General features: G+C 37.8%; 2 protein-coding genes across 2 annotated transcripts; one reads left to right on the forward strand and one right to left on the reverse strand.

The window, feature by feature from the left end:
* Positions 1 to 10968: 10968 nt before the first annotated feature.
* LOC114374031 (protein MAIN-LIKE 2-like) lies at positions 10969 to 12818 on the reverse strand. The gene is made up of 7 exons (XM_028331619.1): positions 12802 to 12818; positions 12151 to 12424; positions 11942 to 12071; positions 11604 to 11812; positions 11412 to 11522; positions 11225 to 11328; positions 10969 to 11107 (listed from the first exon to the last, which is right to left on the reverse strand). Exons 1-7 carry the CDS (start codon positions 12816 to 12818, stop codon positions 10969 to 10971), a joined length of 984 nt encoding a protein of 327 aa, XP_028187420.1.
* Positions 12819 to 13178: 360 nt separating this feature from the next.
* On the forward strand, positions 13179 to 45165 carry LOC114391609 (pre-mRNA-processing ATP-dependent RNA helicase prp5). Its single transcript, XM_028352596.1, has 7 exons — positions 13179 to 13379; positions 14788 to 15426; positions 16001 to 16089; positions 29975 to 30074; positions 37265 to 37519; positions 38019 to 38179; positions 44547 to 45165. Exons 1-7 carry the CDS (start codon positions 13230 to 13232, stop codon positions 44842 to 44844), a joined length of 1692 nt encoding a protein of 563 aa, XP_028208397.1. The 5' UTR covers positions 13179 to 13229; the 3' UTR covers positions 44845 to 45165.
* The last annotated feature ends 26924 nt before the right edge of the window (positions 45166 to 72089 follow it).

The following is a 72089-nucleotide window of genomic DNA, read 5'->3' on the forward strand; positions in this document are numbered from 1 at the left end:
GCAGTGTATGGACGCTTACGAAGCGGAGAGACATGAGCATCTTGTGTAGACTCACTACCTATTAAGGATTGTTTCTTTGGAAGTGATCCAACCCTTGATACTTAGCAGCTCTAGTAGCTTCTCCTCTATTCTGGTTCCCCATAACCTGGGCTATGGCTTGGAGAGAATTAGTTATCGCATGATTATTCTGTCCAACCATTACTCCTTACGCACACCAGGAAGTGAGAACATGGAAGAAATACACACAAGAAAAAGAATAAGACGATTTCATATCTATCTCGAGTCCCTACATAAGTTACTCTTGAGAGTTGATGCCTCAAGAAAATACTCCTCTAAAATGGTCCTCCCTTGAGACATTAACACTCATTTTCAATCCTTTGTATTCTTGACCGCTTGCCATGTCGTCCCATTGCACTTCACAAATTATACAGATGGTCGGCATGATAACTCATGACAAGGCATTGAAACTCATGGTATAACATACGTCAGGGATACTAACATGTTATGATTACATCAATCAAATCTCTATCACTCAAGGAAACACAATAAGGTGAGTAAGTTCCAAATCCAAACAACAAACATCAAGCATTCAACAAGGTACCCAAAGAATGCACAAAGAAACATAGTAGACTCACAACTCATTGGTCGAAAGGTTCAACCTGCTCTAATACCATTAATGTAATGACCCATCTCGTCGCTACGATATGACTAACTATAAAATGTGACATTTCAATTTTAAGTGAAAGTTCCATTAATTTGATTATAAAAATGATGATAAATTTTTCGTGATATACATTCATCAAACAACACACAAACACATGAATAAATATATACATATTTTGCTTTTACTACACACAAGCACATGGAAGCAAAATGGTTGTTTTACGCTGCTGGATGTATTTGTAGCCTGCAAGACTCGCCCAAGTGAAATTTTGCTTGTCTGAGCGAGCTTATCCAACTCAAACTCACCTGAGAATTTTGCTCCAACAAATTTTACTACTTCGCTAAAAATACCATATCTCACACACCATATGTTATTTTGAAAATTGCAACAGTCAAAGCATGCAGACTTGGGTTGCAAGCCTGCAGTCCAAATTTGAAGGGGATTCAACAATTAACGTATCCAGGATTGTGGTTTTACTAGAACAGATTTAGGTAAAACTTGAAATCTCATAATTTCAGCCTAAGTCAATAAAACTCCACATAACTCAACATCCGCATCAAGCAAATAATACATGGCTAATTCACACAATACCTCAATTCATCCAAATTAATCAAGTAATCAAATAACACAAGAAAAACATCAAACATATATTTTCAATTATCAAAATTTCAGGGCATTACAGATTCTGGTGACAAATTTAATCCCCCTTTTGTTTGTGACAGGGATATGACCACTAATTTAGAACTCCAGATGACACCATGCTTAAAAGATGTTACCCCTTAGTGATTTCCAAATCAGGGTTTTGAATTTTCTTAGAATTTTCCCTTCCCAACTCCATCCAAATGCCTGGGGCTTTATTCTTGCATTTGAGAGGTTATGTGTTCAACACTACTTCTTCTTGTCTGTCAATGTATTTCATTATTTCTTTGTTCCCTTGTATATTAAACATCCCTCTGGTTATTCGTGCCTCTCTTTAAAGGGTCATAGAGATACAACGATTCTTAAAGCTTATGAAGAATCATATACAAGCTTTAAGGAAATGTACTTTTGGGTGAGACATTTTAAGGATTGTTGGGATGACCTATTTGTTGTTGATAAGAATGAAGGTGACCAATAATTTAAGTCTCATTTTGAACTATACTTGTCCTCCATTCATTATAATAAGTTAGCCTAGTCTTATGGGAAACAAGAGGAAGACTTGACTCTAGAAGAGTTTGCTTCTGTGAATTTTTTCATTGAATTAATTAATGAGGTTGGAAAACCCATCCTGTATGAACTGATTTTATTAACAACTGATGAAGATTAAAAGTAGGTTCTAGGTGTGTTGGGTATTTGTACTTTACTTTTTGCTTTCAATTTAAATACATATGATGTTAGTAAGCTTTTTGTTGTTGCAAAAGCATTCATTGGGAAATCAAAGGATAAGCCTTTATTGGTTGCCACTCCTTATGCTGCCACTGAAAATGATAAGAAGACTTTGAATAAGTCAGAATTGTCCGACAAAGGAAATAGTTTTACCATGGAGACCCACTTTAAGTCTAATCATGACATGCCTCCCCTTCCTCTAAAAAGGCAAAGGGTCATCAATTTTGATGATGATGTGGAATTGATTGGCTCTATCTTGGTCTATGTTAAGAAATTTGTTGCTCCTTTTATGTGGATGTCTTCAGGTGAAAAGATTGATCATGTCATTTTGTCGAAAAACTAAATTACTATTCAAACGAGTGGCTATGCCAACTTGGATTCTACCATCTTAATCTTGTCAGGGGTAAAGGAGTATCTAACTCATGTTACTCTAGGGTTCAAAAGCTTTTGGAATTGAAGCAATCCTTGGGTAATGTCAACCCACTAAACCTGATTAAGAAGAAAGATTTTGCCTTAAAGAAAACTCAGGGTCAAGTTGAGGTATTGACAGAATAGCTTAACAAGCATAAAAGTCGGGCTAAATATTTAGAAACTTATGCACACCGAGGAGAAGAAGAAATCATTTGACTTAAGGAGGAAGTTAATCAATTGAAGGAAAAGCTTGTTGATGTAGAAACAGCTAGGGATCAATGGTAAGAGCATTTCAAGAAAGTAGTCAAAGACTCTTTCAACAATGCCCTGAGACAGGTCGACTTCCTCCATCCTAAAGACAATATTAAAATTCTCTTTGTAATCCTTTTTGTGAGGTTGTTGATGAGTAATTTTCTGTTTGGATTGATGGTAAGCTTTGTCCAACTCATTCTAGGGCTCCTGGAACTGTGAATGAAAATTTTGTGGGACAGGAAACTACTAATGTGGATACCCCTGATGACACGATGACTAATGGATTTATTAATACCCTGAAGGCTAACATTGATGATAGAGATACAAAAGCTTCTAAACTAATGCAAATCTCGAAGAATCTTGAAGGTTGGTATGTTGGTCTTGCATGTATTGGAACGAGTTTGGCTGCTTGTTGAACAATTATTTCTACCTTTAATGTTGGTTTTATCTTTGTTGTTTATGAATACTTATTTCATTGTCTTTGATATTGTTAATTGTACCAACTCTTAACCATATCTTGTTGATGGCGTGTGTTTTTATTCTCTGCGTAACTACTCTTATATTGTAGTTGTCATACATTGATGAATGTTTAATTTCCTTGCTTCCTGATTAGTTGCTACAATTGTGTGTATCAATTGGGTTGTATGACTCTTTTTTTACGCTTTCCTTGGCCTATAAATGACTACCTCTATTTCATTGTTTACTCAAACTTTTTATTGATTCTTTTTCTATATTAGCTATTCAAAATATCTAGACCACCACTTTGGGGCTTTGCTCTTTGTTCTTAATGGTCGAAGATATTTTGATAGTTGATGAAGCTTCTAAGTCAATAAGTTGGTATGTTATTATTGCACTTGATTTCAGCATCAGTGTTGTCAAGATATTTTGTGTAGCTAAAAAAAATAGGTTTTTCTCCTCATGGCTTTGATTGGTAGTTGGAGCATTGTCTTGAGGTAAGCCCTCTGAAGGCACAACTCCATTGGACGCTAGGAGGGTTACATTGATGTGTTGATTTCCATGGTGTGTGCATGTGCCCTTCCCTTATAGTCCAACATGGCTCTTGCCTCAATTTAAGTCAGCTTTCCATGCCAAGCCACTTCTTTTTGTTTTATTGTCATCAAGAGTTAACTTTCCTTTATTGCAAATATAGGCAGATTCAATGTAAATTTTGGCCCAAGATGTAATATTGACAATGTTGTTATAAAGAATCTGTTGCTATTGCTGAGGCTTTCTTGTTTTGCATGCTCATCATAACAAAGATCCACGAACAATTGATCCTTGCATCCTTGAAAGTTGAAGGTCCGGACGAATGACACAATTGTTATTGTGTAGAACACAAGTGTAATTTGTTTTAAGTAGCATGAATTAGAATGAGAGAGAAGGAGATAGATAGAGTTTTGGATCAAGTATGATTGAGTCTGTAAAAATATGGGAAAGCCCTACATGTTATTATGAGGTGTCTATTTATAGTGTTATTGTCTTGGCGGTACGAAGCACATGTCTTATTACAAGAATTTGTGTGGACCTTATTTTGTGGGTAATCATAAAGTCATCATAAGTCAATTGTCACTAAATCATCTTCAATTTATGTTGTTCTTGGACTTGTTGCCGACTTATTATCCTTAAGTTAATCGATAAATGTAAGTTCTATCTCGCGTGTCCTTGAAATGTAAAATTGATATTTTACTCGAAAAAATTTTAAACTATAAAAGACTTACTTAAAAAAATATTAAAATATAAACATCTAATTAAAAATAAATTAATAATACTATATTGATTAACAAATTTATTTTATTTTACTTTTCGTTCAAACTCTTTACCACTATTCCTCTATTAAATTTTATTTTAAGTAATATTTCTGATACTAAAAAATAATGTTGGTTCTCTTAAAAAATATATAAAGGCTAAAATATTTTTCGAGTCCCTACTAGTATGGAAAAGTTCAAAACAAATCATTGAAAATTTTGGGTACATTTTTCATCCTCGCAAAATTTAATTGTGTTGTTTTTTGGTATGGAGCTAGGCTTGGGTTATCTGAACCGACGTGGCAATTTATTTTGACATTTTACAAAAAAAATGTCTCGTTTCTTCTTGTTATTCTTCTTCGACCCCTCTTCAACCTTCTTCTTCTTAAATGCAGCCTTTTCATTTATAGTTCACATTGATCTTCTTCAACCTTCTTCTTCATCTTATATCTTCTTCGACCTCTTCATCCAATGGAAAAATCTAGAGCTCGTCAGCGATAAGGTGGTCCAAGTTCGTTGGTGTCTTCATCTGTGAGGAATGATGAGTGCCTGTGCAAACTATCCACGTTGTTGTTGACTTCAAGGAGTGCCGACAACCCCGAAAGACATTTTTGGAGATGTCAGAATTGAGCGGTAAGTGCTATAATTGCTGCATTTTTATGTTGTCCATGTCCCTTTTATATGTTCTTCATGATCGTGCAACTTTTTTAGAGTCCAACTGCGTACAACTTTCTTCTGCAACTTTCTTCTGGTTGGGTTGTTGCTGATCCAAGCCAAGACACATTTAGTAGGACAGAACAATAATTGGAGTAGCAGTTTGATGAGGCTTAAAGGAAGATTATTAAATTGCAGAAGAAAGTTGTTGGTGAAAGAAGGAATGTGTATTTGTTGATAGGTGTTTCGGTGATGCGTTTGTCCATGTTAAGAACATTGATTTTCACTTTTCTATTGAAATGTAATTGTTAAATGTAATGGGTTGATGTTGTTGTTAGCAATGAACAAGAATGTAATGGGTTGATATTGTTGTTAGCAATAAATAAGTTGTTCTTTCATATTAATGGAGTTTTATATACTTATTTTTTTAATTATATAAATTATAACATGGTATTAATTTAGTTTTACATTAAATCATTTTTAAATACTGAGTAAAGCATTTCTATATAAAAAAAGACAATAAATCATTTATTTGTGTATTGAATGAAATAGTAAAGTTTGATACTTTGGATATTAATAAGGATAGTCTTTAATAATCGCATAGTATTATAACCATTGTCTAATCAAAAAGCAATAACAAACAATGTTTGGTACTTTGGATTCCATCAAAAGACTATATAGAAGATTCTCATTATTTAATTGAACCAAAAAATTTCCTACCCACACAACAAATACATCCAAAAAAATATGACGTAGCTCCATGTGGAGCTTGTAGGCCTTGGATCTTCTTCATCAATGGAGTCCTTGGCTTCTTGAAGATCATGATAGCGGAATGGAGAAGGAAGAAAGATGATTAGAGATGTCACTTCAAGGAGAAGTTGAGTCAAGAAGAAGCTCACCACCATAGGAAGTCATGGATAAGAGCTTGAAGGTATGAGAAGATGAGTGGAGGGAGAGGGAGAGAAGGAGCACGAAATTTTGTGCTCAAATGTGGTCTGAAATTTGAAGTGTAATTCCCAAATGATCAAAGTTGAAAAAATGCACACACATTACCTCTATTTATAGCCTAAGTGTCACACAAAATTGAAGGGAAATTTGAATTTTATTCAAATTTTACTTGAATTTGAAATTGAATTTGTGGAGCCAAATTTTGGAGCCAAAATTTCACTATTTATGATTAGTGAATTTTAGCTATGGTTCATCCCACTAATCCAAGATCAAATCTAAGATTCTCCACTAAGTGTGCTTAGGTGTCATGAGGCATGTAAAGCATAAAGGACATGCACAAAGTGTGACTATATGATGTGGCAATGGGGTGTAGCAAGCAAATGCTCATCTCCCCCTCTAAAATTTAATTGGATTGGGATTCTCCCAATTCAATTAAATTTATTTTCCAACACACACATCAAATATTCACTTAATGCATGTGAAATTACAAAACTACCCCTAATACAAAAACTAGTCTAGGTGCCTTAAAATACAAGGGCTGAAAAATTCTACATTTTTAGGGTACCCTACCTACATTATGGAGCCTTAAATACAAGGCCCAAAAATAATGAAATCTTAATCTAATATGTACAAGGATAAGTGGGCTCATACTTAGCCCAATCTTCTTACAAGGCCCGAAATTTACCCTAAGACTCATGAAAACCCTAGGGCCTTTTCTTGCATCTTTGGCCTAATCTTCTTGGATTCTTCTATCTAATGCCCTTGGGGAGTAGGGTTGCATCAAAATACATCCCAAAAAATAGCCACTAGTATTGTCCACCACACATCAGCACCCAACTTGATTGCCTTTGACATGTTTTGATCTAGAAATAGCTCATTCCTTCCTTTGTCTTTTTTTGTTCTTTTGATTCACAATCTTTGTTAGCAATTGTTCCGGAGTACAATTTGCAAGGAATTCCTTTTCTTTTTTGATGTCTTTCATGCTTGGGGTAAAACAAGCCTTCTCCTTTGCCTACACGAGTAAACATGTTTAGAATACAAATCTGTAAAAAGTAGAAAAGATTGTAGCAATTTTAACCTTTTGTTTTGGTTTTGGTGCTTTTTTCTAGACTTGCTCCTAATCGGGTTAGATGTCCCAACTTGAGATGCCTGTGTTGGAATATCAGATTAAGTTGGAATTGCATATCCAAGTCCTCTCACCACAGATCCATCATCTGCAACATTGGTTCTTGCTGTTGGAATTTTAGATCCAACAACTTGTGTCTTAGATCCACTAGGTTCAAAAGTGGTTCCTGCTGCTAGAATTTTATATCCAACAACTTATGCCTCAATTCCACTAGCTACAAAAGTGGTCCCTGTTGTTGGAATTTCAAATCCAACAGCTTGTGCCTCAAATCCACTAGTTTCGATACTATCTACTGCTGTTGGAATTCCAGTTCCAACATCTTGTGCCTCAAATCCATCAACTGCTGCCATAGGTTGCTCTTTGCAAGTTTGAGTGTTGTGTCCATACTGAAGGCATCTCTTACATTTGTTTTTGGTATTTTCTCTTCTCAGTTTAGTTGGTCTTGTCTCTTCATCTGGCTTTCTTCGTCTTAATTTTTTGGTCTTCCAGGCCCAATCATGTAGGTCGAATGTAGAATTGGATCAACAATGTCCTTTGGTCATCTATCTTCACCATTTATAGGACTCATTGTGTGACTATAGCACTTAGCATAGGTATCTCTATGGTAGTAGGCATGAACATAGTCCTCTAGTTTCTCCCTGTTTTGTTGTATAGCAAAAACAACATGCGTACAAGGTATGCCTACCGATGTCCACAAATTACAAGAAAAAGTCCTAAATGTTATATTTACAATGAACTTTTCGATAAATAGTCTGTGTAACCTCATACAACATGGATCCAGCACATTCAGCAAATCAATTTTTTTTTTATTTTTCAGTCTCGCATTCTAACATTTTCATAGGTCTTGGCATTATCTTACCCTAAAATTTTCAACTTTTCCCTCATAACATTAAATCTAGTCATCAAATAAGTTCTAATCCAGTCTAGCATAGCTATTATTGGTTTATCTCTAGCAGGCATAATTACACTATTAAAAGACCCACACAAGTTATTCATTACAACATCACACTTGGAGTAAGTAGTAAATACATGCTTACACCATGCCTTTTTGGGAAATTCTTTTGTCAACCAGTCATAAGCCTTGTTGTTGATCTCTTTGATTTGACTCATTTTCCCTTCATATGCCTCCAAATAAGTTTCTCTTGAAGCAGCCATCACTAAGTCCCTTAGTAAAGCTTCTCCTCCATTTTTTTTAAAAATTAGTATACATATGCCTCACACAAAATCTATGTTTAATTCTATCATCCAGTTCATGAAGTGCATTTATATGTCCCTACACAAAACTATTTTGCTTGTCACGAATTATACAAATTACATAATCTAACATTACATAATAACATATTAAACCTAATTACCTTTTGCCTATCAGAAATGAAAACCCATTTGTGGGTTTCAAAATCTCCAACATCAGCCACACAACTCATTTAAGAACCATTTCCAACTCTCTTTGTTCTCAATCTCAACAATAGCAAATGCTAAAGGATAGTACTGTCATAACTACAAGCATATGTCCTCCACATTGTGTCTTAAGCTGACAACCATCTACTCCAATAAAAGGTCTTCGTCCATCTACTAAACCTCTTTTGCAAGCATCCATACACATGTAAAAAGACCCAAACCGTGGTGGCAAAGTAGGAACATGTCTGTTCACATGATTCTTAAAGGTGTTGTTTGCATTCTTGGATATAAGTTCACTACTGTAGTGTCTTAGCAATGTGTAGTGTTTAATTGCATCACCTTCATTTTGATGCAATGCTAGTTTCCTAGCAAAAATTGCACAATATGTGGTTATTCCCACAACATAAGTGGATTTCATCTCCTGCATGATCTGTGGCAATGTGAACCTTTCATATGTTTAGAACTTGTCAAGTAGCACCTTTGCAACCCATTTTGGATTGGCATTTTTATTGGAAAAAACTCTGGCACATGTGTGGGTCAATTCCAGTGTTTTTAGTTGAAAGGTAGTGATCTCACCAACCCTAGATACATATTTTGTGAATGGACACTCATTTGTCTTACACACAACCCTAACCTTTGAATGGTCATTTTTGGGAAAGCATACTTGATAACTGTTCAACACAAAATACTCCATCATGCCTTCCTTAAAATCTTTCAAACATCTGACTGCATTGCTAATGTCCACCTGAAAGCCTTGGACATAGTTTCTTTCCTAAACATTGGAAACCTTTTTCTAGGCTTTGTAGTGTCATCCTCAAATTCAACATCACTATACAACTCCTCATATTCATAGCCAGTATCCATCCAAATCATGCATCTCCTTAAAATTTGTGTAAGGTTCCTCATGGGGTGGGTCAGGAATACTGTCATCATCCATCCAATCTAGGTCTTCATCACACTAACTAGTATTTTCAACAGAAGGATCTTCATATCCGGAAACCTTTTGTTTTCTTTTGTTACTGACTTTGTTTTTCACTCTAGGCTCATTTTGCTTCCTGGATGGTTCATCATTGTCATCAAATGCCATAACATTGTCCCAATTAAACAAATAATTTGTACCATGGTCAAACACTACAATTTGTTGGTCCTTGAACAACTTCTCACCCTAGTAAGTTCTCCCCTAACTTCATCCTCAATAACTTCTTCATAATCACTCACCCCAAACACTACAATTTGTTGGTCATTGAACAACTTCTCACCCTAGTAAGTTCTCCCCTAACTTCATCCTCAATAACTTCTTCATAATCACTCACCCCAAACACCACATAAATATCAATTTCACACTTTTGACTCAAAGCATACCTTGCCAAATCCATAGCGTCTTGATCATTGGACAAATCCTTTAAGGTTTCATAATCAACATCAAACTCTTTCCACCATATTTTAATCCCACCAATAATAGAAAACTCAAGATCGTGTACTAGGTCAAAAACTTCAACAAATGACCATGTGTCAGTATCCAACTCATGATGAGAATTCTCTTCTTTCCCTTCCCATTTCAATGTTGGGTTCATAACCCATGACCCCATGGAATGAATAACAACTGAAAACCCCATACCTGATGAAAAATCAAACACAATTCAGTCAACAATGACCAAAATCCCTAATGTAGTTCAAAAATGTCAAATCCCCAACTACCATAACCCAAATTGCACCCACAAAAAGTGAAACCCAATTCGCATTCGCATCAACACACCTATGAAGACAAATCAAACTCACTTCGAACCCAAACGAAACCAAGCATTACCCACTTTGAATCCAAATGACCCTAACCACGAACAACCCAATCAAATAACCCATCCCTAAACAGAATGAAAGGATTAAAGAGTTAAATAAAATTGCCTTCGTCTTGATCAAACATATACATTTCGTTGCTCAGTCACACCTCTTGTGATCCTTAAGCATTCTTGAGTGATAATGTGTGCTTTTGTTCCTTCAGTCACTATCCTTAGGTTGAGCAACCTTTCCAACCTTTCAGCTATTGCTTGGCAAGCCTCCTAGGACATTAACAACGAGGAAAAAGTTTAGGGTTAATGCATGTTCAAATAAAATGAGTAACAATGACAACTTAAAATAAATTTTACCACTGTATGTCGAGGCTGCTCTACATTAGCATGTGCATCTATAAGTGCTTCGTCCATAGCCGCTACCGCCACCAGCAGTTGAGGAAGATCTGGTTTAACAAATGTGTCATCATGCACCACGAGTGAATGTCTAGGAGGATCCCTAGGCTGTGAGGGAGTCATGAAGGGATGAGATATCATGTAAAACCACTCCATGTAGTCTGCTGCACATTGTCTAAGTGCAACACATATCTGACCCATTGGTGTGAGGTATTCATAAAACTAAATCCATCTATCATCAATATCTTCTACACATAGACATGGAGCAGCAGAGTGTGATGGAATGGTTTGCACATACCCAAACTGTCGCACAACCCTTTCTGGTCGGTGTACGATAATAGATGGACACCAACGGATATGTCTAAAAAATAAAGATATCAACTCAAATTCTCTGAATGCACGGTGATCACTGTAAGGAATCCAACACACAACATTGGACGTCAATCTATCCAAACGCTTATGATATGTTGACACTAACAATTGCTTCCCATACTTCCAACGACAAGCACATGGTTTCCTCTCATCATAGTCTTTAGTAGCAATAGAAGAAGCAACAAAAGGAAAATGCCCGTAGACCCAACACTGCACATTTTAAAAACAACAAACAATCAAAACAACACTCAATATAAACTAAAGAACTAATTTTTTTTAAAAAATAAAATTACCTGTAAAAGTGTGATATATCCTACAAGTTGCATTGCATTGCTCTTTGACGTATCATTCAAATTCTCATACATATGGACCAGTGCAGTAGCTCTCAATGCGTAACTTCCATTCTACATCAGGTCATGAAATGCTACCAAGAATACCACATGAACGTGTGTGACACTCTTGTTAGCAAAGACTATGTAACCTACCAGATGTAACAAATATGCTCGAGTTGCTACAGTCCACCGTGTTGCGTCAAATTTGCTCTGATATATGTCTCGCAGCCAGGATAGCCGAACATATGCCCCATGACATTGTACTGTCTCAGCTCTGGCCTCTTCAGAACTCACTTCAAGCAATTCAACTAAGAGGAGGGCGACATCATCCACATGAAGAGCCTCAAAGCTATGGAAGACGCCTGTAATGGGTAGATGTAGCAACGATGTCACATCATTCAAGGTGATAGTCACCTCTCATACCGACAGATAGAAACTACTAGTTTCCTTATGCCACCTCTTTGCAAAAACAAATATAAGTTCCCGATCACCAGTGTCCAGTGAACATGCGATCAGATGACTTAATCTTGTGGCTGCCATTAAGCGTTCAATCTGTGGAACAAGCTTGCCAAATTTCTCTACCTCCCTTTCATGAGAGGACAACTTCAACTTAGGACGTTCCTGAAAATAAAATTTTTAATCATTATAACAATAATAACAAATAGTTATGAAAATATTATTTCTATCAGAATATAAATACCTCTCCATTCCAAACTATTAATACCACATGATGAACATAGTCCATCAAAACTGATGTGTCGTGGGGCTCGCTTGGAAAACCCTCGACATCAGTAACTACATCATCAACAGCTACCTCTATAGGCTCTTCATGCACCTCATCAGTCGCATGATCCACATGCTCAACATCCTCAACAATAGGTGCAACTTCTCGTTGCCTACATGCAGATGTTGTAGGCCTTTGCTGCTTGAGGGCTTCACTCGCATCACAACTCCCTAAGGCTCTTCCTATAACCCTACCTAAAGTCTAACCCAAACCTCCGTCGTAATCATAATCTGCACATTAAAATAGTCATAACAATTAATGTCATTCTTCAAATAGTATTTCACTTTCATTAATATATATTTACCAATTTATTATTTAACTTTTTAAATACTTTTACATATTCATAAATCAATATATAATTTTTTTAAATATTTATAGACTACATATCACTAATTCTAGTAAACTTAAATATATGATAAAAATCTTACAAATAACTATTTCAAATTTAAAAAATAATTAATTTGCATAAACAAATAACAAAAAAATATAATTTATTGAATTAAATAATTATTACTAGCCAACTTAAAAAAACAAATTTAATTAATTAATTAAAATTAAATAAATTACCAATTCGTATAAGTCATATAGGTTGCCAATCCGTATGATTTATACAGATCCCCAACCACACCCAACAATGACAATGGCAACACACAAACAACGACAGAGACGAAGAGCTACTTATGCCACAGAAGGAGAATACGACGACGATTGCAATGGAGTGACTGGTGAATGAAGGAGATAGTGACACAAACTGTACAAACAACACGAGGAAGAAGGAGAATGAGAAGGAAGGGTTTTTAAAATTAATGTGAAGGACATTTTTGCCACTTCACATTATTTGCTGGGTGCAGCAGCATTTCTGCTGGGTGCAGAAAGCAAAGGCCGTAAATAGGAGAAGCATATATATAACAGCGCCGCCCATAGAAAAAGCATATATATAAGTAGCCGCACCGTATACAGCCTCCTTCCTTTTCCACTCACTGTTAGTAGCAGCAATGGCGAAGGGTGAAGACGCTTTGATTCGAAAGAAGAATAAAAAGCTTCGAAAGAAGAACAGCAGCGGCTCTTCCTCTGTCTCCGCCAAGGTTGCCGCCGTTATCGCCGCCAAGAAGCGCCGCAAGGCCGGTAAACGCCGCATGTGCCAGGTACAAAACCTATCATCACTCCTTTTCTTTTTGCAAAATGTTTTCTTTTTAGTTAATTTTTCATTTTGGTGATTTAGTTTCGTTTTCTTGTTTGATCTCTTGTGCTTCACTTTTGTATTATTCTCGTTGCAGAATGTTAGTTAGCTCTGTTTGGGTAGTTTTTTCAATAAGCATTTATATGGAGGAATAAGTATGCGGACTGTTTGGCAAATGTGAGACTCAACTCTTCTGGTTTCTCCAGATGGAATGAAATTCCTCATTTTATTAGACAAACCTATGTTAGGGATAGGATTGACCTTCCTAATTATAGGTTTCGTTAATTTTGTTTTTGCTCTTTCATGGGTTTTGGTCTCATCCCCCCATGATCTTTTTTGTTTTTCTTTTTCCTTTGATTGATAAATTTCTGTTGGCTAGTTACAGAGGATTCATAGTTTACAGGATGGCAACATAATTGGGATGTCATATTTCCATGAGGATGGGCTTGCCTTCATTTAAGAAAACAAAAAAATTAGCTTTTGGAGAAGCTAAATGAGAGAGTTTATGTGAATTACTTATGCATAAGTTAATTGTGGGGGAAATTTAATTCATTTTACAATGGCTTTCTTTTTCTTATAATTACCACAGCCATGCTTTCACTCTCTGGTTCTTTCTTATTCTTTTTTAACTGTCTTGATTATATTATATATTATTGCCTTGCATTCCTTGGCTGTGGTTCTGACTTTTGTGGAAAAATGACAGAACTATGGCTTATAAGGGTTTTTTTTTGGTTGTCTTTGTTCAACACTTATGTCTATATTTAATATAAGTTATCCTAGGCTAGTACCCGCACATGTGCATGTTGTATGTGTAGTATTATTTCAAAAGTTTGGAAATTGCATGAATACATTTTTTTTTGTTGCTAAAACACAATCAGAATTGACATGCATTGAAATACATGCTGAGACATTTGCAATGATTAATGCAATGTCTCATGTCAGTATAAACTTGGTTTGAAGTTTGATAATGATTTAGCCTTTTTGGTCTTTATCTTTTGTTACCTGCATAGTGAGGTTCATAAATGATTATCTTCTGTAAACTGTACGCTTAGAGCCCCTCATCACCTATCATTTTTGGGAACAAAAGTACAGATTTTATCAGTTACTATTGACTATTGATGTACTGGTTGAAAATTTCTAATTGTCCCTCATTGTAATGGATAACTTAGGTTATTAGATATGATACACAATATTGGTGATTTGAACTGTTGGGTTGAAAGCAGTTTAATGTATTGTTTTCTTTGTTGAGTATGTTAATAAAGCATTGGTGCTGTTATTTCCATAAGCATTTGCTGAATTGTATTTATTGTGATTTCTTCTTGACTTCAGTAAAATAAGAATTGTACAAGTGATTTTTTTTCATGATATTAAAGGGGATGTGCTTTAGTCTACCTACTCTGGATGATCCCTTCAATGATCGAGGTGGGAAAGAGGAAACCAAAACAAAGGGTCCTAAAAAGAAATCCCATTCAAAACCAAAAGACAAGATGGATCATCTTAATGGGAAGAGTGCAGATGGAAAGAAAGGCGCAGTTGGTGGGAGGAAAATTGCAAGGGAATTGAATGATTTACAAAGGGAAAATGAGTCTGTCACAGCCAGCAATAATCTTACTCATAAATGTATCATTAACTCAGAAAGGAAAAATATTGATATGACTGAGATGGCTCATCTTTGCGGTACCAAACAGCGTGATTGTGACATTTCAGAGTTCCCTTCTAAGTTTATTTTTTGGTGTTTGAGTTCCATTGAAAATGCATTGCGACATGGTGATGCCTACACTGATGGAGAGGGTAACTCTTTCTTTTTGAATCCATGGGGATTAGAATTTTTGAAGTGTTATTCTACAGGGAAAGATCTGATAGAAACCAGTGGAACCTCTGCTACTGCTGAGCAAATTGCATGGATGGTTTCTGGTGCAGCTGATACTTTTGTCAGAAAAGAGAAAGAAGGGTTGTCCTTTCCCGGGCCTTTTCTTTTATTCCTTGTACCCTCCCAAGAAAAATCTACCCAGGTTAGTTAAATTTCCTCAAGTGCTTACAATTTCATTGCTGGTTCTTTGGGTGTTTTTCTCTCCTTGTATAAAAATCACTTTACTGACATGTACACCCAACATGTCTTCCCTCCTCCCCTTTTATTCTCAAAAGGAAATTGAGTCATGGGACCCCATAGGTTTTTTCATCTTTAAATTTGATGTTTGATTTGAAGCTTGACATTGTTATTAGGGATTCTGAATTTGATTCTTTTAATTATAAGATTATATATTGAATGACATTGCATTTTATTCTTTCATAATCAGTTAAACTGTTTATAATGAAAAAGATCTATGTACTTAGTCATTTAGTGATTTAATCTGAATGTCACCTAGACAGTTCATAATAGTTCACGATATGACCTTTTCTTGTTCTATTCAATAAAAGTCAATATTAACAAAACGGAAGAAAGTTTCACAAATTTCTTCATTGCTTGTTTCTAGTGGGATGGGGCTATTGTTGTTGTTTGCTTCATTGCTTGTTACAGTGGACCTTTACAAACTACTGACTTGTTTGTTATATCTTTGATTCTAAAAATTCAAAATTGATCCACAGGTTCGAACAGTTTGCAAGCCTTTAAAATCTGTTGGAATACATACAGTGAGTATTCATCCAGGTGCTTCCTTAGATCATCAGATTCAAGGGTAATTGTTGAAATTTCATTTTCTTTTTTTTTCCTTGCATTGCACAAGATATTGATGTGTGTGATGACTGTGATCAAAAGGGCACAATATACTCAGATAATAGGGAATCTTTAGCATTGATAATTTTGTTTGGTAAGGTAAGGCACACTGGTTCTCATTCATTCAAGTTTATTGTCCTTTATTTAGCTTTATTTAGGTACACAGAGGAACTGGCTAGAAAGAGTAAGGGAAGTGTTGTGGTGTGCAGTCACTAGGACATCGGCTATTAGGGGTAGTGTGATAGAGACTTAGGTATTATGGGGTTCCTAAATCCCACATCAAGTTTGAGTAGTATTTGGATTACTTAAGTGGCTTGGTTCTTGACAGCTAGCATTTAAGGGAGGATTTTTTAAGTTAAGCCTTAAGATGAAATTCTAATATGGTATTAGAGCCTATCTTAAATTCATTGTTGGAAAATCACCTTAATTTTGGTCACCATCCCTCCTTAATTGCAGCCTCTTTGGGTTTGGGTTGCCTTGATTGCATCCTCGAGGGGTTTGTTTGTCTCACGTCATCTAGAGATATGACTTAAATATAGTTTATAAAGCTTGGGTAATCATCACCTTACAATTCAGTTTTTGGGGGTTGAGTTAAGCTGTAAATTCAAATTCTAATAATATTTGTAGTGTTTTCGGGGTAATTTTAAGTGTAACTACCAGCCTTTATAACATAGGATTGAATCACTCAATCACTTTGATACATCCATGATTTAGGAGAAGTCATTGAATCATTAACCGACCATGAATGGGTGTGAGCCATTTTTGTCATATTTCTTACACACAAATTGTTGACATCTTTGTCTTCAATCTTATGTGCATGTGCAAGTTTATGTGAGAGTCAATGCAGTACCTGTGTAAGTGGTTTTAATTTGTATGTGTGTATTCTCTTTCTTTTATAGAATAGGAAATTATATTAAAGAAACAAAGTAGGGGAGCACATCTGTTGATGGTAAGCTATCCTGCTAAAAGAAACAAGAACAATCTAAACCCAAGCAAGAAGTGCACAGTTGTCATATTTCTTTTATATAAATTGTAGTCATCCTTGTCTTGAATCTCTCTTATCTGCATGTGTCAAAGGAAATCCCTAAGGACATACAATAAGGAAGCCAAAATGGTCATCTTCCCTTAGAGGATACTGAGGTAGTGATTGACCCTTCACCCTTGTCAAAAGTTCTAGATTTTATTCCTATCATAAGACTCTAAATAACAACATACGTTGTACAATGCCATAAGGACTTGATAGGAACTCATATGAAACAATGGAATGTAGCTCTTTACAATATGGAGGATCCATCTTGATTACACTGAAGAACTGAAAAAAAAGATAGAAACACCTGTAGGTATTTGAGGGTTTTCAAATCTACAAGCCCAAAGGGCCCAAAACTCTTCACACAGTTTCTTCTCTCCTCTCCTAGATCTATCTCTACTTTCTCTATCCTTACACCTAACCAATTTGGCAATGCCCTCTTCTCTCCTTGCCATGCAGGCAAGCCAAGCCTGCTACAACCCTATATAGTGCTATAGTGCAAGTAATAGTCATGAATCCTCTGACAGATTTTCATTTCTTTCCCTTTTCCGAACTCTTCCAAAAAGTGGTTGTATCTATCTTGCAGGACAGAGGTAACAACAAGAGAATAAGAATAAGATAAGATATCCAATTGGAAATATGTGGTTCCTAAGTCAAATCATGTAGTGAATATATTACAAGAAGAGAATATGATCAGATATTAACAAAAAAAAGAAAAACTATGAGAGATAGGTTTATTTGAGAAAAGATAAAAAAAAGGGTTCAAGAGAGTGGGATAAGATATCCACTTAAAGAAAGAAACTAACAGATATTGGGGGGGGGGGGGGGGATACAAGATACTAGGATAAGAAATCCACTTAGATTAAGTCAGAGAGAGAAGTGTAAGGAGAAGATCTCTTACTTCGCATGAGAAAAAATGTGGTGAAATTTTCTATTACATTACATGAGGGGGACAAAGCTTTAAAGACAATTCAACACTGAAGTAATATACACAATTTTGAAATTTAGCAAGGGGGCATTTGTCTGGGTCTGTCCCTGCCCACTAGGTGAGGAAAAAAACCTTATTTATGAGAAAGGAAGACCGAGTTAGATAAGACAACCGAAAGAGTTAAACAAAAAGAAAACAATGAGCCAAAGCAGGGAAATGCAGTGCATATTTGCCTAATCGTTGTACTTCTTAGCAAGGGAATTGAAACTCCTTTGGAAAAACAATGTGCAGAATACCAATGCAAGGCCTTAAACACTAACTTATGCCCCAACACATCATATGTAAGGGCAAAGAGATGCCCTTTTTGCATCTGACTGCACCTGATAAAGCAAAAGCAATACACAGTCAGAAAAGCTTTCACCTTTCTTATTCTTTCTTAAACATTTAAAATGCAAATGGCTCCTAGGTTGATGGAATTGATGCATCCAATATTGACCAAGAAACATAAATTTTTTTTTTTTGCTCAGCAAAATTAGGTATATATTGAAATGAAATAGTACCAGAGGTACTAGAGATACAACTATTGAAATAAATGTATAGCTGGTTCTTGTGTATACACAGACCCAAGCTATTACCCATATAGTTATTACATGATTATAGACCACCCTTCCCCACCTAGCTAATGAATGCTTCCTTTAGGTTTGAGGACCATTGATTGAAATGTACAGCGAAATCCTTCTCCATAGATTTGATCCACGTCCATAGTACGAGTACTGCATCATCCATAAGCTGATTGCTCTGTTTACAAGCAGCTGAGGGGGTGTTTGGAAGAGCTTATAGAGAGCTTATGAAAATAGCTTATGACTTCCATAAGCTTTTTTTTAGCTTATTCCAAATTGCCAATATGCTTCTTGATGTAGTTTATCAAAATCTCTTTTTAACTTATTCGGACAAGTTTATGGTATAAGATATTGTGCGATTGAATAAGTGCGTAGTTAAGTTGTTTACCTAAATGAACCCGAAATTAGTTTTGCAAATAACTCAAAATAACAATGAGGTCTTTTGTCCAATCAAACAATTTGACTTTGGAATCACGAATTACTTGTTTGGCTTATGATGAAAATACATTTTCTCATTAAGAGTAAGAAAAAGGAAATAAACATAATAGTAGAATAAAGTAAAACAAGGGATTCTAAAAGATTCATTAATTTCTCTATATTAGAATATTAGAGCATGTATTGTATAACTGTATAAACAGTTTTGTAATTTTGTGTACTTGTAAGGGCTGTTAGCCTTTGCTAACAACACTTCTCTAGCATTAGATATCTGATAACAGATTAGTTAGTTCAGTTAGTTTGTTAGTTAATTCAGTTAGCCTTTGCTATTAGTTAGTTAGATTCTGTTACTGCTAGTGTAAAGGTTCAGAGGTCTACATATACCTCTCATTGTAACCAACTCAGATTAACTTTTTATTCTAGTAATAATATTAGTCTTTTCTCTCAATTTTCTCATCTTCTCAAACACTTTCTCACCTTCTCAAACACTTTATCACTTAGATTTATCAAATATGGTATCAGAGCCTAGCACGCGCGACAAGATTGATTTCGAGAGTGTGGACTGCAGCCAAACAAGAAGTGTTTGGTCCTGAACTTCCCAAGCTTCATACTCAGGATTCACACGATCTGCAATTTATGTGCCTTGATCACTGGTTCTACATGTTGTCGCCAGTGAAGGTAGTTTGAATCATCGAGCTTCTCGGCAACGGTGTTTGGGAACGACTGAAATACAAGATTTGAAGGTGCGGAAGCCATGGATACTCAAATCTTGAATGATAACTACAAAGGATAGGCTCTCCATACCATTTTAGAATCTTTAGAATGTAAGTTTAGGTCTAACTCAATTCTAAAAGTTAGCTCAAGGGGTGAGGGTTGCCCTTCACTTATATACTCTAACTTGGCTTTATCTTTAGCCGATGTGGGACTTGGGTTTTTCCCAATACACTCCCTCACACCCAACACTTCTTGGGCTTGGTGCGTGGATAACATGTTGGGTGGCCCTTGGAATTAATATTGGATATTCTTTGGTACCAATTTTGTCATACCCTTTATCGCTCTCTTTAACAAGGATCCTGATTTTCAATTCCTTAAAACATTTCGTTGTGCTTGTTTTCCCTTGTTAAGACCTTATCATGCACATAAACTTGATTTTAGATCTCAAGAATGTTTATTTTTAAGGTATTCTTCATCTCATAAAGGTTACAAATGCCTGTCTCCTTCTGGAAGAATATACATCTCCTAAGATGTGTTGTTTAATGAATTGAGATTCCTTTATTCTGATCTTTTTCCCTCCTCTTCTAATTCAGTAAAAAATCTTGACTCTTATTTCACTCTTACTTCTAATCTATCTCCACCTTTAGTAGTCACTACATCTCAATTGTCTCAGCCATCTCCCTCTCATTCTACTTCTTCACCTCTTGTTCCTCCTGGTTTTTCCACTAATCCAATTCATTCACCTACAATTCCTCTTCTTGAATCTCATTCACTCACCCCCTTTGAATCCACATCTGTTCATCCTCAAACTTTACAGTCCACAACCATTAATACATCCTCCTTTGAGTCTCCTTTAGTACCAAGCTCTATACCAGCTAACGCACATACCATGCAAACAAGATCCAAATCTGGAATTCACAATCCTAAACTACATCTTTCATTATTTCTTACTCATTCTGAACCTTAAACTGTGAAGCAGGCTTTGGAAAGTGCATATTGGCTTGCTGCCATGCAACAAGAATATGATGCTTTGTTGAAAAATAAAAGTTGGGACTTAGTTTCTTTACCTTCTAATAGACTATTGGGTGCAAATGGGTTTTCAGAGTAAAGAAAAATGCTGATTGTTCCATCAACAAGTTTAAAGCAAGGTTGGTAGCAAAGGGGTTTCATCTAGTTCATGGCTTTGACTTTCATGAGACCTTTTCTCTTGTAATCAAACCTGCCACTATTCGTGTTGTTCTTAGCCTTGCTCTGTCACATGGGTGAGAGTTATTTTAGCTTGATGTAAATAATGCTTTCTTAAATGAGGTTCTTGAAGAATCTGTATTTATGACAACCTCCAGGTTTTGAAGTTGCAGATAGATCCCTGGTCTGCAAGCTAAATAAAGCTCTTTATGGCTTGAAACAAGCTCCAAGGCAGTGGTTTGATAAGCCGAAATCTACTCTACTTCAGTTTGGATTTGAAGGGAGCAAATGTGACACTTCTCTTGTCATCTACACACAACAGGTTCATATTGTTTATCTTTTGGTCTATGTGGATGATATAGTCATCACGGGTAGTTCAACCTCTCTAATTCAGCAGCTCACAACCAAACTTCACACTGCATTCTCTCTCAAACAACTAGGTCATTTGGATTATTTCTTGGGTCTAGAGATTAAATATCTCCCTAATAACTCTATATTGATGACTCAGAGTAAATACATTTGAGACTTACTTTTCAAAACTCACATTACTGAAGCTTATTCTATTTATTCTCCAATGGTATCTAATTGCAAACTATCTCGACATGGTATTGATATTTCTCATGACCCAACTTTATACAGATCAGTGGTTGGTGCCTTACAATATGCTACTCTCACTAGGTCTGAAATCAGCTTTGCTGTCAGTAAGGTTTGTCAATTTATGGTTGCACCTCTAGACTCTCATTGGGCAGTAGTGAAAAGAATATTATGGTATCTCAAGGGCACTTCATCTCGTGGATTACTTCTTCAACCTGCTCTTGCTACAAGGCCTTTGGTTATCCATGCTTTTTGTGATGTTGATTGGACACCTCAGGGGCTGCAATATTTCTTGGTCCAAACGTAATATGATGTAGTTCCATGTGGAGTTTGTAGGCCTTGAATCTTCTTTATCAATGGAGTCCTTTGCTTCTTGAATTTAGATGTCAGCGGAATAGAGAAGGAAAAAAGATGATTAGAGATATCACTTCAAGGAGAAGATGAGTTAAGAAGAAGCTCACCACCATAGGAAGCCATGGATAAGAGTTTGAAGGTAGGAAAAGATGAGTAGAGGGAGAGGGAGAGAAGGGACACAAAATTTTGTGTCTCAAATGAGGTCTAAACTTTGAAGTGTAATACTCAAATGATCAAAGTTGAAAAAAAGCACACACATGATCTCTATTTATGGCCTAAGTGTCACACAAAATTGGAGAAAAATTAGAATTTCTATTCAAATTTCTCTTGAATTTGAAATTGAATTTGTGGAGTCCAATTTTGGAGCCAAAATTTCACTAATTATGATTAGTGAATTTTAGCTATGGTTCAACCCACTAATCCAAGATCAAGTCCAAGATTCTTCACTAAGTGTGCTTAGGTGTCATAAGACATGTATAAAGCATGAAGGACATGCACAAAGTGTGACTATATGATGTGACAATGAGGTGTAGCAAGCAAATGCTCACCTCTCTCTCTCTCTAAAATTTAATTGGATCGGGTTTCTCTCAATTCAATTAAATTTATTTTCCAATACACACATCAAATATTCACTTAATGCATGCGAAATTACAAAACTACCCTAATACACAAACTATAGTCTAGGTGCCCTAAAATACAAGAGTTGAAAAATTTTACATTTTTAGGGTACCCTATCTACATTATGGAGTCCTAAATACAAGGTCCAAAAATAATGAAACCTTAATCTAATATGTACAAAAATAAGTGGGCTCATACTTAGTCCATGAGCCCGAGATCTACCCTAAGGCTCATGAGAATCCTAGGGCCTTCTCTTACATCTCTGGTCCAATCTTCTTGGAGTCTTCTATCCAATGCGGGTAAGATTGCATCATAATATCTTGGTAATCCTGCAAACAAAAATTTAATTGGATCGGGCTTCTCTCAATTCAATTAAATTTATTTTCCAATACACACATCAAATATTCACTTAATGCATGCGAAATTACAAAACTACCCCTAATACAAAAACTATAGTTTAGGTGCCCTAAAATACAAGAGTTGAAAAATTCTACATTTCTAGGGTACCCTATCTACATTATGGAGTCCTAAATACAAGGTCCAAAAATAATGAAACCTTAATCTAATATGTACAAAAATAAGTGGGCTCATACTTAGTCCATGAGCCCGAAATCTACCCTAAGGCTCATGAGAATCCTAGGGCCTTCTCGTACATCTCTGGTCCAATCTTCTTGGAGTCTTCTATCCAATGCGGGTAAGATTGCATCATAATATCTTGGTAATCCTGCAAACAAAAAGTCACAGCTAGATCCAGCACTGAAGCTGAATATCGCAGTTTAGCTCAAACTTTCATTGAGTTGGATTTATGCTCTCTTAACAAAATTACAAGTACCATTCACTACTCCCGTGCTTTTCTGTGACAACGGAAGTGCTGTATCCATTGCTCATAACCCTGTGTTCCACAGTCATACAAAGCACATGGAAGTTGATGTCTTCTTCGTTAGAGAAAAAGTTCTGGTCAAATAGCTTTCAATTGTACATATTTCAGCCTTAGATTAATGGGCTAATGTGCTGATGAAGCCTTTTTCTTCAGCAATAGAGACAAACTCAATGTAAAGAGTATTTGTTTTGAAAACTCTTCCCCTTGAGTTTGAGGGGGGATATTAGAATATTAGAGCACGTGTTGTATAACTGTATAAACAGTTTTGTAATTTTGTGTACTTGTAAGGGTTGTTTTTCCTTTGCTAACAACACTTCTCTAGCATTAGATATCTGATAACAGATTAGTTAGTCTGTTAGTTCGGTTAGTTTGTTAGTTAATTCAGTTAGCCTTTGTTGTTAGTTAGATTCTGTTACTGCTAGTGTAAAGGTTAAGAGGTTTGTATATACCTCATTGTAACCAACTCAGATTAACTTTTTAGTCTAGTAATAATATCAGTCTTTTCTCTCAATTTTCTCACCTCCTCAAACACTTTATCACTCAGTTTTATCAAATACTCTATTACATAATTGTAAATGTGAAATCTCCTGAGAATATTAGAACTCTAAATATGCAATCAAGATTTTAATGAATTTTATAAAAAATAAAAATATGTATTTTTGGTGAATTATGTAAAGCATACACTTGAAGGGAGCATTTGATTTGCTAAAAAATGAAGGACAAAACGGTACAATAATGAGTAAATAGGCATTTTGGTCCCTAACTTTTGGCCCCTTTTGCAAATTAGTCCCTATCTTTTTGAAATGTAAAAAATAGTCCTTATCTTTACATCCGTTATGCAAATAAGTCCTTATCGTTAAAATCCAATTTCCACTGTTAGTCATATGTCTATGTGGCAAGTCTTTGTCCATGTAAGCAAACCCATGTGACAAGTCTTTGGACTGAATTGAAAAATTATGATAAGTTAGGATAAAAACCATTCAAAAATTAAGTAAACCCATTTTCCCCAAAACGGTTTCACTGCCTTAGACTACGATTGCATTGGGTTTTTTCAGTTTCATTATCCACTCCAAACTTCTTGCGTTGCCCAAACACATAGAACAACAATGGTGACAATAATGAGAGTCGCAGCACAAACCCAGACACAGTTACAGTTGAAGAAACACATGATAGAGGGTTTCGGTTCCAAATACATGGAATTAAAATGGGTAAGGCGAAGAACAAGCAAAAGCTCTCAGCTTGAGAAGCGAAGAAGCTATCATCAAAACCACCTTTCCCAATTTACATTTCCACCAACCCACGCCATGTGGACCCGCACCATCTCCGAGACCTCTTCGCTGATTGCAACCACTCTACCCACCGATTCCCTACCCGACTCGAACCCATGGATATCCGCAAGCTCTGCATTGCATTGTCTCACAGTGTCGTTCTTGTCTCTGTCTTCTGCAACCCTCAACATGTAAACGGCGTTTTCCTTCAGAATTCATCGTCGTCTTCAATCGCGGATATCTTCATGCCGGTTTCTCCCACGAATCTTCAAGGAAAAGAGTCAAGCTGCATTGTATAAATAACAATGAACAAGATTGTTGCTTGATCAGCTACAGGAGGTTCAACATTGCCATTTTTTAAGTCATCTCATTGTAGATCTGAATTCAACTGATAGATAGGTAAAACATGTAATTGCAAGATTTTTTTCCCATGCTTTCAGTGCAAACATGGGAAAACTTGTGGCTTCTAGTCTCTGGAAGAATACATTTTTGTACAAAGCACAACCGAATATGGAATAAATTGCCAAAATTGTCTGTCTAAAGATGTGTCTTCACGTTAGTCCGTTAAAATTTTGTTTCTCATATCAGTCTCTTGTAAAATGTATCTTTATTCTTTATTAAAGACTAAAGTGGTGTGACAAATATAAATAAATTTGATAACGGATTTGTCTTTTTGAGAGACTAATTTGGTAAAAAAAAAAAATCTTCAGAGAACTATTGTAAAGGTGTTTGCACCCGCCTATTTTTTTTTTCTGAGGTAGTTAGTTTTTACTTTTTACCTTTGCATATGCCCACCTAATACGAGTGTAGAAGATTCCTGTCTGGCTGTGATAATGCACTTATAACAAGGGGGGAAAAAGTTAGCATCATGGCATGAGCCATGAGGGTACCCCCAAACGGAGTTTTGGTATAAAAAAAATTCTGATATCAAAGTAAAGTATCCTTCGAAACGTAAAACACGTTCATTTCTTTTGCTGCCCAACCCTTATCTAAAGAAGCTTACAGAAGACATCATCCCTTGAACATCTCATTTTTTCTTTCCTGCACTTTCTATGGGGATTATATGGGTGGAGGTCTGCTTGATATCTGCACATGGACTCCAGCTTTCAACCTCACTTTGGAAGCGTCAATGGTTTGCTGTTGGGTGGATTGATCATAACAACAAATATTGCACCAAAGTTGTTAATTCTGGGAATGCAAATCCTGTATGGAGAACCAAGTTTGTCATTCCTGTTGATGACTCGGTGTCAAACATCCAAGATTTGGCCCTGAACGTGGAAGTTTACAGTATAGACCCCGTTTTCTTCACGGAAAAGCTTCTAGGCTCAGCAACAGTTTTTCTAAGAGAGTTTCTTGTCAAGCGGGTAAAAAATTCTGAGGTGTCAAAACCAAGGCAAGAGGAAGTTGGAAGATACCAATTACGAAAGAAAAAATCCAGCAAACCAAGAGGTTTCATTGATATTTTAATTCATATTTTTGACAAAAAGAAAGCCAAATTCCCACCCAGGTATATTTTTTTTTTTGATCAGCAAAAATAAGTAATTATATTAATGAAGTACCAGAGGTACTCTAAAGTACAGATATAGGGGTCAGATTTTTGGTTCCATGGCAGACTTAATGTAGTCTAACATAGAACCAATCTCTGGGTACAAAAATATAATAAACTCTAGTAACAGTCTAACATTACACCCTGAGCTACCTACTAAAACCACTTGTAATGTTACTAGACCAGTGGTTGTAATGGGTAACAAAATCCTTCTCCAAGTTTCGAAGCCATGTCCATAACAAAAAAACTGCATCGTCCATCAGTTTGGTAGCGTCAAATGTATCATTAGCAAAGATGATTTTGTTCCTGTGCCGCCAAATAGTCCATGTCAGGGCTAACCACCACCATTTCCATCTATTGGTCCTTATCCCAAGATTCACTCCAAAAATGTGCTGGAGGAAATGCTGTTTTGGGTTCATTGGGAAGGCCCCTACCATGTTCACCCAAGACCATGATGCCCACCAAACTGGTATGACCTTGCTGCAGTGAAAAAACAGGTGCCCTTCAATCTCATCCGTACTTCGGCAAAAAGGGCAGCTGCTGTCATTTACCTCTATATGTCTCCGCTGCAAATTAGCTTTTGTCGGGAGTCTATTGTTGAGTAGCCGCCATGCGAATACAGAAATTTTAGATGGGATCTTGAGATTCCATAATTCTTCAAAGGTGCTGTCATGACTCTCCTCCGCTGACTCAGCCAACATCATTTTGTATGCGCTTTTTACAGAATAATGGCCAGTTGGGTCTGCTGTCCACAACCATTGATCTGCTGTGTGAGGCTGAATTGACTTTCCTTCAATATCTTCTAGAAATGATACAGCCATATGTATTTCACTGTCGAACAACGATCTCCTCCACCTAAAGTCCCACACCCATCCTGAATCTTGCTGAAACCCCATCTGCTGAATAAGTTTATTTTGCTGACAGGATATGATGAACAGCCTGGGGTACTTAGTTAGTAGGGAGCCCTCACTGTCCAGCCAATTATCCTCCCAGAACTTAATCTTGTCTCCACGTCCAACCCTCCATGAAATTGCACTTTGTAATGCGTGACCGTGTTGTGGATGTTGGAGAGCCAGCTTTAGGTCCCTCCACCATATGGACTCGATGCTGTCTCGTGATGCTTCATTCAATTGTCTCCAGCCACCATACTTGGACTCTAACACCCTGACCCACAGTTCCCCTTGATGCTGGAACAAGTTCCACTTCCATTTTGCGAGTAGTGCCAAGTTGAATGTTGGTATGTCCTTGATTCCGAGTCCCCCTTTCTCCTTTGGTATGTCCTTGATTCCGAGTCCACCCAGGTATATGATAATTTCATATTTCACAACCTATTAATGTAGCTGCTCTTCTACATCTACAATCATAATTTTTTCTCTCCTTTCAGTAAGCTATTATTTCAGCGAGCTCTTATAAGTTATAATCACCTATTCAGTTGTCATCTTATAAATACAGCGGGAAGTATGCTTTACTTGTGTTGTTGAAAACTGCCTGATACCTGAGAAAAATAAAGGACTTAACAGAATAGAAGATAGAATATTCACATACCCCACTAAAATCACCTTCTTAGCATTTAGTAATTTAATGAAGTGAAGGGTAGCAAGCACAGAATAATAGAATATTCACATACCCCACTAAAATCACCTTCTCAGCATTTAGTAATTTAATGAAGTGCAGGGTAGCAAGCACAAAAAATGCCATCGTTTGTTGTGATTGTGAGTAGCATAGTTTGGAGATATTAGAGGAGAAGGATGTGAAAATGTAGAGATATTGCAGCGATGGGATAAACAAAGAGTAGAAGTAGAAGGGGTAAGCAAACCCAGTTCCCCATAACACATCCCTATCCTTACCATCATCACCTCACCCCAATTGCTCCAATTTCCTATCAGCTCAAGCTTTATGCTTTTCAAACGGATATAATACAATACAACTACCAGCAACACTGAAATAAGTAAACAACAGTGCCACGGAAAGCTGACAGTATTACACTAACTAGTTTTGACCAGAAACAAGATATTTAAGGAAAATGTTATGAATATATGATATTTGATCAAGTTGAGCATCATTCTATTGTTCTGCAAAGTAATTGACAGTAGATAGACCCAAATCAAATTTCAAATGAAAAACTTGAGGAACTGCAAAATAACTGACAATAACAACAAAAACTTGAGGAACTTCATTCACAATATTTCTTCAGCAAAACAATACTTATAATATCAGAAGATGCTACTACAAATTTTTCCTAAAATATATTCCTCCTAAAACTAACATTATAATTAAAATTGAAAAACCTAACAACACAATGTTTGTTAAATTTCTCTTTTTCTTCTGCAATGCTTCAATTTGTAGGTTCAAATCAGCCACTATCATTGATTCTCTTGTGACAGAAGAAGATTAGAAACTTGGTTTTCTTCTTCAACCCATTGAAAAAATTGACAGTTATTTAGGTCTTTTTGGGGCAATTCACAAGTATAGAATAACCTTCCTGAGTTCTTCCTTGTTCTTGCAGTTCGAATAGCTGCACGTCTTCCATGGTGGCATAGGCGAATGGTTTTACCAGAAAATGCAAAAGAACTACCACTTGCAGACATGGGGAAATCAAAGCCCCCTAGGAAGAAGATGGAGTGAGGGGAGGAAAAAGATGGAGCGAGGGGGACAAATAAGACCAGGGAGAAACACACACACTTAAGACTCCACCATGTTGGAATTGAGAGGAGAGAAGCTTTAGAAACCCTAATTTGAGGAAGAAGAAGCAAGTGAAGAAGAAAATATTTGATAACTTTTTAAATTTTGCATTAAAGTCCAGTCTACATGTCACATTTTGGGACAATTTGTCACGTTGGATAGTCTATGTGACACTAAAATTGCCAATAATGCACCTCACTAACGCGTTACTTTTAAATTTAACGACAAGGACTATTTTGCAAAACTTATGCAAAGATAGGGACTATTTTTTACATTTCAAAAAGATAGGGACTAATTTGTAAAAAGGGTCAAAAGTCAGGGACCAAAATGCTTATTTACTCGTACAATAACACTTGTTCAATGTTTGACTAAAAAAATTGTCATGAGACAACACAAAAAAAAAACGAAGCATAGGACAAAGTCTAAAATTCTTGTTACTCACCAAACCACATGACAACTTTTTCCATAGCATATGTTATGAAAGTCAAAATTATACCACTTTTTCTTTATTGTGGTAAGCCACTTCTTTCACTCCCACATCATTCAATTACGTTGTGTATTTGGTCTGGCATGTGCAAAATTACTTGCTATTAGTCCCAGTAAGAAATCCCCATCTTCTCTATGATTTCTGGACAGTCAAATAACTGGCTGGCTACTTGTCTAGCCTGAGAATTCCATTACAAGAGATACCAATTAGGGAGATCCTATGTGGTGTGCAAGGCTGCACAATATTATTTTGATGCTAATTTTAGTAATTACTGCGGTTCAATTGATTTAATTTACTTTGGAAAGATCCTTTGATTTGCATGTGACATTGTAAAGAGAAACATGTCCCTGTCGGTGGAATAAATAGTAAATCCAAGGATATACATGAAAGATATAATTGTTTGCACAAATATTTTGGGCATGTGAATGCACATAATTGTTTTAATGTTTTATTGACTTACACTTTATGGTATCCAACTTCTTATTCAACATTTGTTTTGTTTTCAACAGTCTGAAAACTTGTGAGCCTGAGTTTCTTGTTTCTACTCCTGAGAGGCTATTGGAGCTTGTTTCTACGAAGGCAATTGATATTTCTGGGGTATCCATGCTGGTAGGTAGCCTTTTCTTCCAATGCCCCATTTATACAATCTTTTCTCTTTCGGTTACTATCTTATGCTTATTCCTTGTTATTGTATGTTAAATAATTTTTAACAGCAAGCAATCAGGAGGTTGAAATATGATAATACAAACTTTTGTTTTCAGTTACACTGTATATGTCATCTTTCTTAAACGGAAATTTGCAAGCACAATTCAAATGGTTTATATGTAATAAATTGGTTTCTGTAATTGTGTGTTGTATCACACAAATGATCCTTCATTTATAGTGAAATTGATTACAAAGGAAACATAATATTCCCTAATAATGATTATAATCCCTAATGATGGAACCCTAATTTGCGGATTGAATTTTTAGCATCAACAAATTGGAGAATCTATTTGGGACTTTCTGAAATTGGAAAAAATAAAAAAGAAAAAGACAGAATTAGAAATGGAGATGGAAAGAACAACGCCACAATCTTGGAAGATTAATAACTTGAGAATGATTCGTCACAAAGAATAGAATTCTTTGATAAGAACATAAGGTTCCACACAAGAACCAAGAGAGACATTCTCTCAATTGTGTCTAATATGAAATTTCATCAAAAGCTACCAACAAGTGTTCAAAGAATCTATTTATAACTCTTGTTAATAACCCCAAATTAGGCCCAAGGCCCAATAACTAATCTAATAATCAAAAGACTTGAAAATAACAATAAAAAGGTAACTGTCCATCACAGGTCCAAAAATAAGCCCAAATATATATATATATATATATATATATATATATGAACAGAATTTAAGTACCAGGGGTACTATGTACATAGATAGGATTCCATACACATGGTTCCTCAGTGAAACTAATATAGTTTGATTAGGAACCATATTATGGCTACATATGTAATACAATTGCCAGAAATCCAAGCAAAACTACCCTCTACTGATACATAAAGCCTTGTCGAATGTGACTTGATCATTGATTAAAGTGAATTGTGAAATCTTTCTCCAAGTTTCCAAGTCAAGTCCAGATTAAGAATATTGCATTCTCGAACAACTTATTGCCATTGAAAGGTGCATTGGAGATTATAATTCTATTTCGCATCTGCCAAATGGACCATGCTACAGCCATCCACCACCATTGCCATCTCTTGACCCTTATGCCATCCACCTGAACAAATGAATGTTGGAGGAAATGATGTCTTGGGTTTGATGGAAACACTTTTAATATTCATCCAAGACATAGTTTCCCACCAGATAGGCTGGATCTTCATGCAATGAATGAATAAATGGGAAGCCTCCTCCTCCATACAACCACAAAAAGGGCATGACAAATCCATGATCTGCACTTGTCTCCTCTGCAAATTTTTCTTTGTTGACAGTCTATCTCTAAATAATCTCCACGCAAATACAGCAATCTTACTAGGGATCTTTAATTTCCATAACTCCTCAAAACAATCCTCCTTACTTCCAACTGCTCCCCCCTCCCATAACAACTGATAGGCACTATGAGTAGAATATGTGCTTGATGGGTGTCCTATCCACTCTCATTCATCATCTCCTTGTTGCTCTATGGTCATGCCTTCAACCTCTCCAAGGAAACTGATAGCCGAATCAATTTCACAATCGAACAATGGTCTTCTCCAGGTAAAGTGCCACTTCCACCAATTATCCTTGTGAGATCCCAGTTGTCGGATAGTCTGGTGTTGCTGTGATGAGATGAGGTAAAGTCTAGGATATTTTTCTGCTAATGATTCCTCCTGACATATCTACCTATCCTCCCAGAATTTAATTCTATCTCCAACTCCTACCTTCCATCTAAATCCATCTTGGAGAACCCTTCCCTGGTATGAATGATGTACAACCCTTTTTAAATCCCTCCTCCATGCTGACTCGTTGGCTGCCCTACCTGCTTCCTCCAAAACCCTCCATCCACCATATTTAGACTCCACTACTTTAGCCCAAAGTTCCCCTTGGTTCGGTAAAAGATGCCACTTCCATTTGCTTAGGAGAGCGAGATTAAAAGTGTTGATGTCCTTGATGCCGAGCCCTCTCCTTTCTTTTGGTAAGCACATTGTCTCCCGCCTAATCCATGCAATCTTGTTTTGGTCAGAATCTCCTCCCCATAGGAATCTACGTTGTATTTTCACTAGCTTATCCACCACTGATTGAGGCACCCTGAAAAAGGAAAAGAAATAGATAGGAATTGATGTTAGTACTGATTGTATTAATGTCACTCTCCCCCTAAACGAAATGTGCCTTTGCTTCCATTTTGCTAGTTTTCTCTTACATTTTTGGATAATCGAATCCCACATCTGACACTACCTCGGGTTGGCCCCTATGGGTATACGAAGATAAACAAAAGGAAAAGCCAGCAAACTACAGTCCAGATAATTGGCCGCATCTTGCTTCCATTGATCTGTTACTCCGAAAGCTCCAAAACAGTTCTTAAAAAATTGATCTTTAAGCCAGAGACCAGCTCAAAAGACCTTAGGATAACCTTTATAGCTTCAACATTCTCCTGAGATGGTTCCCCAAAAAAGATTGTGTCATCCGCATACTGTAGGATGCTGATGGGCACATTATTGGCACCAACTAGGAAGCCCTTGTACAGGTTTTCCTTAATAGCTCTCCTATCAACCTAGTCAAACCTTCGACAACAATATTAAATAGGAAAGGTGTGGGTCCCCTTGCCTGTCGGGCTACCATTCACCAGAATAGAAATAGATGCAGATTTCACACACCCTTCAATCCACTTGACCCATTTCGGACTGAAACTTGTTCTCTTCAGCATATATAGCAAAAAATTCTATGAGACTGAGTCATATGCCTTTTCATAATCCACTTTGAAGATAAGGCATGATTTATTACTCCTCTTGGCTTCATCTATCACCTCATTTGTTATGAGTGCACTATGAAATAAATGTCTCCCTTCAGTGAAAGCAGATTGGGCCTCGTTGATGATAGATGGCATCACCTTCTTCATTCGTTTAACCAATAGTTTCGCCACAATCTTATACATACAACCTATAAGAGAGATAGGTCGATAATCGTTCAAGAGATGTGGATCAGACACCTTGGGGATTAATGCTAAGAAGGATGCATTACAACCCCTAGGGAAAACACCATTGGCATGAAATTCATCTAAAAAGCGAAGCACATCTGGTTTAAACAACTGCCAAAACTTCTTTATGAACTTGAAGTTGAAGCCATCAGGCCCTGGGCATCGGTCACTTCCACAATCCCAAATAGCTTGCCTTACTTCCTCCTCTTGAAAAGGGGCCACCAACATACTATTCTGATGTTGGTTGATGGTCTGAAAATTAATACCATCAAGCCTGGGCCTGCAATAATCTGGTTCTTGAAATCTTTGTGAAAAGAAAACCCTGACTTCCTCCTTCACCTTATGTGGCTCATCTATCCATGTTCCATCAAGCATGACCCCTTCTAGAGAATTATTCCTGCGGTTAGCACTAATCAACAGGTGGAAGTAGCGTGAATTGCAATCACTCTCTTGGATCCATCTTGATCTTGCTTTTTGCCTCAACATAGATTCATGAGCTTGGGCCGCTACCCATAGGGCTTCCTGTAATTGTCTCCTCTTCATGCCTTCTTGTAAAGATAGCTGCCTCTGAATTGTGTCTTCCTCTAGTTTATTTAGTTCAGACTCAATCTTTTTGACCTTTTTGAAGGTATCACCATACTGTTCCTTGTTTCAACTCTTCATCCTTTGTTTTAATCTCTTAAATTTATCTTTGAGCACAAATCCTCCCTAACCTGATTGCTGATGAGATGTCCAACATTGATGAACGAGTTCCTTGAAGGAATTGTCTGATAGCCAACAGTCCAAAACCCTAAAAGGTTTAGGACCCCAATCAATAGCCTTAGATCGAAGTAGAATTGGACAATGATCTGAGAAATTTCTGGTAAGAGTAGTTTGGAAGCTTGCAGGCCATCTTCCAAGTCACTCTGGGGATACCAGAAACTTGTCCAACCTGCTCCTTGAAGCATCATTTGGTTTGTACCAAGTGAACTTTCTACCCAGTCATGGTACCTCAAGAACCTCCATATCATCTATCCATTCATTAAATTCATTGATGTTGCTATTTGCAAATACCCTTTGGCAACTGCCAAATCTTTCATCAAGGTCCCTGATGGAATTAAAGTTGCCCAAGATGCACCAAAGCCCCCTTGACACTGCTTCTTTTAGCTGCTTTACGGTATCCCAGAGAAGTCTCTTATTATGGATGTCACATGGTGATTAGATGGTAACTATGTTGACCTGCTGTGCTTCTCTGATCCATTCCCTCACCAAGAGAATAAAACCATTTCCAATAACTTTCCTCTGAAGCTTAAATAATTTTTCACACTACGCACAATATACCACCTGCTGTGTTAGTAGCAGGCTGAATCTCCCATGAAACCTCTACATCCCCCCATAACGCCTGACACATAGCATTGTCAATCATTTCTTTCTTTGTTTCTTGAAGACAAGACATATCCGCAGCCTCCATCTTTCTCAATCTTCTAATTGCTGCCCATTTTACACCCCTCCCCAAACCCCTAACATTGTATGAAACTATATTTATTGACTCCTTATGCTATCTCCCCGCCTTTCCGCTTCTGTCCTGTCCCTTTCTTCCATCTGCTTAATTTTTTCAATGATTATTTTCTGCTCCTCCACACCTGAAACCTCCACTTGTTTAGCCTTGCTCCAGATATGAACTACCTCTTGATTGTGCTGGATTTCGGATTCTGAATTTGCACCTAAATCTCCATTTTGAATAATAAGGGATATGCTCTGATACCATCTTAAGATTCTTTGAATGTAAATTTAAGCCTAACTCAATCCCAAAAGCTAGTGCGAGGGGTGAGAGTTGCCCTTCACTTATATACTCTTAAGTGACTTTATCTTTAGCCAATGTGGGACTTGAGTTTTTTCCAATACAAAATATGCAGCTAATCAAATCTTATAATTATGGGATTTAAATCCTATCTATAAAAGGAAATAAAATATATAGTGGGATTTTGACAGTATCCATTTTTCAAATCAATTTTGGAGAAATAACTAGAACCATGCAACTCATCTAACATGTCATCAAGTTTAGGGATAAGATGTCTATACCTTACAGTGATGTTGTTGATGACTCTACAATCCATGCACATTCTCCAAGTTTCATCCTTCTTTGGCACCAAGATGATGGGTATAGCACATGGGCTCAAGCTTTCTTTCACCCATCCTTTTTCCATCAAGCTCTCCACATGCCTTTGGATCTCTTTTGTCTCTTCTAAATTGCTTCTATATGTTGACTTATTTGGTAAGGACGCTCCTGGGATGAGATCAATTTGGTGCTCTATCTCTCTCAAAGGAGGTAACCCATGAGGGGTGTCTTTGGGGAAGACATCCCCAAACTCCTTCAATAATTCTTCCACACCTTAGGCAAAGAACTAGCAACAGAAGACAAACCATAATCATGAAACATTAGTAAATACATAGGTTGCCTAGCTAGCATCACTCTCTTCACCTCTTTTTCTCTCATGAACAAGCTCTGTATTTTTCTCTCTTCTTGATTTTCATCTTTTTTTACAGTTTCGCTTTTTTTTTTATCTCCACTCTTTTCTTTCTTTTCTCTCCTTTCATGCTTTCTCTTTTCATCAATTTTGTTTTTCTCTTCTTTTCTCTCTTGTTCTCTTTTCACTCTCATTTTTATTTGATCCTCACAAACCTCACTTGGAGACAAAGGTGTGAGGGTCACCTTTTTTCCTTTATGTACAAATGGAAATTTGTTTGTGACATCATTATGGACAACATACCTATCATACTATCAAGGCCTTCCAAGTAAGAAATGGCTAGCCTCCATAGGGACTACATCAAACAGTATCTCATCAACATACTTTCCAATGGAGAAGCATATCAAAACTTGTCTATCTACAATTAGCTCCCTATTCTCACTCAACCATTGTAGTTTGTAAGGCCTAGGGTGAGGGGAAGTTTTCAAAGCAATTAAACGTCTCCGCATCAGTATCTCATCAACTGTCCATGTTGTTTGTAAAATGTCTCCGTGTCAGTAGTAAAGGACATAAAAGTGGAATATTCCACAATTAAACGATCCAGCTTACCTAGGATGTCTGCATGTCCATGTTCTCCAACTTAATGTTCATTAGGCTGGTGAGTACACAGTAGAAGTGATGGACATTGTAGGAATAAACTTTCTTGGACTTGGTCCACACATATTAACAGTTTGTCAAAGCCTAGTACCATGGTTGGAGGTTAGGGGCAAGAGAGAACCACAAGACACTACATAAAGAGGTGTCAATTTGCTTCCAACGAGCTTGGTTGTTGGTTGGAACATTTGTCAATTTTTTCGTCAAGTGATCGGCACGGCCTTGGCCTCGGAACCAAACTAAACAACAGCGGCCCAAGTGCTATAGCTGGCTGTCCTGATGAGTTTTTTGCACAGGATCAGCGGAACAGTGGTAAAAGTCACAGCGGAACTCAAGGCGGATGCGGTAGCCATGAGAAAAGTGCCAAATAGCAGTCAAAACAACCAAATGTGGTCAAACAGTAGCCAAGCGGTGCCAAACAGTGCTCAAACAAGGCCACCATAAGTGGAGGGTCATGACGGGAGGGTCGCCGGAAGAGGGTTTGTCGGAAAAGGTGTGCCATGCACTGAGAGATTGCTGGCGCATGAGATCCATGCCATAAATAGTTTTTCTGACATCTAGCTTCGAAATATTATTTTGTGTTTCTTTTTCAGCATCTGCTTGAACTTTCTGACTATATATAGTTAAGTAAATTGAGGAATGACTCGATCATTGTTTAGTTGTAGGGAAGGGAAAGGATTTGGGGGGATAACATTTCCGTGGAATCAACTGATTTTTTATCTTCAACATTGCTATATTTGGGTGGTAGAAACTTAGTTGATTTTACTCAAGTTATGTTCCACTTTTGCCATGTTATTTCTGTTATTGATCCTAAGATTCACATTTGTGCTTATTCGTTATTATTTTAAGTAAAAGTCATATGTTTTGAAATTGAGTGAAAAATTATGAGCATCTTTTTATATATGAAAATTACTGTATCTGCTGGCATATGGGTTTCTACAAATAAAGTATTCCATGTATTATACATAACTGAGTTCTAATCGTCTCTTATTATAATTTATTCCATTTATCATGGGTTGACGATTCTTTTGATGTTAATAGGTTATTGATGGGCTTAATACTATCTGTAGTGCTGGCCACGCTGATACAGTAAAATCCATCAAGAATTGTATTTCTGGCAATCCCCGTGTTGTGATTTTCAATGATTGTGTCAGCCACATGTCGATCCCAATGGTTCGATATCTTCTGACAGGATCAATTTGTAGAGTCTCTCTCAATAATTCAATTAACAGCCTAAGTTCGTACATTATCCAATCTGTTGAAGTGTGTACGTCAGAAGAAGATAAAGTTGTTATGGTAAAGTTTATTGGTCTGCGTGGCATGAATTCTATTTCATAAATTTGTATCGTAATTAGCACTTAGGTAAAAAAAGGTTTACCAATTTTGCTTGATAGTGTGATATGTAGATTACCTGGGACTTTTCAACAAAGGAAATTTAATATAACAACTTACATATATTTGCAAGGTCTCCATAGGCTCAAATTATTTGACCTCAACTAGATATATTTTTCCCTTTCTATGAGGCTACAATTGCATTAAATATTTTGTTGATCTGTGCATCAAGTTTAGGATTTCAATTGGTATGTGTTTATTGTTCTACTTCTATGTTTGAATTTTCTCAATAACTTTATTTCCAGAACATTTACAATCTTTGTTTCATCTTTCACAAACCAATGTTTATATCTTCAAAAGCCTAAGTGCATATTATTCAGCTCTGGATAATGCTTGCATCTAGTTATTCATTTGTTTAGATACTTAAGTTTAAAAGCTCTAATGAGATTATTAATTCTTGCAGAGCATCGAAGCCCTGGATCAATTTCAGAGCAACAGTACACAGAATTCAAACATGCTATATATTTTAAGCAAAGATGTCAAGTGCCATAAATTGGTCAAGACTCTCAAATCCAAGGGTTATTCCGTTTCACTTGATTCTGATGCAGCAAATATTAATGATAGGTAAAGCATCAAATTTGGTTTTACATATGTTGGTTTGAAATTTTTTATTTTGATATCTAACATATCCAAGAGAACATTGTAGTAAGTTACAGGAAATCTACTGTACTGAAAATAGAAATGTATTCTCAGTGACTATTGCAGCTATCATCTGTTATTATGATTTTAAGAAACCTCCAATTAGGTCCAGCTTTGGTTGGCTCATCTTAGTTTCTAGTAACTTTCTGTGATCGAATGTTCCAACCTATTTTACAGTTTTCAAATCCAAAAATCACCATTATGCTTGGTCCAATTAAGAATGTTAAGCCATGGTTGATTTTGTTTTGTGCACCAGTAAAGCTGTTGTTTCTGTTTCTAGAGGCAAACTGGATTTCTTCTAATTGTTAACAATGGTCCATGCATTCAATTAGGATCTTATTAAGAACCAAAGATTCTTGCTGAATGCCTGGATGTATATGAAAGGACTTCTGTTTGTAAAATCAACCCTTGGTGAAATAAGGGTTGGGGTAGGGTTGTGAGGGAAGAAGCAACAAATAATATTCACTAGTGAGCCCAAGTTGACTAGTGGACCCTGAGCATTACAGAACACTGAGAACAGACAGCTGGCAGTGTGTGAATGCAGAGGGTCCTGGTTGGGAGAGAGCTGAATGTTTATAGGGAGGGTGTAGGAAGTTGTGAGAAGAGGAAGAAAAGTTTTGGTGGAAAGTGGGTGGGCATTGGCATGGGTGGAGATTGCTTATTGCAGTCTCTGGATATCTTTCTTTTGTTTCTTCTCTCCAATCTAAAATGCTACTGTTTCCGTGTTTTCCAGAGGCTTTCCCTCTTTTGTTTCAAACTGAGCTCGCATTTGCTGAATACATAATATTCACTCTCTTTTATACATGATTCCCAGTAATATTTACTCTGGTCCTTTTTAGAAGACCCAATTAACTGATTCACAAGGAAATTAGTTAATATAGTAACATTAAATTTGTCCTAAAGTTATGTATTTTTCCAAAAATTACTCCCAACATTAATGAAACAGTTGAAGCTTGAAATTTGAGTGAGGAAAAAATGTCTCTCACTAAGCTTATTCATAACTTGGTAAGATTACAAAATATATAGAGAAAAGATGGAAGAGAGAGACAGCCTACTCTCAGGCATATCTCTGCTAATTTCTCAGATAAGCAAGATATTACATCAGTCATACATCAAGTAAAGCAAGATATTCAACACTCCCCCTCAAGCTGGAGCATATAAATCATATGCACCAAGCTTGGAACATATAGACTGAATCCTAGGTCCTCTTAGGGACTTAGTCAAAATATCTGCTGGTTGATCATTGGAACTAATGAACTCAATGACAATCTCCTTGGACAATAGTTTCTCCCGAATGAAATGACAATCAATCTCTATGTGTTTAGTTCTCTCATGAAAAACAAGATTTGAAGCAATGTGAAGAGCAGCCTGATTATCACAATATAACTTCATTTGTCCAATTTCACAAAATCTCAACTCTTGGAGAAGTTGCTTAACCCACATAAGCTCACATGTAACCATAGCCATAGATCGATATTCAGCTTCTGCACTGGATCGAGCAACAACCGTTTGCTTCTTGCTTTTTCAAGAAATAATATTCCCTCTAATGAAGACATAATAATTTGATGTGGCTCTCCTATCCATGGGACAGTCAGTCCAATCTGCATCACAATATCCTGATAGTTGAGTATTACCCTTGTCATCATATAACAATCCTTTCCCAGGAGCTCTCTTAACATATCTAAGAATACGCATGACAGCATTCCAATGATCGACATGAGGATTCTGCATGAATTGACTAACTACTCCAACAGCAAAGAAAATATCAGGTCTTGTAATGGTGAGATTAATGAGCTTTCCTACAAGTCTCCTATACCTCTTAGAATCAGGATAAACTTCACTCTGATCTGCCATGAGCTTCAGGTTTGGGTCCATAGGACTATCAACAGGTCTACAATTTTGCACGTCTGTTTTCTCCAGAATATCCAAAGCATACTTCTTTTGAGAGATCATGACACCATCTCTAGATTGAGCCACCTCAATACCAAGAAAATACTTCGAATGCCCTAAATCTTTGGTCTGGAAATGACTGAATAGGTGCTCCTTTAGCTGGACAATCTTAGTAGTTTCATTCCCTGTAATCACTATATCATCAACATAAACCATTAGATAAACACACTTTCCAGGGGATGTATGACAGTAAAATACAGAATGATCAGCTTCACTTCGTTTCAGTCCAAAAAGCTAATAACATGACTAAATTTACCAAACCAGGCTCGAGGAGATTGCTTCAAACCATAGAGAGACCAGTGAAGCTTACACACAAGACCAGACTCCCCCTGAGCAACAAACCCAGGAGGTTGTTCCATATAAATATCCTCTTCAAGATCACCATGGAGGAAGACATTCTTAATATCAAGTTGATGGAGAGGCCAGTGGCGCATGGCAGCCATAGCAACAAACAGGCGAACAATAGTGATTTTGGCTACAGGAGAAAAAGTATCACAATAATAAAGACCATATATTTGTGTGTAGCCTTTAGCTACCAAGCGAGCCTTAAGTCGATCAAATGCACCATTGGGCCCAACTTTAACAGTATAGACCCATCTACAACCCACAGTTGTCTTGCCAGGAGGAAGGGGAACAAGTTCCCATGTACCATTATTTTCAAGAGCCTACATTTCATCAATCATAGCCTGTCGCCAGCCAGGATGATCAAGTGCCTCACGGACAATGGAAGGGATAGTAAGTGATGATAATGAGAAAACAAAGGAAGTATATGAAGGAGACAAACGGTGATAACTTAAGAAATTATAAATAGGATGGGGATTACGAGTAGAACAAGTACCTTTCCTGATGGCAATGGGCCAGTCTGAGTCAGAATGAGGAGAAGAAGTGGAAGGAGAGGAATGACCCATGAGTTGAGGACTGGTTGAAGAAGGATGTGGATCACGAGAAGAGACTTCAGGTACGATAGATCCAACTTGTCTTGTCCTGTGTTGATATGTCATAAGAGGTGGAGGAGCAACTTCAAGTGAATTTGGTGGAGAAGATGGGATAACTCTGACATTTTGGTCTGAATTACCTGTAGGACAAAAAGAAGGAATTGGAAGAACTTCCTGGAGAGAAGAGGGATGATCCATGGAAGATGAAAAGAAGGGTGTGTCTTCAAAGAAGGTTACATCTACAAACATATAGTATTGTCTGGTGGTTGGAGAATAGCACTTGTAACCCTTTTGAAGACGAGAATAACCCAAGAAGACACACTTGACTGACCTAGCAGAAAGTTTGTCCAAATCAGGAGAAAGATTATGGACAAAACAAGTACAACCAAACACTTTGGGAGAAATATGAAACAATGGATCATGAGAAAAAATAATTGAATGACGAACTTGGTTGTCAAGAGAAGAAGAAGGCATCCTGTTAATTAAGTAACAAGCAGTAAGCACTGCATCTCCCCAATGATGGGTAGGAACATTGGAGTTTAACATTAGGGAGCGTGCAGTTTCAAGAAGATGACGATTCTTCCTCTCTGCTATACCATTTTGTTGAGGTGTATGAGGACATGTGGACTGATGTAGAATACCTTTTGAAGATAAAAAGGAAGAGAGATCATGAGAGAAATACTCTTTAGCATTATCACTTCTGAAAATCTTAATTGATTTGTCAAATTGATTCTCAATTTCCTTAAAGAATGATATGAGTATAGATAAAAGTTCAGATCTGTCTTTCATTAAGTAAATCCAAGTACATCTGGAAAATTCATCAATGAAGGTTACAAAATATCGAAAACCAAAAGATGCAACACGACTTGGTTCCCAAATATCAGAGTGAATGATAGAGAAAGCTGAGTCACATCTTTGTACAGTTTGAGAAAAAGATGATCTACCATGTTTTCCTAGTTGACAAGACTCAATCTTAGACTCTAAGATTCTTGAGACTAGGGATCATCATTTTCAACTTTGGTAGACTTGGATGGCCCAGACGATCCTGCAAAAGCTTGGGTTTTGAGGATGCAAAACAAGACACAGGAAAGCTGGATTCTAAATAATAAAATCCTTGTGATTCACGTCCTTTTCCAATTAGTCGACCCGTCTCATGTTCCTGAATAACAAAAGAATCAGCGGCAAAGGTTACTAAACAATTTAATGAGCGAGTCAACTGACTTAAAGAGATTAGATTATATGGACACTGAGGAACAAATAAAACATAATTTGATTGCAATGAAGGAGATAATGAAACTTGACCACTTCCTTGGGATGTAACTTTGGAACCATTAGCTACAGTAACAAGGTGAGGAACTTTTGAAAAAGAAATGGATGAGAAGGAGGACTTGTTACCAGAGATATGATCAGAGGCATTTGAGTCAAGTATCCAAGGACTAGGACTTCCAATGAATTGAGAAACACAAGCTGTTGAAAAACATGGTGCTGATGAGGATGATGCTTGATTGCTGGACTTCTCGGACTTGAGCCTCAAATACTCCTGATACTTTTCATTAGAGAATCCGGACTCCGGTTTTTCTGACTTAGACACCTGTGCTACTTTTTCAGGAGAGCCATGTAGTGAGTAACAGTTTTCTTGAGTGTAGCCCATCCTCTTCCAATAGGTGCAATGAGGACTTTCACCTCTTCCACCACGACCTCCTCTACTGTTACGGCCTCCCCCTCTCCCACGAGGTGCAACCATAGCCGATGTTTCCACCGCATCAGCTAGGTTTTCATCTTTCAACATATGTGGCACACGAAGCAGTCTAGTGATGAGAGAGTCCATTGATGGGACTTGATCTCCAGCAAGAACCTGATCTCGCACATGGTCAAAGTCTGAATGTAGACTCCTCAGGATAAGGACTATGTAGAACTTATCTAGTTTTCTATTCACTTCCTCTAACGAATCAGCCACCAGAAACCTCTTCAACTCTTCTACTGCAGCCCGAGCTTTTCCTATATGAGCAATCATGCCATGGCTGGTTTGTTTGAGGGCTGTAACCTTCATGGTTGCATCAAACAAACTCTGAATATCATTGACAAAGATTTCTTGGGCCTTCTTCTAGAAAGAACAAAATGTTTTGAATGATCTAAGGATCTTCAAAACGTCTGGCAAAACTGATTGTCATAAAACTGCACAAAGCTGATAATCCAGCTTCTGCCATTCAGGTCTTTTATCGATTGGAACCTCCTCAGCACCTTTCTCCAAGTGGTAATGGTGACCTTGGCCGAGAAACCACAGCTCCATTGAAGCAGACTAAGATAAATAATTTTTCCAGTTGAGTTTAGTTGTTGTGATGATTGGAGTTCCGGAGAAGGAGAGAACTTGACCAGACGAAGCCATTTCTACTCAAGAACACAAAATCCTAAGAGTAAACGGAGAGATGAGCAAGGTCGACACGTTCTGAGTGTCGAAACCAAAGACTGAAGGCTGGAATGGCCTCAGGACGCGCCGACGAGACGACTGGCGTTGGTCTGGCCGGATTCCGGCGCTAAGAAGACAGCGTGTGGCGACCACGCGCCGATGTGGGTGACGGACGGTGAGGGTGTGTGGTGACGCGTGGGTGACCTGTTGGTCATGCGACTTGTGGGGTTGGGTTGTGCTTCTCGAGGCGCACCAAATCCTGCTTGTCACCGGAAAAATGGCGATGACGGTGGCGGCATGGTGGCCGATGGCAGCGGACGGCGGCGTGTATAAATTCAGCTCTGATGCCAAGTTGAAGCTTGAAATTTGAGTGAGAAAAAAATGTCTCTCACTAAGCTTATTCATAACTTGATAAGATTACAAAATATATAGAGAAAAGATGGAAGATAGAGACAGCCTACTCTCAGGCCTATCTCTGCTAACTTCTCAGATAAGCAAAATATTACATCAGTCATACATCAAGTAAAGCAAGATATTTAAGCAAGATATTCAACAGAAACAGACTCTTGTTCTTTTTTGAATTCTTTTAATTCTCTCACCAATAATATATTTATTACTTTAATTTTTATGGGCTATGTATGTCAAGAGGCAAATTAGGGTTCTCAAACTGCTCTTCATACAAGGGAAAGATAGACTTCCATAGAGCTTAAAATATTAATGCATTCCACCTATTATTTGTTGAACTAAGAGAAGTGACTCATAATTAAGCATTTTTCTGTTAAAAAAATAATAATAATACTAGAGGCATTTCAAATTGGTTCTTATACAAACCAAGCAAAACCTCTAATTTGGTTCCTTATGAAAAGGACCAGAGGGAGTATTGTTTTTTCATAACTGATTTGTTGGATTTGGTAGGAGGCAGGGCTAGCTGATTGTAAAGTTTCCAACTAATTATCTTTTTGTTGAATGTTCAATAGGAGCTTACTGTTTTGTTTTACAGGGTGGATTCAGACCGCAGAGCAGCGGTTTCTTTGATTGATTTGGTGCAAATCTCTACTACGGATATAGGGACGTATGATGTGGTAGTCCTACCTAGTTTTGTACCCTCAATTGACACTTACGTGCATATTTTGACAAAGATGGCTCGCACAAGTGTCAATGGTGTATTGCACAGTTTCTTAACAAAAAGAGATACAGAACTTGCTGCACCGTTGATTGCGGTTCTTGAACAATGCGGTCAGGAAGTGCCTCAGACCCTTCAGGATCTGAATCATACATCGAACATGTTGGAAGATTGAATGTTGAAGGTGCTTAGTCATCAATTTTTTTATGTTCATTCCGTCTCTGCGGCTCATGATATCAAAAGATCAATTCCTTTTACTTTGGAATTTGGGCTGGGAGCTGAGTGGTAGGGATTGTAGGTTTCCTATGCTTGGAATTTGGAAACCTTCACGTTAAGAATCCCATTAAGAAATTTTTTGCAATATTATCTCTGCTTCTGTTTCAAGACTGTATTTTACTGTAATCGAATGAGCTTCTTTGTCGCAACATCATTTTGTTGCTTTTGTAGCAGCATAGAAACAAACATTTAATTCTTTAGATACTATCTTTTATTAAAATTAAGATTTTATTTTAGTAACTTATTAGTAAGTGTTTTAAGATTAGCATTAATTTTTAAAGTGAAATTTTAATTATAATTAGGAAACAGTGCTAATATCTTAAAACTGAATTTAAGTTTTTTTTTTGAAAGCATCTTGTCCCACTGTATTGTGTACCAACTTGGCATCCATGCATTTAGGGCATCATCATAATTCCAGCAACTTTTTCACTTCGAGTTTTTAAATGGGTTTCACCATTATATACCACTTGCATACTTTTAATAATTAATTTGTCGGTAATCCGGTTATTTCACTAAATGATTTTTTATAAAAGAATTAAAAAAAAGGTACTGTAAAAAAAGTAAAAAGACTAACATTCATATATTATTATTATTATTATCATCATCATGTAGGCTTTGGGTTCCTTAAAAAAAGGATGCACTTTGGGACTTTATTCTTCTACATTGTTATGTGAATTTTATTGTTGCAACCCTTGCATGGGTAAAACACCATCACCTTGAGCACTGCCGTTGCTACTACCACAAAAAAAGTAAAAGAACTGTAATCAAAATTGTAAAAAATAGAATGAAGATCAGAAGAAAACTCTATCAAAAACAGAAAATCCAACACACGACACATTCCGATCTTTAAAGCAAACTCACTCATTTGATATTGTGATTCTCTTGTTTTATTGTGCCCGCCAAAGATGCAACACACTTGTTGGGAACAATAACCGTGATTATTTATTTACAAAAACAAAATTAAAATATCAAAATAACAAAAACAAAAGATGGATGAAAGTTGGAGAAAGAAAAGATTAACGAAAAGAGAGAGTAATAATAATAATAATAATAATAATAATAATAATAATAATATGGTACGAAGGTTGAACAATATATTTGTCACCAATGCTAATGTCTAGTGTAGTCGATCACATCTGCTTAGAAAAAAAAGATAATAAATCTAAAATTGTCCCGCAAAAACATATACCATATTTTATTCTATAATGATTAATAAGCAAATTAAAAATTATCTACTAATACATCAGATGAAGCTTGTCCACTCAATATTTCTTCAAATATAGTAAGTCATATACACGTTCAGGAATTTCAAGAACCTCATGTTTTTTAGTTGTACATCCACCCAATAAAGCATCAATTTATTTTCTTCCCTATTTTTTTATTTTCTGATTAGAGAAAAAATAAGAAACTATAGGAGAATATAATAATAATAATAATAATAATAATAAAACAAAGCACACAAAAAGAAACTTGATCGTTGAAATATGATACAATGATTCAACAATTAATTACGTTTATATTAATATTTAATGAATTATTATATATAGTAATCAATTATTATATGTTAATAAATGTAATGAAAGTCATAATTTCTTGATGCTGAATCATTGTATGTTAAGATGATTTGATTGGATAACAATTAAAGTAATTAAAAAAATTCAATTGGAATAATATGTTTACTATTACTATTAGCATCAACATTGAATAAATTAAATAAATATTAATTGATTACATGTTAATAAATTAATAATAACAATTAAAGTATTATATATTAACCTTAATGATACGATAAACGCTGCAATCATTGGGACTCCGTTAGTTTCTCTCAATTCCCTGCGCTTTATCTTTTTGTCATTTGATTCAACAACTTCTCTTGATTTATATCAATTTTTGTCTCTTTTAATTATGGGTCTACATTATACAACTCACTCATTTCACCAACCAATAATATAATATGCTATTACTATAAGCGAAGAATAGGTTGTTTATTTTACAAAAGTGAGAATAAAAAAATGCATAATCTCGAGAAGAAAAAATTGAGTAAGAATCAATGACTTATTTGTCATATAAGAATAACAAAAAACAAATAGTTTCCAATCATTGGTTGATGGAAGAGATACAATAACTTCAATTTTGTGAATATTGAAGCAAGAATCCTATCCTTGCCAGAATGTGAAAGCCTAAAAATTGATATACCCAAAGTGAGAATAAAAAAAATGCAGAATCTTAGAAAAATAAACATTAAAACACAAAAAAAGAATGTTGTTTTAATTAATATAATTTTCTGTTTTCATCAAGCAAGAGCTATGAACAGATTGCTACTTGAGAAATTCTTCTTCCACCATCTTAGTAACTATGCATGCAGCTCATCAATAACACTTGATCAAGACACAGGGTTCCACATCTCTGACTCTGAAATGCTAATAAAAACTTCTAAAAATAATATTACATCATCACACTTGATCAAGTAGGAGAAAAAACATAATAAAATAGAATCTATCAATAAAGCCACAACTGCATGAAATTTGAATTCCAAAAAAAAAAATAAAAAATATATGAAATTAAAAAAATTATCAGACACAAATAATACATGAATATAGAATGAAGGGGGGGGGGGGGGGATTGTAACAATGAGAATTAGGTATCAATCAAATTTTTAAGAAAATAATATATTATTTTAAATACTTTTCTATAGAATCAGTCTCTTTTTCAAAAAAAGAGAAAGTTTGTTTTTTTTTAAGATGGTAAACAAATAGTATAAATAAATAAATTAAATTTTTTCTTAAATGTTTTAAAAATAATTGATGCAACATAATTTGGGAATTATTTTTCTTATTATGTAACTATTTTTTTTAGTACATGCAAAGGATCACATAGGAAGTGTTGTAAGGTTTGCTATGGTGGTGTTTTGCGGGTTCCAGTTTGTGTTCTTGTTTCAGGTTTTCATTTTTCATTCCAAAAACAGACATGCACAGTTAAAACATTATTAAAGAAACTGAATACCTTTCTGTAGATTCTATTGTGAGTCCATTTGAATCACACCTCAGAGTCTGAAAAACTTCATCAAGTGGCACGATTTCCTGCAAAGAGATTAAAAGGAAAAAAGAAAAAAAAAATAGAATAAAACCATAATCCACACAAAAATTGAGGAAATTTGCCAAAAAAACAAAACAGAACTTAAAACTTCCAACACCAGGAACATAAAAACAAAACCCAGAATCACTCATCAATCCCATGCTTACTACTCGTATTTTTCAACTGCAAAAAGAAAAAGGTAGACATGAATGATATGGCGGCAAGAAACACATCACCGACCAGTGAAGCAGAACATAGTAATGTCTTGGAACATAATACCTGTTGTAGCAAAAAATAAAGTAAAAAACATTAGCTACCAAGCTGCAGTGAAAATGTTCATATCCTTTTTTGTTGTTATGCTAGAAAAAAAACAGCAACAACAACGTTTTTTTCCTTATTGTTTTTTTACCTGTAACAACAGAAAGCAATAGAGTAGTAATGTCTTGGAACATAATACCTGTTGTAGCAAAAAATAAAATAAAAAACATTAGAAAAACAAACATGCATGAGAACGAAAACCAAACATCCATGAGAACATAAAAAACACTAAACAAACAACCATGAATTACCAGGAAAACATCAATAACAGGAAGCAAAAGTCAAAACTTCTCCACTCAACAAAAAATGGACAACAGCAAAGGGACCAAAAACACAAAAAAATGAAAAGTTAACATGCTTGAGAACAAAAATAAAACATGCATGAGAACATCAGGGAAAGAAAAAAAACTCATATTGTCAACAAATCATTTCCTTACACCTTCGATGCAAAAGGAAAACCATCTTGGCCCTTTAACAAATGGGAATGGAGGCTCCTAAAATTACCCTCAGTACCTGATCAAGCAAAAAATAAAACTTGTACTGTCAACAAATCTAAAAGAACCTGAAGAAGCAGAAAAATAAAAAAAAAATCTGAAGAAGCGGAATGCTAGAAATACCTTGGCAACTCTGGTTGTAGCTCTAGACCAATGGGAAATGGCAATTGAGGGAAATAAAAAACAAAAAATAAATATGAAATTTAATGGAAAAGATCCATATAAGTGTGAGGAAATTCGGAGACGCGTTCCATCTCCATGATTAAGAGAACCACGAAAACTTCAAAGAGATTTGAAGGAAAAGATTCAAAAATAGAAAGATAAAAGATAAAAGAAAAAGAGGAGAGGATTGAGGAAGAGAAAAAGAAAGAGGGAGAAAGAGAAGATTGAGGAAGAGAAAAAGAAGATTGAGGAAGGGAGAGTAACATGGAGAAGACTCAGGAAGAGAGAGGAGAGTTCCGATTATTAAGTGAAATTAAATGGGGAGTGAAAATCCGCCAATCAAGGAGTGACATATATTCGAAACTGCACTTGCAACGCGACATGTGGCGGGGGCAACAGAAAAAAGGTGCAAAAAAATAAAGGGGCAAAATGATCAAAAAACCGAAAAAAGTGACATGTGTCGCAATTCTAGATAGGGGCACAATAGGCTTTTCCAGATACTTCTCTTTTATAGATAGTATATAGATAATAGGCTTCTCTAGTAACTTTGGGTATTGGTTGTTGCTAGGTGTACCCAACAATATTGTTTGTGCACACAACAATTTCAGTGAAGTGACAAAAATGTCCTTCACTTAATTTTAAAAATTCTCTCCCTCTCATCTCCCTCAGGCATTCTATATTCTTCCGCTGCAACGTAGCTTCCTCCTTTGTCTTTGCGTTATCGTTGTCACATCGTCGCCGTCTCAGTCTCCATTGGCTCCGTTCAGGTCGTCCGCACCACAGCAGTGGTTTTCTGCCGTCAAGGTAAGTTTTTTTTTTGTTTCGTGGTTTATTATTGCCTTTGGTATCCGTGTAACACATACAAATTATCTAATTCGTAATCCGTATAACTCATACAGATTAGGTAACCATATGCTTTTTTAAAATTATTAAATTAATTTTATTTATTTTTTAATAGTAAATGTTTTTTATATTTATAAAAATATTATTTTGATTTTTGTTTTTAAATATTTATTTTTTATTAAATATAAATAAGTTTGTAAATCATTATTGTTTAATTTTTAAATAAAAGATTATTTTTTTATGTTTTTAAATAGTAATTTTTTTAATTGTAAATATATTATTTTGTTTTTTGTTTATAAATGATTATTGTTTATTAAAAAAATAGATTATTTTGAATTAGATCAAAATTAATTGTTACAAAATTTATTATGTAGATTTACATGTGCATTAAATATACGTTAGAAATTTTAGTGTTATATATAACAACATTAATTATTTTATAAGATAATTGATTTATTAGCCTAGTTGGTTAGAGCGTTATGCTAATAACGCGAAAGTCAAAGGTTTGATTCCTACATGGATCATTAATTTTAAATTAATTTGTAAAACATGCTTTTGAAAAGATTCTTACATGGACCATTAATTCGTAAAACATACTTTTGAATTTTTTTTTTTAAAATCGTATGGGTCACTTATGGATTTTGGATTTCAATTGACCATTTTTTGAAAAGAGTGATATATTTGGACGCCTATAAATTTAAATACTATTAATATCTCTCATTTCTCTATCACTCTTTTCCTATTATACTAAATCATCAATCAAATGAGTTACTTATTTCTCTTTCTCTTCCTTTCTCTCTCAAGGTGTAGATATCTCAAGGCGTGTTTAACAAACATTTTCTTTTTGAAAAGTATACAAAAGATGAAAAAAAGTAAGCAAGTGTTATCTTCACCCTTATTATTTTTAGGGGTATTCAGTCTCTTTAAACTTTAATTTTTTTAAATATCATCCTAAATTTTAATTTTATCTTAACTATTTCTTGGAATTTATCTCTTTTATAAATAGAAATCATGAACTTTGAATTGTTATGATTGATCTTAGAGTTTAATGGTATCAACACTTTTAATGTATGATAGTTTTATACTGTTACAACAATGTTGGTATAGAAAAATGTTGATCTTAACAATGTTTTAATAAGACGATTTTTCAAGGATTATTCAACAATTAAAGCAAGACAATTTTAACAAGACAATCTTAACAATGTTTTAAAAAAATGTTATCTCAATGATGTTGATCTTAGAGTCCAATGGAGTTTTAACAAGATAATTTTTCAAGGATTATTCAACTATTAAAACAATGAAAAGGACATAGAAGCAAGCTAGGATTCAAAGAGAAACTTAGAATGACTCTAGAGTAAAGTAAAAAAAAGTTAAAAAAAAGACTAAAAAATCTCTAGCTTTGACACTTGTTTTCGCACTAATTTTAAATTGAAATTTCGAAACTAAGATTGGTATCAAATAGGCACCAATTATAGAATAAATTTTGAGTCAAAACAACAAGTACACTTCTCTTTCACCTTTTTTTTTTTGGATACTGATTTTTCTGCCAACTTGTGTGATTTTTCGTATTTTTTCCTTTTATCCAAATCACTTGGTTCTTTTTTTCTAACTTTTTTTCTAGATATTTCGTATTTTTTCCTTTTATCCAAATCGCTTGGTTCTTTTTTTCTAACTTCTTTTCCAGATATCTAGATAATTCAGTAAAAATGTCTGCTCAAAATTCATAGTGATCAATTCTCAGTAATTTTTACAAGTTCGTATGTCCAAGCTGCCAGCACCAGCGATTTCAGACTTAAATTTTTTTTAACATGGAATATTGATTGCCTTGGGCTTACTTTCAACCTTCCTATGTATGTTGAACTCTCTAGGCTTGTTTATCACAGTTTTAGGAGTTCAATATTCACTTAGAATCTGTAACATCCCATTTTTCGTAAACTAATTTAAAAAAGATTGTTATTTGTAAATAAATAGAGTTTAAAAATGATGAGGTTTTATAATTAAATAAATAAGGGGAAATAACTTTATTAATTAAAATAATGATTTGAGAGAAAATAAAAAGGATATTTTATTATTCATTTGATGGAGAATAAAATAGAGTTTCTTTTTTTATAAAATAATAAAAATAAATAAATAGAGTAAATAATAGGTTGTGAATACCCCTAGCTATAAATAGAAAAAAGCTAGGTCAGTTTTCAGACTAACTCTGCCGCCTCCTCCGCCTCTCAATTTCGTTCTCCCTTCTCAACCTCTCTTTTCCCATAGACCACCAAACATATCTTAGAAAAAAAATGATCTCGGACTCATTAACCGTTGGATCATCGTGAAATTTAAGAACCATGTTCTCAGCCCAATTCCGAGCATTCTCACCGTTGGGAATTTTAAAATCATTTCTAAGCTTAGAGGAATACCCTTCGCATTGTAGCCTTTTATTTTCCCGCAGAAACCCAAAACTGTCTCAGTAAAACTATGATCCTGGATTTGTTAACCGTTGGATTATATTCGAATTGGGATATGTTGTTAGAAATTCAATTGCACAAACTTTCACTGTTGGGATTTGCAAGATAATATTTGTGGAGGGAGAAAAATGAATCACATGAAGATAGTGCAAGTGGAGACTTCAATTCCTTCTCATTCTCTCTAACGTTTGGGAACCCTATCAGAGCAACCAGAGGAATCTCAAGAACTTGTTATAGATGTCTCTATCGCTGTCGGAAGACATGTGAACCCGCTTAGAGGTAAGGGATGGGTTATTCACAATTGGGGGTTAGTGAGATCATGTATAGGGATCCTTAGAGAATTAAATTAGGGTTTTATTTTGGGATGTTTATTAAATTGCAATTTTTCCTTTATGATTATAAATAAAATATTGATGTTCTAATGAAAATTTCTTGATAAATTGTGCTCCTGATATTTGTATATTTTGACCTATGATTTTGATATAATTGTGTAATATTATTTGAGGGGTTTTACTCCCCAGGTTGTGATAGTCTTTTGTATAAATTGTTATATTGAGGATATGAAATGATGATTCAAATTGTGAGTATGTGATGAATTAAACATGTGATGAATGATGGAATACATGTATATTGATATGTGTATTGTGTTGTGAGCTATGAATCGTGCAATCACACAACTGTAAGACCCTTTAAGGGCGACGAGTATTGTGATGGGATCCACTGTGGGAACCCGACGGGTTAAAATGACTTTGAAAACAATTAAGTAATTGTGTGTATTGCATAGTTCGTAGGTAAAGTGTATATGATTCATGAGGTGTGATAATGTGTTAAATTGAGATTATACCGTTGTGATTGAGATCGAATGTATGTGATAAATTGAGTATGTATATGATTGAGATATATATGCGCATTGAGATGTTGTGTGCATTGAGTTGTGAACTATGAATTGTACAATCACATGACCATAAGTCCCTTTAAGGGCGACGAGTTAATGTTAAATCCCTTTAAGGGCGACGAGTTAAAACTATTTTGAGAACAATTGAGGAGTCGTGTGTTTTGTACAGTTCATAGATAGAGTCTGTGTGCTAAAATGTTTTCTGGGTTGGACCTGAATCAGGAGGGAGAGGCCCTGATGGACTCTTCGGAGTGTAGGCCTTGGGGGTCACCCGGTTTGAGTGCTCCTTTAAGCCTGTGCCTATCCCACATGGTTGGAGCATTCTCGCAAAACACTGTGACTCTGACTAGTCTCCCTATGATATTACCTAGTGAGAGTGACTTGACTTGCTAGTGTGTGGTTCGTCTTGTCATGTACTCCTCGGTGCCTGACGAGGTTTTTCATTGACATGGTACCACATTACATATAGGATTGAGTCTTAGTGTATCTGCTACATAATGCTTGTGTATTGTTCTATATTGATTGATTTGATGATATGATGTTTTGACTATTGAGTATGCGAATGTTGTGAAAATGAATGAGACGTGTGGTGGAATAACGTGAGTTATGCTCAAGTAAATTGTATTTGTTATATAATATTTATACCTATATGTTGTCTTATTTTTCTCTATTAGTTAGGAATGTGATAACTCACTCCCTCTGCTGTCTGTGTTTGGATCCTGTGATGATCTTGAACTTTGTGTTCGGAGGAGCAGATGACTAGGTGAATTACTTTAAGGAACCTTGTGCTGAAGAATGTCGGGACACAATGCTCTGATAGGATGTGACATTACCTTGTTTTGAGCCAAAATAATTTATTAATTATTTGAACAAGTTTTATTATGGTGTTAGAAAAGTGAATGTAAGCCTTTTACCATTTTGAAAAGCTTGTATTTAAATGTATTTTAAAAAAAATTAATTAAATTTGATCTCTTATTTCTTTTATTTATTTATATATATATGTCGGGGTAGAGGGGGTCACATGATCAAAATTTCAGCCACCAATTCATTCACCAAAACTCAAATTCACAATAGACACAATCATAAGGAAACCTAAAAGTTCAAGAAAAGGTTCACAATCAAAGACTCTCTAAGAATTTTGAATGAACATGTTAAGGACTAATTAACATGCAAGATTTGACTCAAATCAAATAATAAGTTAAAAGAATTTCATACACTCATGAACAAATGAGTTAGACAAAGAAACAAGAAAAATAAAATTTAGCACAACTTAAGAAATCTTATGTGACAAGTTTCATGACTAGACATGACTTCTATGAAAAAACTACAATAGGTGAACAAGTCACTCTAGATTTTTGAGATTTTATTCTACTTTAATGTTTTTGTAAGAATTTTATGGTTTAGGTTTCTGCCACAAAAAATAACAAGATAAAACTCAAAGGAAACACAATTCATGGTTCAAGAACAAGAACAAGAAATTTGAACCATAGAAAATCAAATATAGCTTCTACAACAAGTTTAATCGGTGGAAACTCTAAAGAATCATGTTAGCAACATTTAGCACAAGACATGTGAGGAGATACATGGAGAAAAATGAAGAAACAACAATGGAGGAAAAGGTAAAGTTGAAAATTAATGGAGGTTTAAGGAGCACTTACTTGAAGCTCTTGTGCTTTGATTACCACTTGATGGAAGCTTGCTTGTGAAACTTCAATGGAGGTTGGATCTTTGAGCTTCAATGAGTTCCTTCAATGGTGATTTTTCACCATGGAGATGCAACGGAAGACAAAGGAGAAGTGGTGAGAGGAGGCGCCATCCACTAGGGAATAAGCCATGGAAGAAGGAGCTTCGCCACCAAGAATGTGCCTTGGATAAGAAGCTTGGAGGGGATGCTTCAATGGAGGAAAAGAAAGAGAGAGAGAAAGAAAGAGGGGGGAGCACGAAATTGAAGGAAGAAAAAGAGGGAGAGAAGTTGAACTTTGAGTTGTGTCTCACAAGACTCTCATTCATTAAAGTTACCACAAGTGTTACACATACTTCTATTTATAGCCTAGGTAGCTTCCTTGAGAAACTTCCTTGAGAAGCTTCCTTGAGAAACTTCCTTGAGAAGCTACTTTGAGAAGCTTCCTTGAGAAGCTAGAGCTTAGCTACACACACCCCTCTAATAACTAAGCTCACCTCCTTGACAAACTTCCTTGAGAAGATTCCTAGAAAAGTTAGAGCTTAGCTACACACACCTCTCTAATAGCTAATCTCACTTCCTAAAGTTGAGAAGCTAGAGCTTTAAGCTCACCTTCTTGAGATGAGAAGTAAGAGCTTATCTACACACCCCCTATAATAGCTAAGCTCACCCCTATGTCAAAATTCATGAAAATATAAAAAAGTCCCTACTACAAAGACTACTCAAAATGTCCTGAAATACAAGGCTAAAACCCTATACTACTAGAATTGCCAAAATACAAGACCCAAAAGAAGGAAAAACCTATTCTAATATTTACAAAGAAGAGTGGACCCAACCTCGGCCCATGGGCTCAGAAATCTACCTTGAGGCTCATGAGAACCCAGGATGGTCTGTGTCGTCCCGACATGGGTAAGTATGCATATGGTTCAACTGATTTCTGATACCATCTATTGTTTGCAGGGATCGCACCCACAAAGACACCCAGTGGACCTGAAGAAGTCCAACAGGGCCCTGGGGTTTCCAGCTCTGGTTACGGGCCTCTGTCGGCCCTATAGGGCGCCCGTCCCCCCAGCAAGCTCATGCCATCATGACATAGGTAAGTATGCACCTCCCCCAACTGATTTCTGATGTCATCTATTGTTTGCAGGGATCGTGCCCGCAAGACACCTAGTGGACCTGAAGAAGGCCAACAGGGTCTTGGAGTTGCCAGCTCTAAATACGGGTCTCTATCAGTTCAAGGGAGTGCCTGTTGCCCCCAGCAGGGTCATCAAGCCCCCTACCAATCGAGCTTTCATCAAGAAGTGCTGCGCCCCCAGGCAGGCGCAGGGCGAAACACCACAGCAGCATTGGGATGGCCGGTAGCGGGCAATAGACACACCGCCACCACCTCTAAAGTTCACCTCAGCTCATCCATAAAAAGGTTAGAGCGTTGCCTACGACACATGGCCGACCAATAGGCGACCAAGTCCAAAGCCAAAGGTAAGCAAAGTACTAGGTCCATGACCGACAAATCATTAGGCGTCCAGCTCAAGATGTTAAAGAAGCGCTACTAGGAGGCAACCTAGTAACTTTTAAATTTCTGCTTGCTATTTGATCACCTTTTGTTTCTCAAGTCTTATTGGGACACACCTAGTTGCTCATGATCCTAAGAATTTAAATAAAACGAGCACAAGCTCGGAAGGTAGTCATACCTCACAAAATATATATATGTATGTTTAGGTAGAAAGATACCTTAGATATGCATGTATGTAAACAAAAAGACACTTCACAAAATATATATATGTATGTTTAGGTAGCAAGATACCTTAGATATGCATGTATGTAGCAAAAAGATACCTCACAAAAGATATATATGTATGTTTAGGTAGCAAGATACCTTGGATATGAATGTATATAGCAAAAATACCTCACAACAATATACACATGTTTAGGTAGCAAAATACCTCATGAAAAAAAAGGAAAAAAAAACAAAAACAAACAAGAAAAAGAAATAAACAAATAAAAAAAAAGAAAAAAGAAAAAAAATAAGTTGTCAAGCTGAAAAACCAACATGCTTTTGAAAAGAGATGACTTCCAACTTTTCTTTTAAAAAATTCACTGATCATAACTAGTTTTTGAAAAAATGTGTATACACCTGAAGGGTGAATGCTGTGAAGATTTTCCCGGACGCCCAAAATGGATTCGGATGAATGCACAAATTGATAAAAGAGCATATTTTGGAAACATTGTGTCGCAACCTACCCTTTGGCGGGAGGGCGACGCGAGACTCGCGGGATGCGTGTCCCACGAAAGGAATACGCGCGGAGTCGCCACCAACGTTTATTTGAGGAAAACGTCGGAAAAACCGGAAAAGACGCGATCTACGAACTTTTTAGTGAAAGGTTCGGGAGTTGTATTTACGCACGGGGAAGGTATTAGCACCCCACACGCCCGTCCCAAGGGACGGCAGCCTTTAATCGAATGTGCAAACATGACTTTGATTTTTATGTTCCCTTTTATGTTCTTATATCCTTTATACCCTTTTTTATATTTTTTTCTTTTTTGTGGTCGACAAGGGTGTTTCCCTTTGCTCCTACGTATTCCTCAATTTGGGATGAGAAAATCAGACCTACGTAGTTCTTTTGGAACAAAGTGTTTGGTTAAGTTGTTTTTGTCTTTTTTGCAAAATATGTTTTTATTGAACAAAAGGTCATTTAAGGTGTTGAACCATTAAACGGTCTTTTGATTTTGAAAGGGGAGAAACGTTAAGGCGTTGGACCATTAACGATCTCTTGTTTTTGAAAGGAGAGAAACGTTAAGGCATTGGACCATTAACGATCTCTTGGGGTGGTCGACAAAAGCGGGGCTTTTGCTCCTACGTATCCTCAATGAGGAACTCAGACCTACGTAGTTCTTTCTTATCAAGTGATGCCTTTTTTACTTAAGTGGTGATCATTTTAAGGCGTTGGACCTTAAAAATGATCCATTTTACTTGGTGAGAAATTGAAATGACAAACTTCAAAAGCCTATTTTTGTGGACGAGCTTGACTAGGCGAGTTGATTTTAGCCTTAGTTTTACCTTAGTTATTAATCAATTCGATTAAGAATGAGAAATCCCAAAGAGAAAACGTCCGATTGATTTTCCGCTTTATTTTACTAAAAGATGTCCTTTTGATTATTTTATATTATTTTTACCTCTTTTTTGATTTCCAACGTGGTTACGGCATGACCGAACGGTCGGAATTTATTTTGACCGAAGTTAATGGATAATGCAATTCAAACGTTCGGTGGAAATTTATTTTATTTTTAAGTTAAGCGAGAAATGACTTAAGTAAAATGGCTTAAGCACGTCAACAAGGGGTATAAAAAGTAAGCAAAACGAGAACAAAAATGCACGAAACACAATGTGGACCACTACGGGTACATAGAATGAATCGAAAAGCTTGGTTCGAGGTACTTACCCGTTGAAGATCGAAGAACGATGAAGAACGAATGAAGAACGTCGAAGAACGGTTGAAATCTTTGCGAAATTCCTCACGGAAAACGTTACGGAAACGTTTCGGAAGCGCCTCGGCTTAGATTTTCTTCACGGAAACAATTTTTCCAAGCAAATTCGAAGGAGAGAGAAGTGCCTAAGGGGCTGGACCCCTTTCTTCTTGCTTTCCTCCCCTATTTATAGCAAAATAGGGGAGGTGGTTGCCGCCCAGCTCGCCCAGGCGAGCTCAGCTCGCCCAGGCGAGCTCAGCTCGCCCAGGCGAGCAGGGTTGCTTCCTCCAGAAGCAACCGCCTTCTGGAGGAATCTTCTGGAGGGCCCAAGTGGGCCTGGGTGCTATTTGCACCCCCATTTTTACTAAGTACACCCCCCTCTGCTGTTTTTTTGGTGATTCTTTTTTCGTAAAGTTACGGAAACTTACGAATTTCGTAACGATACTTGTTTTCTTTCCGTAATGTTACGGAACCTTGCGGATTACATAATCATCCCCTTTTTGACTTACGGAATGTTACGGAACCTCACTTAATTATGCAATGATGCTTCCATTTGATTTCCGGTGTGTCACGGAAACTTACGGATTGTGCATCAATATATTTTTTTGGTTTTTTCGGCATGTCCTGGAATTTCACAAATTGCCTAATGATGGGTGCCAAGCACCTCACGAGGACCAAAGAATGGTCACACGTCACCGAGCAAAGGTCCCCGGACGAAATTAGGGTATGACACATTGGGTTGACTAAAAATAGAGGAAATGAATCCTGAGCCCTAGCATCACATGACCATAAAAATTCGACACTTGAGTGTCCACATAGGTGCATGCATGACCAGTTTTGCATAAAGTTTCCAAATCATCATTTTTGCATTTGTGTCATGGAAATAATGTGGGGCATCCCTTTTATCCTTGAACCAAACCAAACCTTGACATGTATCATGTCTAGCCATTCTACAAGCCTTGAGCCAAAATCCTGACTCACCATAAACCTTGACCCAGGGTGAGAATGTCAATCCTTACCCTCGGAAGCAAAAAAAGAAAAGAAAGGGAAATTCCCAATCAAAGAGTGGGAGAAAGCAAAAAGAAAAGAAAGGAAATTCCCAATCAAAGAATGGGAGAAAACAAAAAGAAAAGAAGGAAAATTTCCAATCAAAGAGAAAGCAAAAAAGAAAAGAAGGAAAATTTCCAATCAAAGAGAAAGCAAAAAAAATAAGAAAGGAAATTCCCAATCAAAGAATGGGAGAAAGCAGAAAGAAAAGGAAAGAAAGCTCCTGATCAAGGATCGAAAGAAAACAGAAGAAATATGCAGAAAGGTCTTTGGACCAGACAATATCTGAACATCTACAGAATTGTCACCAAATGAACAAAAAGGAAAGGAAACCATGACCTGAAAGTGGTCTTCTCCCTTTGATTACCAACCAAAATCCTGTGCATCGGTGGCTTGCTCGCCTCGCGCAAAACAAAAACAGAAAAGGAAAAGGCCAAAAACACACAAAAGCCGAAAAACACACCAAAAGAACCCATTCCCAAGGGAAGTCCTATTGATCCATGATCACGCATATAATTTTTGATTTGATAGGAAATAATTTGCAAAGTCAAGTCATGACATATCTATGGTTCGGAATTAGGATGAAACAATTACCTGTGCGAGATTGATACACTTTGAGTGGATTTCTTCTATTTTTGTCGAACCCAGTGTTTCCTCTAAATGGTCATTTAGAAACGAAATGCTAAACATCCAAAATCTCATTTGTGGTTATGAGAAAATTTCATCAGCATACTCTCCTTCCCCGGTAGACGCATTGTTTTTCACTCAAAAAAGCATATGCTGCTCTAATCGGTTGGAATATTTGTCTCTTTGCTAAAGCATGTTTGCATTTTAGTGGAGAAAACATCGAGACTTTTTCAAGTCTCACAAGTTATCAAGAACTACGTAGGTCTGAGTTCCTCATTGGAGGATACGTAGGAGCAAAAGCCTCGCTTTTGTCGACCACACCGCTCTTTGTTACCATGACCCAAGAGCTGGTAGCCCGCGAAGACACCTTACGGTTATCCGCGCCTCGTCATTCAGTGACCCCAAGTGTGATTGACGAGCAGAGGCCAATGTGGTCATCTGCGCCCTTTCCGGAGATGTCAGCATCTTCCGGTGGAGACTTTTTCAAGTCTCACAAGTTATCCAGAACTACGTAGGTCTGAGTTCCTCATTGGAGGATACGTAGGAGCAAGAGCCTTGCTTTTGTCGGCCGCCCCACAATCTCTGTCATACTGACCCTGAGGTCATATGACATGCGGAGACAAATTATGGTCATTCCGCACACCTTTTTGCCATTCAGACACAGTTGTGTCCGATGGCACGCAGAGACAAATTATGGTCATTCTGCGCCCTTTTGTCATCCAGAGGCGGCGGGCCCGATGACATGCAGAGACAAATTATGGTCATTCCGCACACCTTTTGCCATTCAGACACAGTCGTGTCCGATGGCACGCAGAGACAAATTATGGTCATTCTGCACCCTTTTGTCATCCAAAGGCGGCGGGCCCGATGACATGCAGAGACAAATTATGGTCATTCTACACCCTTTTGTCATCCAGAGGTGGCGGGCCCGATGACATGCAGAGACAAATTATGGTCATTCTGCACCCTTTTGTCATCTAGAGGCGGCGGGCCCGATGACATGCAGAGACAAATTATGGTCATTCTGCACCCTTTTGTCATCCAGAGGCGGCGGGCCCGATGACATGCGGAGACAAATTATGGTCATTCCGCACACCTTTTGCCATTCAGACACAGTCGTGTCCGATGGCACGCAGAGACAAATTATGGTCATTCTGCACCCTTCGTCAATCGCGGCTGACAAGCCCGTTGACAAGCGGAGATTTACATCATCTTCCGCACTTACAAGATCTGTCATACTGACTTTTGAGTCACGCTGACGGGCGGAAATACCCAAGTGGTTATCCGTATAAACATTCTTTTGCTATCTGTAAGACAAAACGCTTGATAGCATGCAGAGACTGACATCGTCTTCTGCACCTTTTGTTCCCCCGGGAACAACAAGTCATTTGCATGCGGAAATTTTATGGTCACCCGCGACTCTCGTCAACCGAGAGGAACAAAATTAGTGTCTTATCTTTACTTTCCTTTTATCTCCAATAAAAGACAAGTAAAGAGGGGCAACTGTCATACCCTAATTTCGTCCGGGGACCTTTGCTTGATGACATGCGACTTTTGTTTGGTCCTTGTGAGGTGCTTGGCACCCATCATTAAGCAATTTGTGAAATTCCGGGACATGCCGGAAAACAAAAGAAAATATTGATGCACAATCCGTAAGGTTCCGTGACACACCGAAAATCAAATGGAAACATCGTCGCACAATTAGTGAGGTTCCGTAACATTCCGTAAGTCAAAAAGGGGATGATTATGTAATCTGCAAGGTTCCGTAACATTACGGAAAGAAAACAAGTATCGTTATGAAATTCTTAAGTTTCCGTAACTTTATGAAAAAAGAATCACCAAAAAAAGGCAGGGGGTGTACTTAGTAAAAATGGGGGTGCAAATAGCAACCAGGCCCACTTGGGCCCTCCAGAAGATTCCTCCAGAAGGCTGTTGCTTCTGGAGAAAGCAACCCTGCTCGCTTGGGCGAGCTGAGCTCGCCTGGGCGAGCTGGGTGGCAAGCTTCTCCCCCAATTTTCTATAAATAGGGGGAGAAGTGAAGTGAAAAAGGGTTCAGCCCCTTAGGCACTTCTCTCTCTTTCGAATTTGCTTGGAAAAATTGTTTCCGTGAAGAAAATCCGAGCCGAGGCGCTTCCGAAACGTTTCCGTAACGTCTTCGTGAGGAATTTCGCGAAGGTTTCGTCCGTTCTTCGACGTTCTTCATTCGTTCTTCATCGTTCTTCGATCTTCAACGGGTAAGTACCTTGAACCAAGCTTTTCGATTCATTCTATGCACCCGTGGTGGTCCACATTGTGTTTCGTGTATTTTTATTCTAGTTTCATTTACTTTTTATACCCCCCTTTTGACGTGCTTATGCCATTTTATTTAAGTCATTTCTCGCTTAACCTAAAAATAAAATAAATTTCCACCGATCGTTTGAATTATATTATCCGTTAACTTCGGTTAAAATGAATTCCGACCATTCGGTCGTGCCGTAACCACGTTGGAAATAAAAAAAGAGGTAAAATAATAATATAAATAAAAAAAACGTCTTTTAGTAAAATAAAGCAGAAAATCAATCGGACGTTTTCTCTTTGAGATCTCTCATTCTTAATTGAATTGACTAATAACTAAAGTGAAACTAAGGCTAAAATAAACTCGCCTAGTCAAGCTCGTCCATAAAAATAGGTTTTTGAAGTTTGTCATTTCAATTTCTTACTAAGTAAAATGGCTCATTTTCAAGGTCCAACGCCTTAAAATGATCACCTTTTAAGTAAAAAAGAATCACTTGATAAAAAAGAACTACGTAGGTCTGATTTCCTCATCGCAATTGAGGAATACGTAGGAGCAAAGGGAAACACCCTTGTCGACCACAAAAAGGAGAAAAAATATAAAAAGGGTATAAAGGATATAAAGACATAAAAAGGGAACATAAAAATCAAGGTCATGTTTGCACATTCGATTAAAGGCTGCCGTCCCTTGGGACGGACGTGTGGGGTGCTAATACCTTCCCCGTGCGTAAATACAACTCCCGAACCTTTCACTTAAAAGTTCGTAGATCACGTCTTTTCCGGTTTTTCCGACGTTTTCCTCAAATAGACGTTGGTGGCGACTCTGCGCGTATTCCTTTCGTGGAACAGGCATCCCGCGAGTCACGCGTCGCCCTTCCGCTGAAGGGTAGGTTGCGACACTCATAAACCTGAGCCTTAAGGTTTTGGGTTAGAGTGTGGTGTCAGGCTTCCTTATGTGGTGGCTCGTGGTCCACAGGTGTACCCCTCGAATCTCCCCAACAATTGGTATCAGAGCCATTGGTTCAAGTTGGTGACTGGCTCAGACAAGTATGCAAGTACCGCAGGTGGCCAGAATGGCTAGCGGGCAGGGCAAGTACCGCAGGTGGCCATGGCTATACTCGTCGATGATAAAAGACTTCCGCTAGAGGGGGAGATGTGGAAGAGACTCACACTTGAGGGGGAGATGTGTTGGGTTACAAGTGTGAGGTGAAGTCCCACATCGGGTAGAAGTGGAAAGGTTGAGCACCATATAAGTGAGGAGAAGACCCATAAACCTGAGCCTTAAGGTTTTGGGTTAGAGTGTGGTGTCAGGTCTCCTTATGTGGTGACTCGTGGTCCACAGGTGTACCCCTTGAATCTCCCCAACAGCATGCCAACAAATAATGGTCCCCGGACAAAATTAGGGTATGACAGTTGCCCCTCTTTACTTATCTTTTATTGGAGATAAAAGAGAAGTAAGGATAAGACACTAATTTTGTTCGAGCGAAACATCATTCGGCCGATCAATATCCCAACTAGCGGAACCTGTCATTCAGAAAGAATAAAAAAGGCATCAGGGGCGTCAACAAAACTTCCATGCCTTGAAAGCGATAAAACGAGATAACCATGACGTTTCCACATGCTATCAAACTCGATCGTCCCTGCCTAGCAGAGAAGAATCTTGCACGTCATCGGACTTGAATGTCTCTGGATGACGAAATTAAAACCTACAAAGATTTTCAAAATAATCAGAATCAGACGACCAACATCATCCCGATATCATCGGACTCCTTCGCCTTGGTTGACGAAAGGTGCGGATAACCATAAAATATCTCTGCATGTCATCAGACTCGTCGTCTCTCGATGACAAAAGGTGCGGATAATGAAAAAAGGTGCAGAAGACGACGTTAGTCTCTGCGTGTCAACGGGGTCGCTTGCCTCTGGTTGACAAAAGGTGCGGATAACCATAAGGTACCCCCGCATGTCATTGGACTCACCGTCTCTAGATGACAAAAGGTGAAAAAGATGACGTTAGTCTCTGCGTGTCAACGGGCTCGGTTGCCTCTAGTTGACAAAAGGTGAGGATAACCATAAGGTACCCCCGCATGCCACATGACTTCACGGGTCAAGATTAACAGAAGGTGCCCGCATGTCATCGGACTCGCCGTCTCTGGATGAAAAAAGGTGCGGATAACCATAAGGTACCCCCGCATGTCATCGGACTCGCCGTTTCTGGATGAAAAAAGGTGAGGATAACCATAAGGTACCCTCGCATGTCATCGGACTCGTCGTCTCTGGATGAAAAAAGGTGCAGAAGACGATGTTAGTCTCTGCATGTCAACGGGCTCGCTTGCCCCTGGTTGACAAAAGGTGCAGATGATGACGTTAGTCTCTGTGTGTCAACGGACTCACTTGCCTCTGGTTGACAAAAGGTGCGGATAACCATAAGGTACCCCCGCATGCCACCTGACTTCATGGGTAAGGATTAACAGAAGTGTGTTTGTATGGATAACCACTTGGGTATCTCAGCCTGCCACCTGACTTCACGGGTCAGGATTAACAGAAATTGTCTTTGTACGAATAACCACTCGGGTATCTCCGCCTGCCACCTGACTTCATGTGTCAGGATTAACAGAAGTGTCTTTGTACGGATAAGCACTTGGGTATCACCGCCTGCCACCTGACTTCACGGGTCAGGATTAACAGAAGTGTCTTTGTACGGATAACCACTTGGGGTATTTCCGCTTGCCACTTGACTTCACGGGTTAGGATTAATAGAAATGTGTTTATATGGATAACCACTTGGGTATCTCCGCCTACCACCTGACTTTACGGATCAGGATTAACAAAAGTTTTCTTTGTACAGATAACCACTCGGGTATCTCCGCCTGCCACCTGACTTCACGGGTCAGGGTAACAAAAGTGTGGGACTAAAAAAAGTCTTGGCCGGAAGACGCTGGCATCTCCGACAAAGGTGCAGGTGACGACGTTAGTCACTGCATGCTATCGGGCTTTGAGTCTTACGGATAACAAATGAGACTTTTTTGCAATCTCAGCCGGAAGACGCTGACATCTCCGGGAAAGGTGCAGATGACGACGTTAGTCACTGCATGCTATCGTGCTTTGAGTCTTACGGATAGCAAATGAGACTTTTTTGCAGTCTCGGCCGAAAGATGCTGACATCTTCAAGAAAGGTGCAGATGACGACATTAGTTACTGCATGCTATCGGACTTTGAGTCTTATGGATAGTAAATGATATTTTTTCGCAGTCTTGACTGGAAGACGCTGACATCTCCGGGAAAGGTGTAGATAACAACGTTAGTCACTGCATATTATCGGGCTTTGAGTCTTACGGATAGCAAATGAGACTTTTTCACAGTTTCGGCCGAAAGACGCTGACATCTCCGGGAAAGGTGCAGATGATGACGTTAGTCACTGCATGCTATCGGGCTTTGAGTCTTACAGATAGCAAATGAGACTTTTTCGTAGTCTCGACCGGAAGACGCTGACATCTCCGGGGAAGGTGCAGGTGACGACATTAGTCACTGCATGCTACCGGACTTTGAGTCAGGCGGATAGCGAACGAGTGTGTGCGGGTTACCATATATGGCGTCTCCGCATGCCAACGGACTCACAGGTCACAATAGCAAAAGATGGGGCGGTCGACCAAAGCGAAGTTTTTGCTCCTACGTATCCTCAATTTGGGATGAGGAACTCAAACCTACGTAGTTCTTGATTTTGTGATGTGTGAGACTAAAATAGTCTCGTTGTTCTTTCACTAAAATGCGAACATGCTTTAGTAAAGAAATAAAACCTCCAACTGATCAGAGCAACATATAATTTTTGGTGAAAAACAATGTGCCTATCGGGGAATGAGAGTATACTAATGAAATTTTCTTATAACCATAAATGAGATTTTGGATGTTAGCATTTCGTTTCTAAACGACCATTTAGAGGAAACATTGGGTCCAACAAAATAGAAGAAAATCACTCAAATTATATCAATCTCACACATGTAAGTGTTTTATTCTAATTCCGAACCATAGATATATCATGACTTGATTTTGTAAATCATTTCCTATCAAATCAAAGATTACATGCGTGATCACGGATCAATAGGAATTTTTCGGGAATGGGTTTTTTTTTTGGTAGTCATGGTTTCCTTTCTTTTCTTATTTGCTTGTGACAATTCAAATATTGTCTGGTCCGAAGACCTTTCTGTATATTTCTTTGTTTTCTTCCGATCTTCGATCGGGAACTTTTCTTTTTCTTTTGTTTTCTCTCGATCAAGATCTTTGATCGGGAATTTCTCTTTTTCTTGTTTTCTTCCGATCTTTGATCGTGAACTTTCTTTGTTCTGGAATCGTGTTAGCAACTCAATAGTGAATGACTTTTTTTCTTGGGAGACCCCATTGTTCCTTCTTTCGAGGACAGGGATGAAAATTCTCATCCTGGGTCAAGGTTTATGGTGGTTTGAGGTCTTGGGTCAAAAGGCTTGCAGAATGGCCGGACATGATGTATGTCAGGGTGTTGGTTTGGCCAGTGGTTTAGGGATAAAGGGGATGTCCCACATTTATTTCCATGACACACATATAACAATGATGATTTGGAAATTTTATGCAAAACTAGTCATGCATGCACCCATGTGGACACTTATGCATTAAGTTTTAATGGTCATGTGACACTAGGTGTCGCAACATGCCCTTTTGCGGGCGAGCGAAGGCGAGGCTCACGGGTGCGCTTTCCAAAGGAGGAAAGATACGCGGAGTCGCCACCAACGTTTGTTTGTGGAAAACGTCGGAAAAACCGAAGGAAACCGGTCGAAATGAAAATTCTAAGTTCGGGAGTTGTATTTACGTTTGAGGAAGGTATTAGCACCTCTTACGTTTATCTCAAAGGACAACAGCCTATTTTTCAGAATTGTGGAAATTGTGTTATCTTAACTTTTATTTCCTTTTATTTTTTGAGGTCGACAAAAGCGAGACTTTTGCTCCTACGTACCCTCCTTCGAAGAGGAAATCAGACCTACGTAGTTCTTTCTTAAGCGTGAATCAAGCGATTCTTTTTACTTGAAAGGTGATCATTTTAAGGCGTTGGACCTTAAAAATGATCCATTTTACTTGGTAAGAAACTGAAATGATAAACTTTCAAAACCCTATTTTTTGTGGACGAGCTTGACTAGGCGAGTTGATTTTAGCCTTAGTTTCACTTTAGTTATTAATCAATTCAATTAAGAATGAGAAATCCCAAAGAGAAAACGTCCGATTGATTTTTCGCTTCATTTTACTAAAAAGGTATTTTTTGATTATTATATTATTATTTTACCTCTTTTTTTTATTTCCAACGTGGTTACGGCACGACCGAACGGTCGGAATTCATTTTAACCGAAATTAACGGATGATACAATTCAAACGATCGGTGGAAATTTATTTTATTTTTAGATTAGGCGAGAAATGACTTAAATAAATGACTTAAGCACGTCAAAAGGGGGTATAAAATGCGAATGAAAACGAGAATAAAAATACATGAAACAAAATGTGGACCACCACGGGTACATAGAATGAATTGAAAAGCTCGGTTTGAGGTACTTACCCGTTGAAGACTGAAGAAAACGAAGAACGAACGATGAATGTTGAAGAACGGTCGAGAATCTTCGCGTAATTACTCACGGAAACGTTACGGAAGCGCCTCGGCTTGGATTTTCTTCACGAAAATAATTTTCCTCAGCAATTTCGAGAGAATGAGAAGTGCCAAGAAGGCTGAACCCCTTCTCCCTTCACTCCTCCCCCTATTTATAGCAAAATAGGGGAGGAGCTTGCCACCCAGCTCGCCCAGGCGAGCAAGGTTACTTCCTCCAGAAGCAACAGCCTTCTGGAGGAAGAATCTGGAAGGCCCAAGTGGGCCTGATTGCTATTTGTACCCCCCTTTTTACTAAATGCACCCATCTACCTTTTTTGGTAATTCTTTTTTCGTAACGTTATGAAAATTTACGAATTTCGTAACGATACTTATTTTCCTTCCGCAAGGTTACAAGTCCTTACGGATTATGTATTTACTCTTTTTTAGCTTTCGAAGAAGTTACGAAAACTCACGGATTGCGAAAAATACCTCCTTTCGATTTCCGTCACATCACGGAATTTTCATGGATCGCGTAAGCCTGCTTCCTTTTGATTTTCGGCACGTCTCGGGACTTCACATATTGTGCAACAAAGGGTGCCAAACATCTCGAAGCGGCCAATCAATGGTTGTATATCATCAAATTATAATCCCCGGACGAAATTAGGGTATGACACTAGGGCTCAAGATTCATTTTTCCTATTTAAGTCAACTCAATGTTTCCAAAACATGCTCTTTCATCAATTCATGCATTCATCCGAGTCCATTTTGGGCGTTTGGGAAAATTTTCACAGCATTCACCCTTCAGGTGCATACACATTTTTCTTCAAAAACCTTATGTTCTGAATGGCAAGTTCATTTCCTTTCAAAAGCATATTGGCTTTTTAGCTAACTAATTTTATTTTAATTTTACCTTTTTTGTTTTATTTTCATGAGGTATTTTGCTACCTAAACATGTGTATATTTTTGAGGTATTTTTGCTATATACATGCGTATCCAAGGTATCTTGCTACCTAAACATACATACATACATACATACATACATATATATATATATATATATATATATATATATATATATATATATATATTGTGAGGTATTTGTTTGCTACCTAAATTACATACATGCATATCTAAGGTATTTTCGCTACCTAAACACATACACATATTTTGTGAGGTATGACTAACTTCCGGGCTTGTGCTTGCTTTATTTAAATTCCTAGGATCATGAGCAACTAGGTGTGTCCTACTATGACTTGAGAAGAAAAGGTGATCAAATAACAAGCAAAAATTTAAAAGGTACTAGGTTGCCTCCTAGTAGCGCTTCTTTAATGTCTTGAGCTAGACGCGTGATGACTTGTCGGTCATGGACCTAGTACTTTGCTTACCTTTGGCTTTGGACTTGGTCACCTGCTGGTCGGCCATGGGTTGTAGGCAACGCTCCAACCTTTGTAGATGAGCTGAGGGGCTCTGGAGGTGGCGGTGGTGCGTCTATTGCCCGCTGCTGGCCATCTCCAGGCTGCTGTGGTGTCTCGCCATGCGCCTGACTGGGGGGGGGGGGGCGTAGTACTTCTTGATGAAAGCCCAGTTAATAAGGGGCCTGATGACCTTGTTGGGGGCGACGGGCTCTCCGTAGAACTAAAAAAGGTTCGTAATCAGAGCTGGAAACCCCAGGACCCTGTTGGACTTTTCTGGGTCCACTGGGTGTCTTGTGGGCGCGATCCATGCAAACAATAGATGACATAAGAAATAAGTTGAGCGATGTGCATACTTACCTATGTCACGATGGCGTGACCTTGCTGGGGGGGACGGGCACTCGGTAGGACTGATAGAGGCCCATAACCAGAGCTGGAAACCCCAGGGCCCTGTTGGACTTCTCCAGGTCCACTGGGTGTCATGTGGGCACGATCCCTACAAATAGTGGATGACATCAAAAATCAGTTGAGCCATGTGCATACTTACCTATGTCATGACGGCACAGACCAACTGATACTTCCGCAGGGGGAGATCGACATTGTGGTCGCTGGGCAGAATGTTGCTAAGTAGCAATGTCATCCATATCTATGTAAGAGTGGTCACGTTGTTGCGCATGATCCGCACTCGTCTCTTTGCAACGGCACGGGTGAAATCTTGCCCCAGTATGCATAGTAGCTGCGTGATAGCCTCCTCCTATGGTTGTGCTCGCACAGTTGGTCGCCCTCCAATATTGGGGGGTGGCCCAAGAACTGATAAAAGTAAACTACTAGCCCCTCACCCGGGACCACAAACCTCGATTAAGCATTAAGGGAGGAGGCCCTTGAGTTCTTTGAAGGAGCAGATGTGGAGCCCTCTGAAAGCGAGGACGTAGTCATCTGAAGGGGAGGGCATCTAGCCCTCTGAAGGTGAGGACATGTAGTCCTCTGAAGGCGAGGACGTGTAGTCCTCTGAAGGCAAGGGCGAGTAGTCCTCTGAAGGTGAGGCTGTGTAGCCCTCTGAAGGGGAGGACGTGTAGCCCTCTGAAGGTGAGGACGTGTAGTCCTTTGAGGGCAAGGACGTGTAGTCCTCTGAAGGTGAGGACGTGTAGTTCTCTGAAGGCGAGGGTGTGTAGCCCTCTGAAGGGGAGGACGTGTAGCCCTTTGAAAGGGAGGAAGTGTAATCCTCTGAAGGCGAGGGTGTGTAGTCCTCTGAAGGCGAGGGCGTATAGCCCTCTAAAGGCAAGGACGTGTAGTCCTCTGAAGGTAAGGGCCTGTAACCCTCTGAAGGCGAGGACGTTTAGTCCTCTGAAGGTGAGGACGTGTAGTCCTCTGAAGGCGAGGACGTGTAGTCCTCTGAAGGCAAGGACGTGTAGTCCTCTGAAGGCGAGGGTGTGTAGTCCTCTAAAGGTGAGGGCGTATAGCCCTCTGAAGGCGAGGAGGTGTAGTCCTCTGAAGGTGAGGGCCTATAGCCCTTTGAAGGCCAGGACGTGTAGTCCTCTAAAGGTGAGGACGTGGAGTCCTCTGAAGGCGCAGGTGTGCAGCCCTCTGATGGCGAGGACGTGTAGTCCTCTAAAGGAGAGGTCGTGCAGCCCTTTGAAGGCAAGGATGTGTAGTCCTCTGAAGGTGAGGGCGTGCAACCCTCTAATGGCGAGGACGTATAGTCCTCTGATGGCGAGGACGTGTAGTCCTCTGAAGGCGAGGGCGTGTAGCCCTCTAAAGGCGAGGACATGTAGTACTCTGAAGGCGAGGACGTGTAGTCCTCTGATGGCGAGGACGTGTAGTCCTCTGATGGCGAGGACGTGTAGTCCTCTGAAGGTGAGGGCATGTAGCCCTCTAAAGGTGAGGACGTCTAGTCCTCTGAAGGTGAGGACGTGTAGTCCTCTGAAGGAGAGGACGTGTAGTCCTCTAAAGGCAAGGGCATGTAGCCCTTTGATGGCAAGGACGTGTAGTCCTCTAAAGGTGAGGACGTGTAGTCCTCTGATGGCAAGGGCGTGTAGCCCTCTGAAGGTGAGGGCGTGTAGCCCTTTGAAGGCGAGGACGTGTAGTCCTCCGATGGCGAGGGAGTGCAGCCCTTTGAAGGCGAGGACATGTAGTACTCTGAAGGCGAGGACGGACGTGTAGTCCTCTGATGGCGAGGAAGTGTAGTCCTCTGAAGGTGAGGGCATGTAGCCCTCTAAAGGCGAGGATGTCTAGTCCTCTGAAGGTGAGGACGTGTAGTCCTCTGAAGGAGAGGACGTGTAGTCCTCTAAAGGCAAGGGAATGTAGCCCTTTGATGGCAAGCACGTGTAGTCCTCTGAAGGTGAGGACGTGTAGTCCTCTGATGGCAAGGGCGTGTAGCCTTCTGAAGGCGAGGATGTGTAGTCCTCCGATGGCGAGGGTGTGCAACCCTCTGATGGCGAGGACATGTAGTTCTCTTAAGATGAGGGTGCAGCCCTCTAATAGCGAGGACGTGTAGCCCTCTAATGGTGAGGACGTGTAGTCCTCTGAAGGTGAGGGTACTAGTACCCAAGAGTCCACCCTTATGAGAAAGCAAGAGATTGACTCATTGAGAAGGTCTGTCATTCCAAATTCAAAAAGATTGGACAGTAGATGTAGGAAATCTATGTAGTTAACATGATTTTTAGGGATCCAGATGCATGCAACCTTTGTCTTGAAATATGGTAAATGTGAACTTCGTATGCAACAATGCAATGTAATGGAAAGTTGTACAATGTTCATGACATTCTTTCATTATTTTCTGATTTTGATTTGATTTGATTT

Source organism: Glycine soja, chromosome 2 (genome assembly GCF_004193775.1).
Source record: "Glycine soja cultivar W05 chromosome 2, ASM419377v2, whole genome shotgun sequence".
Lineage (NCBI taxonomy): Eukaryota > Viridiplantae > Streptophyta > Magnoliopsida > Fabales > Fabaceae > Glycine > Glycine soja.

What these genes read in the sequence shown, in the direction of transcription:
- LOC114374031 (XM_028331619.1), bottom strand. An exon ending in TAATAGTTTGGAATGGAGAG is followed by an intron (nt 12,072 to 12,150) that starts GTATTTATATTC and finishes TTTTATTTTCAG; the next exon opens with GAACGTCCTAAGTTGAAGTT. An exon ending in CGCATGTTCACTGGACACTG is followed by an intron (nt 11,813 to 11,941) that starts GTGATCGGGAAC and finishes TACCCATTACAG; the next exon opens with GCGTCTTCCATAGCTTTGAG.
- LOC114391609 (XM_028352596.1), top strand. Translation starts at nt 13,230, where the DNA reads ATGGCGAAGGGTGAAGACGCTTTGATTCGAAAGAAGAATAAAAAGCTT. An exon ending in TTAGATCATCAGATTCAAGG is followed by an intron (nt 16,090 to 29,974) that starts GTAATTGTTGAA and finishes TGTTTTCAACAG; the next exon opens with TCTGAAAACTTGTGAGCCTG. An exon ending in GCAGCAAATATTAATGATAG is followed by an intron (nt 38,180 to 44,546) that starts GTAAAGCATCAA and finishes TTTGTTTTACAG; the next exon opens with GGTGGATTCAGACCGCAGAG.